This window comes from Vigna unguiculata, chromosome 5, assembly GCF_037176805.1.
Source record: "Vigna unguiculata cultivar grain cowpea cultivar isolate G323 ecotype 2 chromosome 5, ASM3717680v1, whole genome shotgun sequence".
Taxonomy (NCBI): Eukaryota; Viridiplantae; Streptophyta; class Magnoliopsida; order Fabales; family Fabaceae; genus Vigna; species Vigna unguiculata.
This window is the reverse complement of record NC_140796.1, coordinates 12,283,466-12,355,554: the sequence shown is the minus strand read 5'-3', so window position 1 is coordinate 12,355,554 and position 72,089 is coordinate 12,283,466. Positions and strand designations below refer to the sequence as shown.

Below are 72,089 nucleotides of genomic sequence, written 5' to 3'. Positions count from 1 at the left end.
TGAAAATAGGTGAAGAAGTAAATTTATATTGTTTTGAGGTATCTTTCCTTTTATCACTTAAAACAAATGAATATTATTTTTTTTTATCAATAATAACTATTTAAAAAAAATTAAGACTAAAAAATAATTTATCAAAATCCAATCAAAAATTGAAAGATGTAATTACTAAAAATGATATGATAATAAAGTGACCTTTAAGAAATGGTTATGAAAAAACATATAGTACCTAACTTTTCTTTTTATATTTATAAAAAATAAATATACAAAAAACTCATAAGATGAAAAAAAAACTAAATATCAAACTAATATTTTTCTATCATGAGAAAATTACATTTTTTTTAATCTTATAAGAGAATAGATGAGAAGTGAGAGCGCGAGAGAATGAATTTATGTCTAACTTTTTATGTTTTTTAAACAAAAAACCAAAAAAGAGCTGCAAGAGTAATAAATGAATACAATACCTGAGAAACTTCAAATGAGAGAAAAAAAAAATATCTCAATAAATTTTATTATTCTTTATTATGTTTACTTTTTTATTTTTTTATTTATTAATATTAAGTATTATATTTTATAAAAAATAAAAATCAATTTAAAAAATTTTAAAAAGAAAAATATTTAAAAAAACGTAAAAAATCTTGGGGGGGCCATGGCCCCCGCGAATTAGAAGGTCTATCACTGCTTACAAGTAATTGGATCTTATGAATAATGCGAATCTCTCATGTAATTGGGTCTTTTGATTAAGACTCACTCAGGTCAAAATTTACAAAATATAATGATATAAATAACACGTCAGATGAGATCAATTAAGATGTTTACATTAATCATTATATTAATTGTTTGTTGACGCACTGAGCTAACTTGGGCGTCAGAGTATCTTCTACGTGCATACTTCCATCTAAATTTAGGACAAGTACCAAGGGCGAAAAAGATAAATACATGTAAATCCAAATTCAACTATGTTTTAAGAGTTTCTAACGTAATATATTTTAGTTTGATTTAAATCATGAATGAAATATTAAAAAGAAAAAAGTTATATTTTAATAAGGATATGTTTCAAAAGGATGAAAATATATTTAATTTTTTATTAAAATCTTGTTCTCGCGTAGGGATGGTAACGAGGCGGGACGAAGACGGGTTTCGCTATCCCATATCCATCCCCGCATAAAAAATTCATCCCCTTCCTCGTACCCAAACCCAACGGGTATCAAAATTTTGTCCCATCCACATCCCACCGGGTAACGGGTATAATCTCGTACTTATACCCGTACCCGTGTTCTAACTACTTCAATATTAATTTTTATAAAAGAAAAAAAATTACGGTAAAAAAAAAACATAATATTATCAAATATTCAATATTAGGAGGATGATTGTTTCTTCCATATCAAATACTTTGAAATAAATTATAATTGTCAACATTTTATATTAGAATACCAAATAAAATTCCATGAGAACCAAAACATTTATTAAATTTGCAAACTACAACATTGATGAACTTAGTTGATAAAATTAAAAAATATTTCAAAAAAAATATAAAAGGAAAACCAATATTAAAATTAAAATATATTTTAAATGTTTGTTTACTTCAATTTTTTAAATTTTAATGAATCTCTTTTTTATACACTAATAAAAGTTATAATACATCAAAATGTCACAAAGAACAAATAATAAACATAATAATAAAATTTTGACATAGATTTTGTATATTTTGAACTTCAATATATGTTGGATAGTGACAAAAAGATATTCATAGCAATTACATTAAATTTTTATATTGTAGTAAATAAAAGTTATTTATACAATTAAAGTGAAAAAATTACAGTATGATTAATAATGAGTTATAAAATAACAAATAATTAGATAGAATATATCGAAATATTATTCTATATGATGAAAATAAACAATAAATAAAAATATTAAAAAACTAACAAATGTGTGTTTTAGAAATAATTTGAGAGACTATTGAAAGAAATCGTACAAAGAAAATTAAATGTATAATTAAGGTATGATAAGATGAAAAATACCTTAGAGAACTAATTATTAAATTATGTTTGAAGTGGTTAAAATTAAATAGAAATATCATTAGTGACCAAAAAATTTGTCATTAAATTACAAATAAATTAGTAATTAAATTGGTCACAAATCAAGTACCGATTCGATCATTATATCGGTCACTAATTTAATCATTGATTCAGATAATAAATCAACTACTACCACCAATGACAAAAAATAGTGACTAATATGGGTTACCGACTAAATCAGTCACTATTTTATGTTTTTCTTATAGTGAATTATCATATATTATTCCTAAATATCATTATATATATATATATATATATATAATTTTAACGACTTCAAACATAATTTAAAGTGAAAAAATTATAGTATGATTAATAATGAGTTATAAAATAAAAAATAATTAGATAGAATATATCAAAATATTATTCTACATGATGAAAATAAAAAAAAAATATTAAAAAACTAACAAATGTGTGTTTTAGAAATAATTTGAGACACTATCAAAAGAAATCGCACAAAAGAAATCAAATTTATAATTAAGGTATGATAAGATGAAAAATATCTTAGAGAACTAAGAAAACTTTTCAAATATCAACATATATACTCAATGATTGAAAAATAACGAAAATTATTTTAATGAAACAAAAGAGTTCTTCAAATTAAACAAAAATTATTAATAATAATAATAAGTAAATTTTTTTTTTATATTACCTTAAATTGAGATATAAACATTCTCATGTGAAAGGAAAATATATAATAAATAAAAATATTAAAAAATAATAGAAATATTCAAATGGGAGGCATAATTTTTTTTTAATTAACATACATCATTTTAACATAATTATATAAAGGTTATGATAAAATAAAAAATATATTGGAGATGCGAATGAGTTTCATGACAAACCAAATAATTAAAAGAAATAAAAAATAGAATATATATATATATATATATATATATATATATATATATATATATATATATATATAGGGTTACTTAATTAATTGTGAATAATTAATTGTGAATATTTTAATAATTTAAACGAGAATGGAGATATGGCGGGGACGGGTATTATGGCGGGGATATGTACATTCCCATACCCATCCCCATACCCAACTGAAAAAGTCGGGAATTCCTCATACCCATACCCATACCCAGTCAATGCAGGGATTCCCCGTCAAAATGGGGACGAATTCAGACAATACCCACGGACGAATTTATTTGCCATCTCTATTTCCCGCGTATACACAAATATACTTGGCTATAATTAACATAAAAAAATGTTCTAACTTTTTAAAGAATCTAATTGTTTTCAAAGCCATGTATCTGCTTCCACAGAATAACCAATCTCAACCCTATAAATTAGAATGACATGCCAAAAAATATAAACAAAAATTTAAATAAAAAGTGACAAACCAGTGTATTAACGTTATCATGATCACTCTGCTACTTATGAAAAAAAAAAAACACAATGTTCTGATTGGCCTGTTCCAGTAAATGATGATAATTTAAGAAATCCAAATGACAACTGGTGATGGTCATAATTTTTCAATATAATTTGAGCAATGGCTAAATAATGAATGTTCACTCTTGGAACACAAAATAATCACTCAACGGTGACACATCTGTTTCCCATAAAATTTATACTTAGAAAAGATAGTGCTTAAAATTACTATTTATATTTCGGATTGGATGTTGGATATGATCAATGAAACATTTGAATAAAAGATTAATTGATCCTGTCTAAAGTCAATTAAACACTTAATTAGTCTAAATAAGTTTAGAGGGAATTAAATTATAATTTGGTCATCTCTAATAAAAAAGTTAATAGAAAAAATTGTAAATACAAATCAAATGTATAGTTGTTGAAATATTTATTACAACATTAACTATTTTGTCTGATTAATTTGACATCAGAATATTTTTAACATGTATTCACTGATCGATTGACGACTTGATTATTCGAATGAAGAAGACACAATTTCAGAGTGAACACATACAAAAATTATTTTAGTGACATTAAACCCTACACCCGAAACACATTTAATGTTGATAAAAATATCTTCGATTAGGTTAAAATATTTTATGTAAACCTATAAATGCTTTCGCAAATTTTCTAAAAGGCTATAATGATACCATGTTGCTCTTTTACATTAGTAATTTTGATTTTTTTTACATAAATGGTGTAACTTTTACATGTAAATTATTATTGGAAATAGTTTAAGTCTGAGTCAAAGTCCCACATTGAATAAAATAGACAAAGTTAAAAACTATATAAGAATAAAGACTCATAACATCTTTAAAGTTTTGGGATAAAAGTGATGTCAAATGTCTTATATGTGTAAAATTAATGTCCTATAATTATATGGAACCACAATCTCTAAATAATCATGACTGATATATGAAAAAATATAATCCATCAATTACAATAATTAATAACAGATTCTAAAATAGAAAGTACAATTCTTAAGTAAGTCGTGTTTCTTAAAGTTGTGAGATGAAGACACAAATTTCAATTCAACATCTTTTCATATGTGCCCCACTCTAGTTCCCAAAGATTTCCACTTAAATACTGAAGTTATGATTAAGGAGCATGACTTTCATTTTTTTTTTTTAATATGAAAGAACAGAAGTCATCCTTATACCTAACAAATTTCAATTCATATTTGTCCAAAACACTGAAGTCGCTATGTTTTACAACGAATTTCTATTAGGAGATTTTTCTCTCATCATTACTGCAAAATTCAATTGGTTGAAGGTGAACAAGATGTTCTCAACCACGCTATAATCTGGCTACCTCTTTCTGCAACTGCTTGACCAATACCTTATCAGACATCACTACATTAACCTGTGCTTTAGTGGTAATCACTTGTTTTGCACAACGAGCAAAAAGATGCATTCATTAGTTTGCTCAACATGACAATGCACAAAACTCAAAATGCAAAGTGCAGAACTCAGAAAAAGAAAAATCCCAAATGCAAGGTGTTAACCAACCTCACTTTTAAAATTTAACAGCTGGTTTCATTGGTTTATTAATTAGTGGTTTCATTCCTATTTTACAAACTATCAATTGTGATTGTGATGGACAATCTTACAGAATTAGATTTCTTAATTGTAGTTTTTAGCAGCTTTTAGTTTGGTACTTTTTTGTTCTATATTAATTCCTTAAGTTTTGTTTTCACTTTGGGAGTTTTTTCCTTTGGTTCCTTTATATACTTTTTTTCTTTTACTCGGACTTTCTAAAGCACCCATTTTCATTTACTTTGAATGAACTAGTACAATTTCATAGTTGGGGTACATGATACACTGATTGCTCTATTCTTTTTCACAATCTCGTGTCTTTTTTTCTTTTGTCACCTGAGCACTCAAAATTTTATGTCTATATCTCATTGTGTTCCTATTTTGTTTTCCTCCTACAAACTTAATGTAAAAGGTTGAATAATTTTAAATTGTATAATCATAATATAAAATTCATATTTTTTTATTTAATTAAATCCGTGTGAGCTTGATAATGACAAAAGCATTAATAAAAAAAGATAATATATTAATAGTGGTGTTCCATAATCACGATTTTAGTGGAACGGTTTTGAAAAAAATATTAAATTGAAAGTCGTGTGTTTCTTTTTTCATGGTCAGCTTGAAATCGTGTGTATAGAACACAACTTCTGCAGAAGAAGTGACCACAAGGCAGCAAGACCTAAAAGTTGTAAATTCTTTTAGAATCTCTCCATTATCATAATTTATGCATAAAAAAGTACACCACTAACCAAATAAAAGATTTTCAATATATTTATATTTTGAGTCATAATAGTTAAAGAATAGCAAAATCCAATGAAAAAGGTTTTCTTTCTTGCTTTTAATAACATTATTCTCGCCGTTTAATTCAAACTACAAGAGTTCAAAAATTTACAGGGTGGGAAAACGCATGACTCTAAATTCATGCTTATAGTCTTTTGTTGCTATTCTAAATTCTTTAAGTTCTACTATAATGTATGCATGTTTAATTACCCCAAAGAAACGTGCAACAAAAAGAAATATTTCAAAAGAAACCTTGAAAAAAGACTTCTTAATAACAATTTTCCAAACAATTGATATTTTTTATTTAAATTTTTTAAAATTTAAATAATGTTTTGTAAGTTTGAAAAAATATCGTTTATATGGGTGACACCATTTTTTTTATTCATTATAAATTTATAAAATTCTTAGGAATATACAGCGAAAATAAAATTAACCAGTAGAAGTTTAATTCAACTGAGTTGTAGAAGTCAAACTATTTAAAAAAAAGAAGAAGAAGCTGAATTGTTTTATAAAAATAGTGGATTATCATTTTATAAAAAATATTTAGTCGATTCTTTGGTTGAATTAATCTTGTATAAGTATGGAACGGATAACTAAATTGAACTAATCAGATTAATAAAATAACCAAATCATTTTGGAAAACAAAAATCAACCGAGTCCACTTTTACGAAAACAATGAGTAAATGAACCATTTTATAAAGTGATGTAAATTTAAAAAGAAAAAAGTCAAACCTTGCTCGGGGAATATTGAATGAACATGAAACATATGGATGTTGGGCTGAGAGAGAGTAGCCAGAAATAGGGCCCAAAAGTTTGTGAAAATTATAATGATGCTTTCCTCACCTCCCTATTTTCTCTGCACACCTTTATCTAGTTTAGATCGTTTCGAAAATGTTATTTCATAACGAAAAAAATTATTACAGAATGTTCCAAAATGGTAAATCCACGTTGCAAACTGTTCTTTAATTTTTGTGTCATGTGAAACACTAATTTATTAAACTTAACAAGATTTAATTAAAAAAAAATGAATATTCTTCTTATGAACGTCTAGAAACCAAACCTCGATTGCATGGAATAAATAAATTCTTATGAACGCCAAATTACCAACTATTAACAAATAAACATATCATTATTTCAAATTTCAATTCGCATCAAATAATTGACACCACAATACAATAATTTCAAAGCGTCAGATACAATTTTCATACTCAAACACAATCGTAACTGTAACATCTAGAACGTATACTAGATTCTGATTCCTTGCCTCCGAAAAATCATACGGCTCATGATTCTCATTGTTGTTGTTCAGTTCATGCTCGGAAGAACGTTTAGCAGGAAAGAAAGCTAAGTGGAGCCACGATTTTGGTTCCAGGAGCAGTGTAGATATGAGTAGAAGAATGAAAGAAGAAGACTTGGTATTATCATATTAACGTGACGAAGGAGTTATGGTACAAATTATGCTACGAAAAAATATTGTTACTTAATAAGAAATAACTAAATTTAAAATAATACATAAAATATTGTGACGATTAAAAAAATTAACAGAAATGAAACATAACGTCACAAAATAATTGCTAATAAACATACCTTTTTTTTTAGTTAATTTTTTTCAATAAGCTTGTTAGAGTAATTTTTTTGGACAAATAGTAGTTTCATTATTTATTTATTTCATTTCTAGAATATTAAAAAAATATAATTTTATTATAAAATTTTAGTTTGATTAATTTTGAAGAACTGTTTGATATTTATTAATTGATATGTCGTATTTATTTATTAAAAAAATTAATGTTAATATATATTAATTTAGAATAAAATTTCCTCTTACATTTTATTTACAAATTTAAAATTGGCCTAAATACGATTCTAATTTTTGTTTTGTTTTTTCAATTTAGTCGTTAGTTCAATTTAGTTCTAATATTTGTCAATTTTGTTTAATTTGGTTCTTTTTGCTAACTCCGTTTAAATAATTGACAGACAGTGACTGTCACGTGTCATTTTGTGATTTTGTGATTTTTTTATTTTTTTTTTATTTTAAAAATTTCATGTGTCAAGTCAGTATCATGCCACGTGTCAAGTCAGTATCATGCCACGTGTCAATGTCAATTTTTTTACATTCAGATCTTGATAATTGTTATTTTTGTTTAATTCAGTTCCACATTTTTTTTAAATTGGGTAATTTTATCCATCTTCAAATTGGAACCAAATCTATTTTTTATATAAATGTTACACATATACTTTTATTAAAATTCACATTTTTATTAAATATTTTTTGTTTAGGGTTACAATTGATTTTAAATTAGATCGAAAATTTTAGGAGAATGAACTAATATCATTGGTTTAAAATTTTAAGAGGTTAAAAATCACATAAAAATGTCATACAACATTATATTACTTTATTTGATTTTTAACCTCTTATTATTTTAACATATATATATAAGTTGTAAATAAGCTTAATTACTAATTTGGTCTAAAATAAAAGAGGACCAAATTGGACCAGTGAAAAAGAGCATGTCAAAATATCATTATCCTTTTAAGAATAGAAGGACCAAATTGAATCAAAAATCTAATTAGAGAAAGTAAATTGAAAACAACCACCGTCATTGCAACGTCACACAACCATAATTTGACATGTTGCAGTTTTATTTTTACAAAAATTAAACAAAAATGAAAATTTCACGAATTGACACATGGCATGTATGGGCACAGTGCTAAATTAAGCTTAACGCAGAGGACCAAATGGAACTTTTTAAAAGAATTGAAGGACTAAATTGAACAAAAAAATAATAAGGGGACCAAAATGAACTAAACCAACAAAGGACTAAATAAGTAATTATACCTTTTTTTAAATAAAAATAATTGTAAAGAAAAAAAGAAGGAATTATGTGTTATATTTTATTGAAAGGAAGAACATAAATATATACAAGAAAGAATATTTATAATTAATATATACAATCCTTACGGCTACGCTATTATTCTTATAATAATGCAAAAACGTGCGTGCAAAATTGTTCTTGTAATTCAGCTATTTTAATAATTAAAATATTTTATTCATGATTTAATTTCTAACACTCCCCCTCAAGTCTCACGTTGGAGAGTGAATATCAAGAACTCACAACTTGCGCTTCATGGTAGAGAAAGCTTCTTTCTCTAGTGGTTTAGTGAACACATCAACAAGTTGTTCAGCGAAAGATACATATTTTGTTGCTATTGAACTATCTTGAATCTTATCACGAATGAAGTGACAATCCATCTCTATGTGTCTAGTTCTTTCATGAAATATTAGGTTAGCCGCAATGTGTAAGGAGGCTTTATTGTCACAATACGACAATGTCGGTTTAGGATGCAATATCCATAAATCTTTCAACAATGATCGTAAAGTCAACTCACTACAAGTATCTGTCAATGCTCTATGTTCAGCTTCTGCTAAGGATAGAGAAATTGTCTTTTCTTCTTTGTTTGTCAAGAGATGAGGGAGGATTCCAAAAAACACAATAACCTGTAGTTGATTTTTGGGATGCATGACAACCTCCACAATCTGAATCACAGAAAGCGCACAAAGACGAATCATGTTGTGAAGGGAAAAACAGGCCTTGAGCTGAATTATTCTTTAAATATAGTAGCACATGCATTGCAGCTTTCATATGAGGCTTGCATGGAGCGTGCATGAATCTGCTTAGGTGATATCAGGATGATTAATTGTCAAATAAATTAAGCGACCAACAACTTGCCTATATATTGACAAGTCCTTTAATAATTCTCTTTCATCAGAAAGATTTGTATTTTTTCCATGGAAAAATCCACGGGCTTAGCTCCAAGATACCCACCATCTTTGATAATTTTTAAAGTGTATTTTCTTTGTGATATGACAATACCCTTTTTAGAACAAGAGACCTAAATACCTAGGAAAAACTTAAGATCACCTAAATCTTTGAAAATAATTGTGTAGGAATTGTGTAGGACTAGATATTGCAATAGGGTCATTACCAGTTATGAGAATATCATCGACATAAATTAACAAAATTGTAAATAACTTGCCTTCTGTACATGTAAAAAACGAGTAATATGCTTTTGATTTAATAAAACCAGTAGCCTAAATAACTGTGGAGAATTTGGCAAACCATTAACGAGAAGTTTGTTTTAATCCATATAAGGATTTGTTGAGGTGACATACAAGATTTTCTCCCTGTCGCTGAACTGAAAATCTGGAGGAAGGGACATATAGATTTCTTTTGAAATCACCATGAAGAAAAACGTTATGGACATCAAGCTGATGAAGAGACTGATGTTAAACAACAACCAAAGCTAATAATCATTGGACTATGACCACTTTAGCACTAGGTGAAAAAGTGTCATGATAATCGATACCTTCTAGTTCTGTATATCCCTTTGCAACAAGACTTGCCTTCGTTTAAGAGAACCATCATTTGTGCTTGATTGCATTGCCTCTTGCCAATGAATGTGGTTACTCACTCGTAGTCTGCGGCGTGGTGCTCTTGGTGGACTGCACAGATGCTAGTCCACGTTGGTGCCCATTCGCTGGTTTGTGGTGCAGCTGGTCCACGTCGTCGGTGTTGATCGGTAGTCTTTGACGAGGTTCTCGTTCAATGGGCCACGACAAGGCTGCTCCTCCTCTGCAAACCTTCTTTATTCTTTTTATGATCATTATGCATATGTTTTTATTCTTCGCCTTACTAAAGAAATATATAAAGTAATGCTTTTCCATTTTCCTAGCCTGCTGTCTGGACTGTTATATTCAAATTCGACTTAGCATTGAAATAGAGAAGTACAAATCAAGATATGAAGCCCGAACAATTGGAAAAACTAGCAAAAGTAGAAGATCGGCGAAGTGAGTTAAAGAAATCGATGAGAAGACCGTGTCATTAACAAAATTTTTTGAGTTAGCTTGACAAAATGTACGGTTTTCATTTATGTTTTGTTAAATAGCATAACAAAAATTGTCTAGTATCAAAATATTAAATATTTTAATTAGTTTTTAATACTTGAAAGATTAAGTAAAACAAAAAGTAGTAATATTTTGATAATCAAATTGATAATTCATTTCATGGAGGTTTTGGAAAATTTTGCATGATTCTTCTCACACTATTTTCAACGTCAAATGGTTCAACTGATAAACCTCCTTTTTTAGCAGCCGGTAACTATAGTTGAAAAAAAAAGTTCTTATTTACAAGAATGGTTCTAAGGGCCACCACACGTACCAAAACTATCAGGTCAGCGTCGCATTCAACCAAGTCAACAAAGTCAAGTTAATAATTTTATTTTGAAACAACTTCATCATACATATTAATAATTTTTGTTAACCAAAAATTATTTTTCAATTTAATTCTTGACAACATGATCAAATCGCCGCCAGCAAACCATGAACCTGTGGCAGCCCTCACAACTACCATTAAGAACAAAAACTCGTGGTTATATTGCTTTAAATCTTTACTAAACAATTTCATTGATACAATATAAAAAAAAATAGTTTTACATAGTTAGTCTATTTTATAGACATTTTTTCAAAAATACACCTCAAATTAAAAGAGACGTCCTTTCATTGTTTCACATTTATAAAAACCAATTTTCTTTAAGAATACAATATTATAATATGGTTCAAAAAAAGAGCATTCGTATTATTTTCGTTTTCTTTCGCACATATTTCTTTTCAACTATGTGCTACTTTTGTTACTATTTTTGACTCTCTTTTTTTTCTTTTCTATTCACTTCCCCTGTTTCTTTCATCTCTATATATTAGAGTTCTCTTGTTGAAAAGGTTTACGAAAATAGAAATGTTTGTCGATACAATGCAGTTGCACTAAAACTTTATGGGACACTGTCAAATTACTTAACATTTTTAATTTAATGTATGTCCAATAAAAACACGTCATTTAATTTTGCGCAGGTTTGTTACTCAAAACTCAAATACGAGAAGAGAAATATTTTTTCGACATTTAAAAAATTGAAATTTAGTATTAATTTTTTTTTTCAGCAAAAAATGAATTAAAATTAAAAAAAAAGTACTTGAGGAGTACTCTAACTCATATACAAAAAACAATGTTATGCACATTGATGCTCTAGCTTACCATCATAATTCCATCATAACAAAAAATCAACTAAATCAAACCTACGTGATCCAACATTATAATGCACCAATGAAGTGTGATAGCGGTATGTGTGCCTCCCTTAGGTATACATCTGACATATATGAAACTCCAATACAATCATTTTGTCATCTCTGTCGTGATAAAGCTTCATGGTGCAGAGTATTTTAAGGCTCCAATACAATCAATTTTCCATCTCTATCGTGATAAAGCTTCGTGGTGCAGAGTGTGCAGAGTATGCATGGTATTTCTGCAGTATTTGGTGGGATTAACCCAAGTTAATAACTCCAAAAAGCCAAGCCGCTCACAGAGAAAATTGTGTTAACTTTGTACTCGTACACTGCCTCTTCAAGTTCCCCTTTTGCATTTATAGTTTCCTTTGAGCCCTCTTCTTCAAAATTAGTGTTTGCTTTCCTATCACACTTGAACACACAAATTACTATATCATAGAAATTTCAAACATGTATATGGGGAAATGTACCAATCACTATATGAGGACTTCACAGTTGGGATCTTATGTTTCATCCATACCCAAGCTGTCACTTGTGCTTGATCAAAAATTTCTATTGGATCAACTTTCTTATGATTAAAAATTACACCATTCCTATGTTTCCAAATTTCCCTTATAATAGCTAGCCACATTCTTTTTCACACTAAGTTTTGCCTACTATTCAAGTTAAAGAGATGAAAGTGTTGAAAATTGGCCCTGTGCACTGTGCTCAACCCCATTCACCTATCACACATGTTCCACACCTTTTGGGACACCGAACATGAGAAGAACAAATGTTCTTCATTCTCTTCGTATGCATACTGAAAAGATCGCAAAGGCTTTGTTGTAGATGGACCCCCTTTGCTTATAGATTGGCCTTGGTTGGTAATCTATCCAAGAATACCATCCAACCTAGCATTTGAGCCTTTGGAATTACTCTTGTGTTTCATAGCAGTTTAAAGTCTTTATTGTCTTCTATTTCAACGGTTCCTTGCAACGTATTATAAGTTGCTTTTACTGAAAAGATCTCATCTACTTCTCTTTTTCATGTCATTGCATAATCGTTGACCATTTATAACACAAAGTAATTGTTCCTCCATTGTAGTCAAAGTAATGGAGCCCAATACCAAAATAGTCCCAACAATAAAACTAAATTACCTCATGAATGATTTTGTTTTATTCTTCATTTCTAAAAAAATAAACATTCTCTTAATATTTAATAAGAAAAAGAAAAGGATTATTATTTATATATATATATATATATATATATATATATATATATATATATATATATATATATATATATATATATATATATGACTATAAAATGTCTTATAAAAACAATACCATCAATCCTTTATAAAATATGGCTTACAATAAACTTATAATAAAAACAACAGGAGTATTACTTTTTTTCAACCAGCATTTTATCGATAGCTATTAGCATGTAGCTTAAAAAACTATTGCCCTTTATATCTCTATGTTTAAAGTGAAATGGCAAAATTATGAGTTACTAGACAAGAATAACATAAGGAAATGAGCATGAATTTGAAAAGGTATATGAGGTAGCAAATGAAATAAAAATCAAATGTGAGAGACAGAATTTTAAGCTTAAAGAACACACGAGTTAATTGAAAGTCTAAAAGCCAAAAGAAATGCATTTTATTTTATACTAAAATTTATTGATAGTATTGCGAAATTTTTTTAATTTCTCCTGAGTATATAAGAGTCACACGCAATTGGGCTTGTGAGATTTTATTCAGCAATATAAGTGTCATATATCATATATATAGTTTATATGTCTTATAAGAGTCACCCTTCCACACCATAGCATTGTCCCTTCAACCAGCTCAAGGGCTTCACATAAGGTAGCCATTAGTGCATTGATGAAGACATTGAAGCAAGTCAGCCCTTGATAATGATCTAGAATTTGATGATTCCACATATGATTTATAGACAAATACAATTTCAATTTCTACATGCAATGACAAATTTTTGTAGGCATGAATCTTCAGACTTGTTAGTGTATACAACTAGAAATGAAAAAAATAAATAAAGAATAAGATGAAATTTGAAATATGAAAAACACAAAAGGCATCATGATTTTCTGCACCAATACATATAACTCAACCCGACCAACACCTTCACAATGGCCTCCTCCACCTTCTCCAAATCCGAATAGTGCAAAGTCTGCAACAACAACACCGTTGGCCGCGTCTCAAACTTTTGCTTCTCCATGTTCCTCTCCGTCTGCCACCTCACCATGTCATGAGCCACCGGAACCAACCACTCCATAACCTCCGCCACCTCGTCGTGCCACCGTCTAACCGCCGCCGACAGCCCATCTCCGTCACCCTTCAGTTTCCTCCATTCCAACCACTCCTCTCTCAATTTCTGCCTCAACTTCAGCTCCAACCTCCCAGGCAACATCTCATACAACGCAGCGCGCGCATCGTCCCCAATCGTAGCATCAGGCGCGTTCATGCACCGTTCCGCCAACATAATCACGTTCGCGTACCGCAGCGAGAGCCCCGCCCCGCCCACCGTCGTCGGCGGCGCCAGCCGCATCACGCGATTGTTCCGCGCCGCCTCTGCGCCTCCCTGGGTAGGCGTTTGGTGGTACCGGAAAACCCCGGTGGGAGTGGTCTTCTGCACGTGACAACAACCCCACACGCGCTTCCGAATGAACAACTGCTCCTCGGTTTGCTCGAATAAAAAGAGGTTCAACCTATACAACTCGCGATGTTCAACGCGGCAACAACAATTCTCCGGCGACCTAGCAACCCTGGGGCGGTTATTATTCCTCCTCTTCTGGTTGATATTTCTGGCGACATTACCCGTGATGAAGATTCTGAAAACGGTGCATATTCTATTGTAGACAATGCAAACAATCCTCGCCATGAGTCCGACAACCTTGTCGAATGTCTGGCCCCAAAGGGAGACTTGTTTGAAATACATAATCTGTCTCCGATAAAACATGATTCTGTCATTGAAGCATTCCACCTTGACCTTGAGGCCGTTGTTCGCCCTAATGTTTCGCCACCGTTGCATTTTTTTCTCCGACGCTTCCATTTCCGTGAGGCTCTCCATGGCCTTGTGGAGGCTCCTGGTTGCGAACACGAGCTTCTCCATGCTCTCGATCTTCTTCTCGACTTCGCGGGTTCCGAACTCCAGCTTGCGGGCGTCTAGGGCTTCGAAGCAGGCAAGGTTTTGGTCGGAGCATCGGGCGGCGAGGCGGGAGACGGTGGCGGCGGCGAGGTTGAGGTCCTCGAGGCGCTCGGCGCAGGCGAGGGTGAGGAGGAAGCATTCGTCGCGGGAGTTGAGATAGGAAACGGATTTGGACCGTATGATGTTGCGGCGGAGGTGGACGATTTCGTGGGGGGTGAGGGAGTGGTAGAGGGAGAGGAGGCGGCACATGGTTTTGGCGGCGTCGAATGCGAGGACGCCCAGGGTCTCAGGCGGGGAGGGTTCGTCTTGGATGAAGAGGCAGCAGAGGTTGGCGGCGCCGGGACAAGGAGCCATGGTTGAGAGCGTCACCAACCCCTTTCCCTTCGACGACGTTGTAATATTGATTTGTGGTTTCTAAACTTTCACGACAATGTTCGTTATTTAAATTTTGACTGAATTTTGGTGGTGGCTTGTGTGTTGGCTGGTGGGGTGCTTTTGTCAAATTCTTATATATTTTTTTGCTTTTAAAATAACCATTTTCTTTTGTTAAATGATTCCAGGTCTCAAATAACCACCTTATGAATAACTAAATCAATTATTGGGTTGTACAATATTGGTTTGAGGCATATTTCGTTGTTCTGGTCCAATCAGAACAGGTAAATAATGTCAATCATTTTTAGTTCCTCCGTTGAATCGCCGCATGGTTAAACTGAAAAAAAGAAATCAACCCAAAACTTTATATTATATCTACGAAATTCTGATGTGCGTGCTTATATTCAAGTTGGATCATGGAAAACATGTCAAAATATTAATTTGCTATTCATGCTTACTTGTTGGTCTTATGTTGAGCATGTTAAAATATTAAATTCAATATATTTTTTGCATTCAACATGGAAGTTACTCAAAGTTATTTTCATTGAAAATCAATTTTAAATTTATATATATAATTAATTCTTTAACATTAGACCCAACATAATGAGTTTAATAGGTTTTTAACGTGGGATTAGATTCCACCAGCGAAGTCTAATGGACCCAACCTAAGAACCTCAAATGTCAAAGGGTTTCTTTCTGCACCTCCAAACATTTTTTCTTCACCCACAATTTTATTTTTTAAATTCTCACTAGGTCTCTCAGTCAAAACTAAATATATTTTACTCCCAAGTTTCTTAACCTAGCCGCTATTAAATATTTATGCGGTTGTTTTATGGACGGACTTTTATATATATATATATATATATATATATATATATATATATATATATATATATATATATATATATATATATATATATATATATATATATATATATATATAAATACTTTTATTATTGATAAATTTAAATTTCATCACATGGTTATATAGTCACACATTTATATATGCAAGACTAAAAAATTTCTAAACTAAATATCCGGAATAATGCAATTGCTTGGACACTAAAGCTAGGTATCCGTGGAAATTTCCATAAAATCTTCCAATTTTTAAAATATGATAACTTAAAACAGATCCATAATTTACCAATCCATAATCTTCTCCACGAGATTAACTCACTGTAACTTAATAGAGAAGGAATCCATGATTCCTAAACCAGCTATATTAGTCTCTTGCACTCTTCACTAACCAAAACCTCAATCTTTATGAGTCTCCTGCACTCTTTACTACCCAAAACCTCAATCTCTATGAGTCTGAGAGTTTGGTAGAGTTTAAGGATAACTTCAAGAAGTGTCCCTACCAATTGCATCTCTATGAGTTTGGGAGTCTGGTAGAGTTTAGGGACACAAGAAAATTTATACATATACCATGATAAAATCTTTTCAGAAGATTCACATTTTATTTTTCAATTTTCTCTAACATAATAATCATCCCTTACTTCTATCACCATTTTCATGTAACTTAACACATTGTCCATACGATAGAATTGCATTATTCCTTAATCATAATTCATAAATAAACAATCCTTTCCACCTCATATCATATACATATTCAAAGAATACTAGGCAATATCCACACACATATCATCACTCATAGAATTAATCACAAATTCATCATAATATGGAATACTACTAACTCATACAAGCATAAACTCTAAAACATATTCTATCTAGATCCCTTAAAAAATTCTTAGAAAGTGAAAAGGATCATAACATCTCAACAAATCACACATAAGAGAAAATATTTAGCGAGTCATCGCTTATTACCAAAAGTGGTGCTCAACGCTAGAGCATCAAGGGCTATCTGACTTCATCAGTGCCTAACAAGAAAAAGGTGCCACTTAGAGTCAGCCTTCTAGGAACTTTCTGTTGAGTTTGCATTTAGCGGTACCACTCAACGTCGTCAGCAATAATGTGTTTATGAGAATAAAGGAACTATGACAATGTGTTTATGTTATTTTTTTTAACATTTTAAGGTCTTCACACAAAATAACAAACTTGAAAAAGGAAGAAGCATATTTTGCAATAGTAATTATGTATTGAATGAAACTTTATTTTTTTCTCTTTTAAATCACATGAACAATTTTCCATTTCACAATGTCATTAAGTTTTTTTTCTCATATATATATATATATATATATATATATATATATATATATAATTTTCTTAATACAAAGGGAAGTGAAAAGGAGATAGATTAATTCTCCTCATGTCCGAACATACTTAAAGGCAACCTAGCACAAATAACACGAGACATTCACCACCTTCATATATAATCGAGTAATCATCTTAAAGGCAACCTAGCTTAATATTAATGTATTATTCATTTTTTCGTAGTACACTTTGTAACATTCCTAATTTTTTTTTCACACTTTTAAAGTCATTTATTTATAAACAACTAACGATTTTTAATAAAACTTTTTGAAAACATGATTTTTGAAAGGAACATTTTTTTTTCTAAAACAAATTTGAGTTGTCTAATGCTTAAGTATACAATGATCACTTCCAAAATCTTATTACAAAAAATACTTAAACTATATAACATTAAGATATTTAAAAGGAGAAACCAAAAATCAATTGTATTTAAGTAACATGAATAAAAAATATTATAAAATGTAAATTAGTTATAATAGTTTAATATAAAATTATGAATTTATTAAAATAATTACCTTCTGCAATATTTATTTATATTTTAATTAAATTTTAATGATCTAAAATTAATATTTTATTAATATTAATCTAATTTTTTTAAAACATTAATTAAATTTTATAGATAATTGTATATAAATAATAAAACATGTATTGATACAAATTTTTTTCTTGTTTAACAAGTATGATAATCTTTAGAAAAAAAATTTACGAATAAAATAGCATGAAAATATTATATCCATTAACTACTAAAAATATTAATAAAATAAAATTACAGAAGTTAATAACTTTAGTAAACTCATAACATTATATTAAATTTCTATATTTAATTATTTTGACTACTATTAATTATAATTTTAATGTTATAAATATTTAATTATATCCAAATATATTTTATTATAATATTAGTATAACTAAATATTGAATTAATTACAATTTAACAACAATATTAATATTGTTCCACTAAAAAGCTGAGTGTCCTAGATGGAAGAATAAATGTAGAGGTCGAATAATTTAACTTAAAGTTAACCGTACTTCAGGTTGTAAAATCTAAGTGCCATAATCTTGGGTGTGTCTTTCTATTTATAGTCAAAGTGGTTACAAATAATTTATCTTTCAAATTTAAAGATATCGTTATACAAATATAGAAATATAGTTCAAGGATAATAATCAATAATCTCATACGATCAGTGTCGTCTCAAGAATAAAGAGTGAAGCATTTACTTTAGGTTAAAAAAAAAAGGTCTTTAATTTTTTTTCTTATTAATATCTTTTTATTAAATTAATTATAATATTATATTTAAGAAAAAAGTCTCAATTTTTATTTTTTATTAATATATCTCTATTAAATTAATTATAAAATTTTGCTTAAGACAAAAAAAGCCTCAAAAATAATATTTTATTACTAATAAAATTTTATTAAATTAATTATAAGTTTATGTATGAAAATAAAATTTAATTAAATTATTATTAGCGTCTGCTAATTTTTATTGGTATTAAAAATTATATTTAATGAGTTAAAATATTTTTTTAATAAATTATGATTTTGTTTATGAAAAAGACAATAATTAATTATTTTTATTTTCTTATAATCAATATTGATTCTATTTTCTTTCTTTATCTATGTGTGCTTTCTGTTGTCTCTAATTTCTTTCTTATACTCTAGAGTCCTTGTTTAAGATTAGACTTTTGGTAGATAATATTTCTTGAATCTCATGTTGTACCAATATTTTCATCTTCAATTATGATTAATATGTTTTTTCTTTCTACTTGTGTTGATGTTGTTTTATTCTGTTTGTTGGAATTGTATTAGAATTAGAAATGTGTATCTTTTGTCCAATTTCATTTTTCTGTACTTTTAGATTTACATGTTTCTCGAGAGTTTTTTTTTGCATGTATGTTGACGAGAAATTGAAATTTTGCTACAAAACTATTAATTAGATTAAAGTTTAGTCTTTTTTTTTTTGTGGATAATAGATTAAGGAACATTATACTTTGACTCTCATCCTTTACTCCCTGATGCGGCTTAGTGTGGACCATTGATTCTTTCAAAGAAAAGATATTGGTACATTAATCAATGACTCACACTAAGTCACATCAAGGAGTAAAGGATGAGAGTCAAAAAATGAGAGTCATAGTATCATCATCCATAGATTAATTAGAGTCTGATTCCAAGTTGAGTTTCCTGTAAAAAGATAATTTAAGTTTAGGAATAATAAGATTTATTATCAAGTTGAGAAGAGCAATAATTTTTATTATTATTTTTATTAATGATTAATCTTAAAATAAACTTTGCAGGTTCGTGAAAAAGTAGATACTTGAGAAAGAGAAAGACACTTACTTGAGTTGAGTGTCTACTACCAAGTTTACTTTCTTCACAACTTGAACCAGGTTTTATTGTTTAAATCCATTAGTTTCGTATACTTATCTTTAGTAGTATTTTATATATTATATTTCTTTATTTTATATAAAAATATGTAGATATGTCAACAAAAAAATTTAAATCGATTATTTAAAAATCCATAAGAAGAGAATAATTGAGCTTTAATCACATGACAAAAATGAGCTACACACACACACACGCACACACACACACGCACACACACGCACACAAGCACACACACGCACACACGCACACACACGCACACACGCACACACACACACACACACGCACACACGCACACACGCACACACGCACGCACGCACGCACGCACGCACACACGCGCGCACACGCGCACACGCGCACACGCACACACGCACACACGCACACACCCACACACACACACACACACACACACACACACACACACACACACACACACACACACACACACACACACACACACACACACACACACACACACACACACACACATATATGATTCAAGCTAATGGAAGAATATTGATACATATTTGAGAGATTTATTTGTAAAAAAAAAATGTTCTATTAAAATCAATGATAGACATACATTATAGGCATTTTTCTTCATCAAATTATATTCAAAGGCCTATTTTTTTTTTGCATAAAATAAATTTTAAATAAAAGATCTCATTTTTTAAGTTTGCTTTAGATCTCTCAAATTCTTGAATCGCCCCTACATAGGATAAACATAAAAAATATAAATTTATTTATCTTTTACTAAGATAGTTGACCTTCGTATTAATAAGGATTTGAATGATGGATCAAATGTCAAGTTGACGTATTCTTAGATTTAATTCTACCAAACCTCGGTAATATATATATATATATATATATATATATATATTATAAAAATTTAAGATCTTCCATCTATTTTTTGAAAAGAATCGCATTACAATAATTATTAAATACTTAATAAAGTGAAAAAATAGGAAAAGAGATATAAAAATAACATCAAAGTAGATCTTAAAGTTAATTTAAAATATTTTTAGAAATATTTAATAAAAATTTTAGTTTTAGTAAGAATATCATGATAAGATTTGTACAAAGAGTAGATTGAATTTCAATTTAAAGAAGAACAATATTATCTCATTTTTACAAAAAATAGAACTAAATTAAAATTAAAAATAAATATAGAGACAAAAAAATTGAATCATTTTAACACATAATACAACTTGACATGTGTAAACAGAAATTCAAAAAACAAAATTTAAAAAAAAAATTCAAAAAAAAAAATCAAGAATTTAAAAAAATTCACAAATACACGTGACATTAATTTTAATATCGTTTGGTCAAATTAAATGTTTCTAATTGAATGTATCACTAATATTGTTATCTTTTAAGTATTCAATTTCTCCATCAAAATTAATAATTAAAATTTAATTTATAATTATACATGATTTAATTATTTTATTGTTTCAAATTTGTTTCTTTAACAGCAATATACAAAATGGTAGTAACTTTTATTTTAATAAATCACTTTTAATATTTTACTCAAACAAAATTTTATTTTTTTCTTTATCCAAAAAAAAAATATAATAAAAGTAGAGCATCAGAGTACTGAAATCCTTTAAAAAAAAGTACAAGCTACAACCCTTAACTACTAGTTTTATATGTACCAACCTATAATCGAATCGCGAACCGATGAATGGAAGATAATGTTATTCTACTATACCAAATTACACGTGTTACCACCATTGTTATTTAGTATATATGTTACAACCATTATTATTTAGTGTATATGTAAAACAAATATATATATATATATATATATATATATATATATATTCCTTTCTTTAGTTGGAAAAAGAAAAAAAAAATCCTGATAATGGGTGGTTTAGGTGGGCAACCTAGTAAACCATTCCATCTTTGAATATAGTCGTTAACTCATATCTTCATAGTATTGGTTCACCTAAAAGAACCACCATATTTAACTTCTTATATCTTTAGTGTTTGGAAACCTATTATCTGAATGCAATTTAAATACAAAAGAAAAAGCTATGAATTACTATGTACGAGTAATGTTTTAAGACAAGTTTGACTTCTCATAAATGTGTCTTCTCAATCTCTCAAAATCATATATACATACATACATATAAATGGAGTAGTAGAATACAACAAACGTGCGTCGTTTTAGTCTTTCGATCACCACTTGCATATATTCCTCTTGCTCTGACCATGGTTCAATCATCATCACTGTTGCCCTTCCACAAATTCAATCAAATTTTCTTCCTTATCTCTTCCAATTTTCTACAGAGGAGTCACACTCTCGAATCGATGGCACCCTCTCATCTTCACGCCAACCACGCTATTATTGTTCACTCCATCTGAGCCCTTCATTACCTCGCAGCATTGCCTACGTGGCGCCTGCTCATTCACCCACATCTTTTAGTTAAAGCATAAATTTAATGAATTAAACAATGTTATACTTTTCCAAATTTAATTGCTAATAAAATATGTGCTAAAGAACGTCTTCGTAAAACACGCGCTGGAAAAACATCACACACCTTTTTCCACACATCCGGCGTAAAGCGTGAAGCAAAAACGTCGACGTATTGCACGTCTAAAGCCTGCGCGTAGTCATCACGCGTGCAAACGTTCCCCGGTGAGTTTTCGAGCCTTCTATAGATAGACCGGGTCATGTCCCCGTCCAAGCTGAGAACCCGATCCAGCATATACACGACTGGTTTCTCACACGGGTCGGAACTAAGGGTTCGGGTATTGAAAGTAAACGGCCCATCACTCCAGCTCCGCCACGTGCGGAATGTCCGAAACGCCGTTTCTAGTTCCTTGGCCGTGCGTAGAGACGGGTATATCTCAACGCTGTAGCCCCATGACACCGAAACGGACCAGTTTCGTCTGAGGTCGTAACAGAAGCTTTTCTGTAGGGCCCGACCCGTATCTGTTTTGTAGGCGGTTACCAGTTTTTTAACGGCGTCGACACGGGTCATACCGGGAAATATCGGATCCACGTAATCCAAGTGGTGCAAGGAAACCAACGGGGCCACCGGATGTGACGCTAACAATCCATATGGATTCCCACGTATATCTACCTGTAATAGCAAAATCAGTGATTTGATAGAACCAGTAAAAATTGATTTTCAAAAGAATATATTGAAAATTGCTTGAAACAATTTTTGCACTTACCATTAAATAAATTGATTTCAGAATAAATACTATAATATGTGCCAAAGTATACTCGTTTTATTTCATTTTATCTTCTAAATAAATATTAGTTATTTCAAACATGATTAAAAGAGCTGTAGAAAAAGTATAAGATGTTATAATTGAATGTAAAAATGTTTTCAATCAACATTTCATTCCTTGTAACTCAAAATTTGTAGAATTAAGTTTTTGATTACTGGATACCTTGATTATCTCACTGAATCTCCCATTAGCAAGTTTTATTATAATAGTAATATTGGAAACCGTCTAAAATCATAAAATCTATTAAACCATAACGGAAAACTCAAACTTAATTTCTGATAATGTGACTTTCAAACACAAACAAATATAGAGAGAAAAAGATGAAAACCTGATGAAAACCTGGTTCTTTGGTGACCTGAACGCCAATCTCACTGATACAACTCTGAATTTTCTGATCAGACCCATAAAACTCTGCGTAACGATCAATGCAACCGTCCAAAATTCTCACCAACTCCTTCGCCAAAGGGTAACTTATAGCAAACCCACCACCACCAAACGCCATAGTGTAAAAGTGTATAACATCCTGTTCCACACTCTCAGAATTCCCACCCACGTAGTACATTTCATTATGATCATACTTCGACAACACCATAACCAGGTTGTCGGTGAAGAAAACGGTGTCGTCATCACCCATGACAAACCACCTCACGTTTTCCAACCCCAGCTCGAAGCTCTCTTTCACAATCCGCGCCACGCGAATGGCGGATCGAGACCCGTACGAGCACGTGTACCGGAACGCCGACGTGTCACCGGACACCTTATACGGCGGTGAAGTCTCGGGCCACGTCGCGTTCAAAGAGGGATGGCTGTCCAGCCACACGAAGCCTCTGGTGACACCGCGGCGCCACCACATGTCGGAGTATCGGCGGCGCGTGTCCCACGTGGCGACGGAGCCGCCAATACCGAAGAAGAGGTGGGAGATGTTGGTGGGTGATTGTTGGTGAGTGGTTTTCTGCTGTTGGAGCATGAATTTGAAGGATGTGTGGTTGTTGTTATGGTAATGGGATTGGTTGTAGGATAGTGTAAGATGAAAAACTAGGGTTATGAGGAAGAAGGTTGAAGCTGCAAGACCAGCTTTGAAGAAGAAAAAGAGAAGTTCGGTGGGTTTGATGTTGGGAAAACGAAGGGTTTTCCATGACTTTTTGAAAGGGTCTCGAACTGAGTCCACAGCAGCAGACATTGGAGATTAAAGAGATTCAAGTTGTGGAGCAACAATGAAAGTGGAAAGGATATGATATATATTATATGATGTTATATATAATATATGCACACAAAAACGTACAATGTATTTGTTGTTGTTGAGAGTATATGTAGTTAGTGGCTTGAACGTTTTCCATTTTAATATAGGTGGCAAGCAAGGAAGGAAATGTGATATGGGTGCCTACTACTCCTATATCAGATCAACCCTTAAAGTCAAATCAATATTAGTACAAATATTTGTGCCTAATTAATTCAATTTTACTCATTTGATGAGTTTCAACCTCACTCTTTAATGGAAAATTATTTCTTTCCTTCTTTGGAAATTAAAATTAAAGTTATAAATTACAACGTGCGACTTTATAATTATGTATTTACTTTTTTCTCTCGAAAATTCTTTTATTATTGGCTGCTTTCAAATTTTCCTCCCATGTGCATAAATCTCTTTAATTGGTAAACAATTCTTGCATATTATTATTGCTTTTATCTCCAATTATCTTATGTTTTCAAGTTCTTTTTATTTTAAAATAAGTTACTACATTAAACTAATTTTATTTGATTTTAATGTTCATTGACACTAGACGTGCATTTTCTGTTTTTAGACACACCAACAGTTTTATCTCCCAAACTCAGTATTTGTGTCTTTATTTACCGCTAGTTTTGAAGTGTTAATTTTGTCTGCGAAGTTGGATTGTGCTTGTAGTGGTTGTGACAACAATTTTACGCAGATATTTCGTAACTTCGAACGTTAAAGTGATTGTTTTTCGTAAGTGGTCACTCAGAATTTCAGCCTGAGAAAACATGATTTTGGCGAAGAGATGGAGCCCAACTTAATCTAATTTGATCTCAGACAAACATGTCTCAATCGAATTCGAACATAAATATGTACCCGGATATATATAATTAGCATGTTCTATTCTTAGTCTTTATCATTGATGACAAAGTTTTGTCTCCATACATGGCCATTCAAAGCAAGAGTTTTGCCCATTTTCTTAACTGAAAACGTACCACCATGAGACAAAAGGAGTCAAATGTTGAACATGCTGTTACCAACTTTTCCATATACAAATTTAGCGTAAGCAATAAGTTGAAGCCTTCTACTAAAAGGGAAATGGAAAATAGCTCTTAAATGCTAACAAGAATTGTTTGTACGTACCAGCCCATCAATAATAATAATATACTGAACTAACCTACTTTTATTAAAAATAATATTGAAATTGATTGATTTCATATATATATATATATATATATATATATATATATATATATATATATTGCGTAATTTAGTTTTCTAATGGTCACTTTAACAATCTCTTTATTTAAAGTTTCTTTTATTTTATTTAAAAATATTATAACATAGAAGTTAATTAATATATTTTATGTAATAAATTAAATATTCTATTTAAAAACTATTAATAGAAAACTTTTGATAAATAGGATATAATAATTCAACGGAATTTAGTATATTTAAGTTGACATAACTAAACATATGTTGGAAATATCTTCCTCAATTATCGGTCTCCTTGATCATGGAAAGCAATTTTCTATGCATATATAGAAAATAATTTATTTTAAAATTTTGAAATTATTTCTTTGACAATTGGAAATATACATTTATTTTTTGGAAAGGTGAATAACATTTAATATATATTTAGTTGCAATCTTGACTATAAACAGAGTTTGAGAGAGTAAAAAAGATACATAAAAGAGAAAACTAATTACTTATAAGTTAAACAATAGTAAGATGAAAAACGATTGAGGAAAAAAAGAGATTCAAGATTGCTATGAGTCATCCAATAAAAAATGAATTAGTATACCATCTCTCGAGAAGAGAGATCCTTTCGTAATGCTACTCTCGTAATTATTTATGTTGATTCTGATTTTCCTTTTTTTTTTTCACATCGAGTGAGTTCTATACATTAAAAAAAGAGGGTGTGTTATTATTATATTTTATTATTTTTCTCATAAGGTATAAGGTTGTTTTAAGCTACATATATGAAGGGTTTTTCCTTTTTGCATGACCTACTTAGTTTCCCAATGATGATATCAAAGTTTTATCATTTCAAGGGAGCAAACTGTGTGATTTATGATGATGAAAGGAGTCACTCACATGATAACTACTTGTTTTGGAAATCAATAATGGAAGATCTTTCATATTGGAAGGAGTTACACGTGCCTATGTACGTGAACGTGAAGCTAGTAGAGAAGACCAACAAAGAACAAGTTGTGGTGATTCAAAAGTATGTTCAAATACACATACAAAACATTTTACTGGTGACCAATTTTAGTTATAGTTAGAAAGAATAATTAGTCACTACAATGACTAATTTATATATTAATTTATAAAATTAAAAATTATTAAATAGTTTTTAAATTAGTTATTGTAGTTAATTGATCTTTAAATTGATCATTGCCATTAGTTATAAAAAAATTGGTCTCTAAATTTGTATCTAAATTAATCACTGAGGCAAATTTAGAAACTAATTTTTTTGGTAGCTAAAACCTTGGTAACTAAAATGTTAGTGACCAATTTAAGAATCAATTCATTATAGCGACCAATTTAAAAACTATTTTAGTTACCAATAATTTTTAGTTTATAAATTGGTATCTAAATTGGTTATTATAGTGACTAATTATTTTTTTAATCCCTAACATTGGTCACTAATAAGAGATTTTCTTGTAGTGATACATTAAATCTTATGATTTATGGTCCAATATTGAATCTAGGTTTAATTACTCTTTTGGTCTCTCTTTTCGTCTAAAAAATGTTAAGTTAGTCTTCTAGTTTTTCTTTAGTCTCAATTTGGTCTCGATTTTGAAAAATTAATACAATTTGGTCATATTTTTGTTAAATTTCTTGAAGTTGATCAATAATTTTTCATAAAAATTGGCATTAGGATTATGTTAATTACACCAACAAAACAAACCATCTTAATTAACAACTTCAATTTTGATGAAACACCATTGATTTGTTTCAAGAAATTTAATAAAAAGTACCAAATTACATCAATTTTTTAAAGATCGGGACCAAATTGAGACTTAAAAAATTGGAAGACCAATTTGATTTTTTAGACGAAAACAGGAACAAAAAATGTAATTAAACCTTGAATCTATGATTTAAAAGAAAACTACTAGAAATTAAGCTCGCACATTGTCAAACAATTCACTAGTATAGGAAAGAGAATTGTTACTAGTTATTTTTGGGGTTGTACTTCAGTTCTCCAATCGAAACATATCAAAGAGAGTAAAAAGTGAGGTTTTAGACTTCGGTTACGGAAGCAATTGAAGCCTATTTGTGAATTAAAGAAAATTGAAATAATTTAAATGTAGAAATGTGAGTGTGCTTCAAATAATGGAATGCAAAAATGAGAGGCTACACGTATATGAGGTGGGCAACACAATGAGCAATGCCTAAAACATGGAAGGAGAAGGCGTAGGCAATGGACTAAGGCATCAACAAGCAATGCGTGACCTTGACGAACTAGTGACGAAGACCAAAATGCGTAACATCATGAGTCCTCGTTGCAAACAAACATTAAACAGACTAAAACAAATGTGAGAAAGAGGAAAACAAATTTCCAAGCAACAAGAGATGATTCATGACGACCAAGAATGGAAAGGGAGAGGTAAGTGAACAAGATGCTTCGCGACAACTGTAAATGATAATGGAGAAGGGTTTCGTGTAAGGAGGAGACCAACAATGGCTTATTTGTTGACATGAGAAGCCAAAGTGGTTTGCTTCTTGAAGATTTGATGAAGATTGAATGAAGCGCTTTTGAACTATCTTGAAGCCATAACCATTGGAATGAAGCCTACATTGATGAAGGAAAGGAGATTTGATGATATCCATGGTGATCAAGGCTGGAATGTGTGCTCTCCATGTAGTTACATCATTAAGAAAGTGTACTTGTAGTTTGTAATTCATGTTGTAGACCTTAAAGCATTAATTAGATGTAGTTTGGTCTTTGTTGTGTTTTTAATCTGTTGAATGGTTTTTCAACAGGTTAAAATGTCTCTTTTAACATGTTAAAAGGTTGGCTGCAGTAGTCTTAAACTGCAACAAATTCAATCAGTTGATTTAGTTTTTAATCGACTGATTTCACTTAAGTCAAGTGAAATCAACCGATTGATTTGAAAATTAACCTGTTGAATTTCGTAACAGTTTGACTATAAAAGTTGTGATTTTCGAAAGAGAGGTAAGTTGATCATTTTAGAGCACGATTTGGTTCTGGAAACTTGTGGAAACTCTCTCCTTCGTGATCATAGGTGTTACAACTGTTGAAGATTGATCTTGGATCAATTCTTGAAGCTTTTGGCTTGGTTTGAAGTTTGAAGAAAGTGGTTTGTGGTAGGCAAGGTTTGATCTTTCTCAAGCTTTGTGTGTGTGCCTGGTGGTTTTCCAGGTCTGCAAGAGGGTTCTTGCTGTGCTGGTGTGGTTCTTGTGTGATTTAAGAGTCCTTTGTGGTGTTTTTGCATATTTTGGAAGTGTAAGGGTGGATACTTTATAAAACTTTTGAAATAGTGCAAAGTCAAGCTAAGGTTGCCTTGACAAACTGGATGTAGCTCAGGTTTGAGTGAACCAGTATAAAAATTTGTGGTGTCCTCTCTTCTCTAACCTTTCTCTTTTGCATTTTCATTTTAAAGTTTCAAGAACTTGTGCTTTAATCATCTTTTTCATGTTCTTGCATGTTTTCATAGCATCTGAAGCATTGAGCATGTTTGTATAATCATTTGGAACTGGTCTTGATCATTCTTGAACATTGTTTCTGGTTTAAAATTCAAATTCGCATTTCTGCATTTTTCCTAGTATTTCAGTCGACTATTTTTCAGTTTCAATCGATTGATTATACCAGAACAAAATCTGTTTAGTAAAATCAATATGTTAACTCTATTTTTGATCGATTGAAAGTGTATAGTTCAGTACTATTTGCATCATAACTTGGTGATCTATTTGATTCAATTAAAGGTGATTTTTAGCTTGCAAAGATAGCCTAAATTTTTAACTAGCCAATTCAACCCCCCTTTCTTGGCTTTTCAACCATTTTAAAACTAACATTATTTAGTTGCAATGGAAAAGAAAGAGTGTGGATTTTTGCAAGTGCATAGGAGATACAAAAGTTCTACAACGATGCAATGTTGTAGAAAGGAAGTAACTTTTTTAAAAGTTTAACCCTAGGTAAAAGAATAGGCTTCGGTTTTTTTGCAGAATTGAAGTATATTCTTTGATTAGCTAATAATAAGCTTTGGTTCTTTGTAGAATTGAATTCTATAGTTGTGCAAATATTTTAAAAAATGGCATTGCATCATTATATGCTTCGATTCTTTAATGAACCGAAGTCTATACCAATATAAGCTTAAGTTATTTTAGAACCAAAGCCTACATATAGTTGTGCAAATAATTTCAAAAGTGCCACCACGTTTGAAAGTCTATATTTTTCTTGAAACCAAAACCTATTAGGGAAAGTTAAATAATCTTTTTGCACTTATGATCGGTGAAACTAAATGGAAGGATGATCAAAGTGTGATAAGCTAACATTGAAATGATTATTGACAATGAATTATAATTGGTTCTACTCCTTAATTCTTGTTTGTGCCACAAGACCATCAGTATGAGATTGACACACACCATTACAAGATTGTTACTACATGACCATTAGTGCAAGACTTCCACTATGGTCCCCACTCACTAGTCCACAAATATTGTTTAAAGAGACAATAATAATAAGGAAACTATTGTAAAAACTATCTAATGGTAAAATATTGCTCACAAATTTGAGTAGTCTATGCCTTTTTGTATCATTCCAATGAGGTTTAGATCAATCCAATTATACCCTCTTATAATTTATCTTCTATTTTATTTAATTTCAGTCCTATGTTTTGTTAAAATTACCACCATGATACCGTCCTAAATGTGCTAGTAGAGCCTTATTCCATCCTATGTTAGCCAAACAATATACCTACCCTTAACTTCAAGTTGTTAGCTTTAAGTTGTCCTATTATTTCTAGCTTTGTCTAATAATTCTCCTCTTTATTATCATTCCATTTTGCATCTCACAGTAATGTTCTAATGCTTTGTATAAAACATAAATACTAACCAAAGTATGAAAAAGTAACTTTTCAATTTAGCTCCTTATTCATGCCTAAATAGTATTTTCTTTGCATCAAACCTCACTTTCCTAAATACAACATCATTTCTTGGGTTCCATATATTATATAATAGTTATCCATACCTTCCAGATTATATTAGCTTTTTGGTTTAGTTCCATCACGTATAAAATTTTGACAGTTAAAAACAACGCAAAATGCAAAAATAATCGTTGTTACTTACATGTTTTTTGTAGTGTTATGGTCTGATTACAATTAAAATACTCACTCCTACCCAATAGTCACTAACACAGAAAAACCCTTTTATGTCTGACGCTTTTGGATTTTCATGTATGGTTTAGATTAGACGTAGAATTGAAAGGCATAAATTTACGTCTGTATAAAAAAATAGACGTGAATTTACTTTTGGTGCAAATAACCATACATGAATTTACGCAACAAACAGAAAAAAAGGTGCTTTGGGAGGTCACTCATCGCACACCACTGTGGATGGTGGTTCACGCAGCCGTTACAGTTAGATGGAGACCCACCGTCACGTCGCCACTGTAGTTGGAGATCACACCGTCCTCCATCGTCGCACACCGTTGTAGCACAATGCTGCCCCAAATGGGAGGGTTTCAAGCTTTCAGAAAATGAAAATGGAGGCAAACAAACATGGAAGCATACGAGAAACGTACACCACTGTTGTAAACAGTTGTCGCATACCGCTGCTGCAAATGGGTGGATTTCAAGCTTTCAGGAAATGAAAATGGAGGCAAATGAAAATGGAAGCAAACTCAAAATTGAAGCAAACGAGAAATATACCTTTAATGGGTTTGATGCCATCGTCCCTTTCACGCACAGAGAAAACAAGAGAAAATCGTTTCGTACACAAAGATGGAAGCATTGGAGAAGAGAATCTGAAATAAAAAAATTTAACGTTTTGTCTAGGACCCCAAGGTTAGACATTGATATCGCAATTTACGTCTGGTTTGACTGCAACTGGCGTAAATTTACGTGTGACCTTAGGGCGCCAAACATAAGTATTGATTACTTATTTACAAGTATGTCATCAATCATTTTTAATATTTGATCCCTCTATGTTAGACGTGAATGCGTAGACGTTAAATGTTTGTTCTGTGTTTGTTAATCACACAAATTTCATACGCTAATAGATATCTTATACTTGAAAATCAAGTGGCTATTTGTTTCCACCTTCTCCCCACACATAATGCATAAGTCGTTGTCCAAATTACTTCCCATAAGTCTTAGAGTTTCTTTAGTACTCTATTGAGCATGAATTTCTATATGAAGTATTGTCCAAATGGTAGTACCTTCACTCTCCTTAATGTTGTGAACATGATTGTATGTTTTCCATTACAGTTGTCCTAAAACTTCATATAAGCATCTTTAATTGTGTATAGATCATCCTCTTCACCTTTCCGTACCCAAGTGTCCACCCTTTCTTTATTTAGAGAAATTCAAATTCATAAGATTTGTGACAATAATGCAAGTACTTGTGATATTTTTGATTCAAAAATTTGTTATCTCCGACTCATATTAACCCTACTTGTATTTTCTCTGGCCACTGTTTTTTATTCTATACTGTATAAACTATAATTCTATCCCCTTCGATTTTATTCCTCATAACACCATTAAAATTTTTATAGGCAAAAAGAAGTTGTTAATTGAAGGTTAGATAATTCAGTAAGTTAATTAGTGAGAGGAGAAAAATTAGAAACCGCGGTCTTCAATTGCCACAAGTGGAGTTAATTAAACAATGGATCTCAAACTAATCATCGTTTTAAAAGTGATGCTATCAAGGAGGTGAAAAAAAAAAAATCAAAATCAATGGCAAATTTTCAAAATATTTTATTTGAAAAAAGTGAAAAGTATTAGAATTAAGCTAATAGATTGTAAAACCTAGCAAGTTTTTATGAGATCGTGAATGGGGTATTTTGGAGCTTAGGTCAGAAGTCGATGAACCTTCGTAGATTTCTGAAGAGAACTGGTCAAATTGCATGCAAAATGAAGTTATAATGAGATTATGGACTGTTATCTTGTTTCACTTATGAAGGAGAAGGGACAAGGTGAATCTGTTTTCACAAATTGCTTGGATATATTGAGTTCTGTTGTTTTTCTTGTTCCTTCAAATAATTTCGTGTTGATCCGATATCGTTTTGGTATATCAAATGTTACTTATATAACAGAAATTTAAGCTGGAACATGCAATATAAAATCAAACCAGCTATGTAATCATATTTTGGGAACAACAAAGAACTCTCTTATATATAATACCCGAAGCAACAACTTAAAATAATAGTTGCATCATTACAGAAACAGTGTACACTGTGGATATAACATAACAACACCAAAAGAAGAAAAAAGAAAGACAAAACGAAAATCACAAACCCATCTGCTACATAACAGCAGAAGAATAATACAAGCAATATTAACATAAACTTCACATCATAGCGTCCCATTATTGAACTAGCAAAACATATATATAGAGAGAGAGAATTTAATTTTGATGCAGTACTGTGAGTGAAAACAATATCCATACTGTATCAAAATTAAATTCTTAAACGTAATTAAATACCTTATAAGTTGGAAGAAGAGCTAGGTATGAGATAAAAGCAACTTTTCACTGATCTTCCACACATGGAACGCTACTTCAAAAGAACGATCTTGTGTTCAACGTTGCAGACTCCTGGGGATGAAGCCCTAACCTAAGTTCAAGGTCTAAATCAGCTTTGTTCTCTTCAATTCGCTGCCCCAAAACAAAAGAAGGAATTTCTGCTGAACCAATCAACATGCCCCTTTCTGGTGCATAATCATGATCACTTTTGAGAGGGAAATTGAATGGCATTTTTCGATTTCTAGCATGCTTCTGATCTTCTCCAGAACCCAACCGAAACAAGATTTTCTCTTCCAAATCAGAAGGGTCGTTACTGTGATCACTTGTGGTCTTGATTGAGATGTCCAACGAAAGCAAGCTTTCTTCAGAAGATTGCTTGAGCTTTGCCCTATCTCTTCTGTGGATATTCATGTGGCCACCTAGGGCTTGTGCATTAGAGAACCCTCTCTTGCAGAAGGAACAAGAATACGATTTCACTTGTCCAGGACCACCTTCTTCTTCTGAGCTCCACCTTATCTCAGATTTCTTATAGATTGGGGTGCTGAACTCCATTTTTCTTTGGCAAGTGAAAGGGAAGTAGCAAGAAGACATAAACTCCACAAAGGAAAAAAAAAAGTGGTATGAAACTATGGTCAACAATGGCTGAGACAAAATTTATAATCAGATTGGAAAACTGCAGAAACTAATATAGTTAACTTAGTATGGTAAGAAAACCTTGAAGCTAATTGAATAAAATATTAATTTGCAGAATCTTTATTACTCGTTCATTTATTCTACCAGACATTTCCTTTTACACTACCTTGAGAGGATCAAAAAGAGTTTATATGATTTTCACTTTGTGCTCTCTTAGGCTCGGTGAAAAGCTAAAAAAATGTTTTGCCTGAAGGTAAAAGTTAATTCAAGTATTATGCTTATTATTGTGTTTGATTGTGTGTGGCAGAAAATACAATATCAATTTGTCTTCGAAGAATTAGTTGCAGCTGTCATTTGCAATATTTCTTTTGGTTATTTAACGATTTATTAGAGAAATGAGAAATTAAATAAACATTTTGGTCCACTTGCAATGGTGTTAAACTCTTCATTAGCAAAAAGGGGATAAACATCTATTATATAAGTTCTGAAGTAGATAAAAAGGTGTTTTGTTTAGAAATTAGCATGAATAATTTTTCCAACGATTTAATGAAATTTATCCATTTTATGGTAATATATAAATTATGTGGTTTGTTCGCGTGATGTTAGAGACTCTTTAATCAAATAGTTTAAATAATTATGTGATCTTCTTATCTTTCGTTTTGCATGTTACTAAAATGACAACCTGGTACAGATGAGTCTATCCTTGCTTTATGTAAAATCTAAACACAATGGTATGATGATAGCTATGGCATTTTAGATTATTTATATAATATTCAGAAGTTATTCTTTTTTGTTTAAGTAATTTATTTTGAAATCCCCTTTAATAAAATTGTCAATATTTATTTTTGAATCAGACTTTTTTCTCGCGTTGATTTAATATTTCATTTCTTCTATTTCGTTTTTATTTTAACCTTAACTCAAAAGATATTATCTTCCAAAACTCACAAACATCCAATTCTTTGTTGCGTCTCACTTAACATTTTTCTTTCAATAACAAAAATATAGACCAACTTATTATATGACAAAAATGATCACTGATAAAAGTATCAACCGATATAATAATTAACCTGTCTTTGTTATTAGTTCCGTAGTTATTAATATTAATGCATGGCATTGATAAAATTTAGTGTTAGCTAAATTCAATGGTTTACAAACTGAGTTTAATAATTGAAATCAGTTACTATTATTGACTAAAATAGATAATCGTTTTTCTGTCATCAATTTAGTGATTACTAAATTGATCACCAAATTTTAATTACTTTTCCATAAAAAATAATAAATTTAATAAATATTATATATATATATATATATATATATATATAATTCATCAATATAACCTTAATTAATATATAAATATGTACGTGAAAAGTACAAAACATATATAAATAGAAGTTAAAATTTTGTAGTGCACTCCGATGGAAATTCCAAAAAAAAAACATAAAAATCTCGAATATATCTTTCTTTCGCACCTAAATAAGCAATATTATATCAATACTTACTACTCTTAACTTATTAGTCCTATCAAATGTTTTCCTACATGTTTTTTTTATGAACAATTAATATATTCACATATAAAAAATACGTGTTCCAATCCATATAAAAATATAAGTATGTATAAATTTATGCAACAAAGATATTATATTTTATATTATTAATAATATAAATAAATAACATTAAAGAAACAATCTCAACCAAAATCCTACTACATTTATAGCGGAGCATCACACAAACGTTTCACTATACTAATCAGTCACCTTATTACACAACTACTTTAGAAATTTTTTTATCAGCAAAATTACTTTGAAAAATATTTCAACCCCAAAAGAAAATCTAATAGCTAAGGGTCTCAATCCACCAAACCACATGAAAAAATGTTTAGCTAGCTAGTGGGTCTGATGCAAAGTTCTTGCTATGTGAAGACCATTGAAAAAAAATCATTGACTTCAAATTTTTTGATGATTGTATGTTAAGTCTAGGGATGTCAACGGGACAGATAGGATGCAAGTAGTAGCTCCTCCGTACCCTATTCACTGGATAAATATTTGTCCCGTACCCATACCCATTTCTGTATAGGTCAAAAAATTTTCATCAAAATTGACACTATGATTATGTTAATTACACCAACAAAGCAAACCATTTTTCTTTGCAACTTCAATTTTGATGAAAAAATCTTGATCCATTTCAAGAAATTTAACAAAAAGAACAAAATTGTATCAAATTTTCAAAAAATTGGAACAGAATTAAAAAAAAAAGCTAGAGGACCAACTTAATTTTTTGTGAACAGGAATAGAGACAAAAAAAATAGTAATTAAACCTAAAATAATTTTTATATAAACAACTAAAAATATTATATTTTTTATGATGATAAAAAATAATAAAATTATTATTATTGTCATTCTTATAATTATAAAATTAAATATAAATACTTTTTATAATTTTAATGTAATTGATTTTTATTTATTATGATTATGTGTAAAAAACCAGTCAAATTGAAAAAAAAAATTAAATTATTAACAAATGGTTACTTAAAAGATTAATAAAATAATTATTTTAATTTTAAAAAATTATTTAAAAGGTAAAATAAAAAAATAAATGTGAACATAAATAGAGAATATTTTCTTTATGTATAAATATAGATATTTAAAATATCAAAATATATAAAATATATTAAAAATACATAATTATTTTAAAAGAAATATTTAAAATTGTATATTAAATTTTAAAAATATAAAAATATTTGGAACCCCGGTCACTCATGTGTCTATATAAAAATCGTCCCTATCGATATATATTATCAGATTTAGAAGTGTATACTAGATTATCCAATTCGGTATTTACAATTACATGCCAGACGAGATAATCCAATATATACTTTGAATCCGGTAATGCATATTAGATTCACTAATCCAAAATTTTAGTCTTGAATTGGACAATCTGAAATTCACCATGTTGATAGTTTTGTGAAGATGATAAAAATGAAAATGGTGATGGGCTAAGATGATGGAGATGGCAGCTGAAGGCCAAGACAGGTCCATGAGGAAATAAATTTAGGGTTTTTAATATATTTTGTTGAGAGGTAAGATGAGAATAAAATATTTTATTGGGGTGCAGGAAGAAGAAAGAGGTGCTGGAAGAAATGCTCAAAATCGTGTAAATTTATTTTTCTTATAATTTTAATTACTTACAATTAGTTTATATAAATTCTTTGATTTGAGTCTCATCAAAATGTCAATTCAATTAAGTGGAAATGTGTCAGAGGTTTTACATATAATTTATTTGTATAATTTAAAAAAGTAAATATATTAAATATTTAAATATAAGTGGAAAACTAAATGTATAAAATATATCAAAAGTCTCACTTTAATATTTCTTTGTAAATATTTTATATGTTTACTTCACGAATCTACGTAATCAGATGTACTTCAGAACTTTATTTTACTTTGTTAATTGTAAGATATAAATTTTTTGGATGAGGCTCACCCACCATAAATAAAGTATGTGCAAGTGAGTTCGTGAGAGAAGAAACTGCTTCATAGCAATTATATTCTAAATGAATTACTCAAAAAGAAGTGAGTGGTGACTCAAAAACTAAATTAATTAAGTACGAATAGCAAATCCCAGACAAAATACCACCTAATACTCTGAAGTTTCTATTTCAAAATTCGGATTTCCCAAAGCAATAATTTCTAATTAACGAGTGAAATGCTTGTTAAACATAGAATTCCCAGACAATTTCATAAACAACTAATATTTTCTTGTCATTCTATAGTTCTATTCTTCATCGCCAATTAAGTAAGTTGAAAAGCGACACTTAGCACATGTGCACTCTGCAATATGCTACCCTAATTTTCATTGCCATCTCTCTCTTCTCTATTTTTATAAGGAAAACTAAATTATTGAATTAATTAAGTTGAAAAAAAAAATGTCACCAAGTAAGTCAAGAAGTCTCTCCTTAAAAAATACGTCAAAAAGTCTTATTTTAATACACACTTATTACTGACATTAAAAAAAAATACTAAATATAAGACCTTAAAAAAAGAATACAAAATATTAGTCTTCGTTTACAAGACCCAAAATATATTCCTTTTAAACTAGATCTACTTGTACAACATATAATAATTTCTAAAACTAAAAATAAGGATGAATTATCTTTGTCCAAAAAATGATTAATTGAAATTCATGCAAATTACTTAGTTATGTTTCATATGGAAATCATTTGAATTACATATCAGTCACAGAGTTGTCGTTAATTGATAGTTATATATTGGTGTTATAAATGAATTTTATCTGGTTAAGAATCTAGATGTTATTATTTATGGTGTCCTATTCATAACATGCTTTTTTACAAGAATGTCATTCTCATTAATAGTTTACAGGTTTCCAACAATAACTACATTCCCTATATAATAGTTTTGAGACAAATCCTAATTTTGTAATGTCTAAAGAAGTTCGTTTTGCATATAAATTAAAATTAATTAGTTTCTAAATAAATTAATATGTCTGATGAAATGGAAGATTCTAATACTAAATATAATGATAAGTCAGTTCAAACTACAAAGAAACATGATAGAGATATTTCAAAAGAAAGTTAATACTAAATCTTTAAAATAAGAACTTCTAAAATATATGAGTTTTAAAAGTATATGGAATTCAAATTATAGAAGGATTTTCGTGAAGGAAATTATGTTTTTACTTTAGTTTATTCATAATAGTTTTTTTTCCTATTTGTGTGATGTAATTTTATTATGTGTTTGATGTGATTTCTATGTTTTTTTTTTCTTTTTTTTTCCTATTTAATAAAATCTTCACATATGGTGTTTAGCATAAGCTTATTTAAAATATGCATTTTAAAAAAGAGAAAAAAAGAAAAGTATAGCTACACATATGTATGTAGTGACGAAGCTTCTATGGAGCTGGGAGGGGCCTTGGCATCCCCAAATATTTTTTATTTTTTTAAATTATATATATATTTTTGAAATTTTTAAGAATTTTAATTTTTTTTTAAATTATAGATAGTGTATTTTAGAAATTGAAGAAAATTATATTATATATTTTTTATTTCTTTTATAAAATAAAATATTTAATACTAATAAATCATAAATCATAAAATCAAATATAACAAAGAATACAAATATTTATGTTTAATTATTTTTTTTATCTATGTTTTCATCTAAAAATATCAAATTGTAACTAAACAATTGAAATCAAATTGAGACTAAAGAAAATGTGAAGACCTTAATATTTTTGGAGATAGTAACCAAAAGAGTAATTAAACAAAATATTTAATAAGATATTTTTTATTTTCTTTCTCATTACCTTTTTAATTTTTCACTCTCGTATTTTTTTTTTGTTTTTGAAGGAAAAATAAAGTTATATATATATATATTTATTATTTTTGCTCTTATTTCTTATTTGTTTCTTTTCTTTCTCGAATAACAAGATGTAACTCTCTCATCTTACTTGATAATAAAATATTATTTTAATAATTATTAAAATTATTTTTTTTTCTCATGAGTATCTTGTATATTCATTTTTTATTATTATAGAAGTAAAGAATAATGTATTATGTGTTTTTTCATAACCGATTTTTAATAATGACTTGACTACCATATATTTCTCTTTTAATAATTATGTCTCTCAATGTTTTACTAGATTATAACAAATTATTTTTTAATATATTTAAAAAAAATTATATTGATGAAGAATAAAATAATAAATGTTTTTTTAAAAGTGATAAAAGAAAAACTACGATGAAAAACAACATAGATTCTACTTCTTCACGTATTTTAAAAAATTATACTAATGATTCGATTTGATGATTCAATTGTTCAGTTACATAAGTTATTTTTTGAAAACATTATACTAATGATTCAATCAAAATCAAATAATTATATTATTTTGGCTCCTCCAACATTCTTAATCAAGATCCGCCACTATATGTATGTGCATATATACGTAGCTAGTGAAGGATACAGATTAGAAGAATAGAAGAATAGGATGCTAGCATTGAAGGCTATTTTAAAATGTCTTTTATACAAAGTAAGTAAGCTTCTGCAATTTTATCATTTTTATTAAGAAGATATTATAGTGTGAGAGATTACAAATCTGATTTTTTAATCAGAAAAACAAAGATGATTTAAATAAGACAAATGATTTTTCCTCATTCATAAAAAATGTAAAACAATAGAAATGATATTTTAATAAAGAGAATTTTATCAAACTTCGACAATCCTTTATCATTTTCCGATTAAAGTGAAAAAATTTAAAAAGTATATAAAAAATAAAAATTAGATTTAATTAGTTGAAACATACTCAGTTTCGTTCCAAAGTTTCAAAATGTTACCCATTTTTACCTTTGTGTTAATTTAGTACCTAAAAATTTAGTACTCAACTTTGGATTATAAATTGACACAAACATAAAAGATTGCACTAATGCAAATTAACAAATTTAGATACTAAATTAATACAAACGTAAAAGTGTGTATCATTTTGAAATTTTGGAACAAAACCGGGTATAATCCGACTAATTAAATCTAAAAATTAAAATTATAATACCTTAGTGTAGAAAACAAATTTTGTCAAAAAAAAGTTTGTTATCAAATATAAAATTTTGATATTTAAATAAAAGTAAATTGTCACGCTATGTATACTTTATGTCTTCTCTTAGAAAACCAACTAATACGAAACCTATAAATTTTTAAAAATAACTCTTTTAATTGACCATTTTAGGTAAAAATAAAAGACGCGATTCTAGTTCCATCAAATTCCCATTGAAGGTATCCATCAGAGAAAAAATGGTACTATATCACCTCCCAACCAAGGTGCATCGATTATGCAGCAGACTTGAGTGGCCATGGTTAATTTGTAGGGAAGTTGGAGTTGACACATTATAATTGAGAAGCTTGTCATTGTGTGTACCTAATTCATGCATACAGAAGAAGAAACAAAAATTGCGTTGCAAGGTCCAATGAGTTTTGTTGGGATAATATTCTCCTTGTGAATATAAAAAAGCAAAGCATAATATCACAGCCTATTCTTTAAAGAGATTGATTCTGGAGTAGGTGGCAGATTTTGGAGGGATTTAGGAAAGAGTGAGGAAAAGAAAAAAGGTGAGACAGAATGTAAGCAAATGGATTTATGCGCGAGGGAATAAGGATACCAACCATTGCAACAAATCTGATGAAGATGAGAATAATACAAAGTAAAAGGGAATCAATGTTGGGATGTATCTGACTTTATATGCCTTTGAAACGCTCAAACATGTTTTATATATTCCTAACTTTACTCATATGTCAGTCAGGTACTGAATAGGAAAACGAGCTCACAATATTCCATGCAGTTCTTAGTAGGATCCTTCACCCTCAAACCCCACATGCATGCACTCATCTCAATGCTCCAACCATCAAATTTACACACACAATCAATAATTCTTTTATGCTCTGTTCAAACCTATGTACCAACTTAGGCCCCACATAATCAGTACAAGAAGCATGCATCAATGGTAAATATATATATGTTCATTGCATGCTCATATGGAAAGCTTCTTCCAGCAACATACAAGAAAATTTGTGGTATAAAACCTGGAAGTTGAGACTATAATTTTAAGTAGTGTTTCCACAAACAAATAATAATGAGTTATCTCACTGGGAAAAACCTGCTTGCGTGAGTTCTGCCAATTAAAAATGTAAATAGAACTAATGTTTGTGACCTGATTTGTGGCACAAGACAGATTTTCTATGTGCCATAAAAGCAAAGAAATGAAATTAAACTACAGGGTGCAACCTAACCTAAGTTGATTATCTAGTTACAAAAAATGTTTCATATTACTTAATATACACTGCTAAAATAGGTTCTACAATCACATGAATCTTGTATATATGTTATGTTCCTACTAAAAAATGATATAGAACCGCAATGTTTCTCAGATGCTTTTAATTGATCCTAGTAAAAATCGATGCAAACATCAGTTATATATATAATTGCACTCTTTGATGAGCTAGCTTGGTTTAGATTGCCATATTGTTATTATCACACATCCAATCAAACATCAAAATATTCCTTACATGGTATCAAAAGAAATAAACAAGAAACAAGAGGGAAATCAGAAAAGAGTAAAATTATATTTATTAACAACTTCAAATGTTTTACTATACCTCGGACCTATAACCAAGCCTTAGCTCCAGATCTAGCTCTTCTATAGAGCTAGGGCTAAAATCAAACATCTCTGACTGCACATGATCCTTATCAACTGAACATGGTTTGGGAAAGAATGGAATGGATGAAGTGTCTGATTTTCTCTTCTTGAAACTTGCATCTGTCTCTTTATTCTCAAACTCCACAACTGGGTGAGCTTGACTCATAAACAAGTTCATGCTCACAGCCACCTCAGTTTTACCCTTATCACCCTCACTCCTACACCCAGAATCCAATCCCTGCAACTTTTTCTCAACACTAGCTTCAAGATCGAGCCTACTCGAACAAAATCTGAAGTCATCGGTTAAATTTGGCCAGGATTTGGAAGAAAGAGAAGGGGAAGACTCATGACATCCTTTGAAAATTGAAGAGTTATTGTATAGCGGAATCTGGGGTTTCTCTCTGCATCTCTTGTTAACTGATGTGCCTAAAACTTTGGAAGGTGGAGCAACAACATGAGAATAAGGATCAGAATTAGGGTTAGTGTTATGAGCCAATCCACTGATAGAAGGTGGGTATAAGTAACCCAATGAAGTGAAAGAAATTTGAACCGAATTCGGGGCTTGTGTTTTCTCAAGATCATCATTGAGGATTTCATTCTGAGGGCTATATGGTTGCTTTAGTCTTGCTCTATCTCTTCTATGAACATTCATGTGGCCTCCTAAAGCCTGTGCTGACCTAAATTCCCTTGTGCAAAAGGTACAAGAATATGATCGTGGTGGCCACACGCAACCAGACCAAGCTGCATCTTTAGCAAAGGCTTGTTCTTCCCATGAGTGGTCATCATAGGAAGGGTAATCAGTAGAAGAACCATGAAGATTAGAGCTCATGGAGTACTTTCTCTTACTCCGGATCAAACATTGACCCTCCTCCATTGTTCACCTCGATTCAGGAAAAGGAAAAGTGAAGGGAATTTTGAGATTGTAGATATGGGAATTGAAAGCTACATGAGTCTACACTGTGGGAGGAGTTGAGATAGATGAGGAGAGAGAGTTTTTTGGAAGGTGAAGTAGTTGGTACTCTACCTTGAATGTCTCGGAGTTTAGCTAATATTTTTTTTGTTTTATGGTATATTTTATGGTTGGCTTCCAACACAGTTAATCACACATTTGTATGAATACTCCAAGTTCCCGTTTTCCTGCATTTTCTGTGTGAGAGAATGCGATGCAGCAATGACTAGAAAATTATTCTTGTGGGTCCTTAAATTAGTTGTGTGAGATGGCCACAGATTATTACAGACTCAAATCAAGAAATCTGACTGAAATATCCTCTTTTGATGCAGCAATGACTAGAAAATTATTCTTCTGCCGTTTGGTCTTTTGTGATACTTCTAGTCAAATATTGTTATTATTATTTGAGCGGAAAACAAACTTTATAATTGAGCAATGTACTCTTTCCAACTAAAAATATATATCTAATGTAAATAAATTCTAATTAATTTTATCATATACTTAATAAGAGTATTTCTAAAATTTCCCTCGTTTATGTTTTATTTTCAAATTTTTTTAATATCAAATTCTAAGAAAGAATATTTTAGATAAATGATTGTTTTCCAAATAAAGTAGTACTTCTGCTCGTTTTATATTTGAAAATATAGTGCGAATATGAAAATTAAAATTAAGTCAAAACTATATCAGAATAAGATTCAAATATAAAATCAGTGTATCACTTAAATTTCTAGTGTGAAACACGAGATCCAAAGCCTTAAGCATAAAGTAAAGGGTGATTAATTAAAAGATTTGTAGCCAATTTGATCAAGTATAAGAGAAACTAGTTATTGTGTATATGATCACTAATAGTAACAAGGAAGTGGGGACCAGGAAAAAAAAAAGGTTATGGAAGGTCTCAATGATGCATGAATCCCAAAAGGTTAATACCAAAAGGTAAATTTTAATGGTGGACAGATCTAAGGAATAATTTTGGATTTATAAAAGAAACTAGTTCGATAAGAATCTAAAATGGAATATCGGATTAAGAATTACGATAAACTTTTGAAAAGATAGATGGCATGATGAAATCACTCATGCCATATCCTAAAGTATATGACAATTCAAATATGAAACAAACAACTTTAGACGAGTTAGGACAATTGAATGAAATCAAGTGGAAATGGAACATGAGTTGGAAATGGTTTGAATATGGGAAAAACCATAAGTACATACACTAATGTGAGAACTTTCTACAATCTTTCTAAGTAAGGAAATGGAGACACTTGGATATGGGATGGTAAAGATGATATGTCTTACATTGTTAAAGATGCTAATTTGAAGTTGCATAACAATTATAATTGGGAAGATACAACACTATTTATGACATTACTAATTGTGAAGGTACTACCATCTCTCCAATATTTTGTTTGAAAAGTTACACTAAATAGAATTGCTAATAAGAAATACCTAAGATAGAGGGGATGCAATTTGTACAATGATTTATGTGTTATGTGTGTGGAGAGAGCAAGGAAACTATTTTTTTGGTATAACATAGTGTCTAGAGTATGTAATATGTGTGATATATGGGTAGAAGTGAGTAATGTATACCATAATTAGGTAAAAACACATTTCAACACTTTTACCTCGCGAAGTTAAATCAAAATGAAAATATGATTTGGAGGAGGATATCGATACCAATTAAAAAGAGCATATGGAACCAAAGAAATGATATTTTGTGTCAAGGCTGATGTAGAAAAAATCTTATGTACGATCCAAATGAGAATTCGGGCATGGGTATGGAGCAAAAATCAAAAGGCAATTTTTTTCATATTTTAATTGGTATTAGAACATTGTTGTAAGATGCTTAGAAAAAAATATAAAAATAGATAACTTGTCCAAATTAGGTTGTAAGAAGATGTGAATGCACATTTAGAACAAAGACAATGAACAAAGAAGAAAACTTGGCATAATAGGGTACTGAATTGACCGAAAGGGAGGATAAAACATAACAAGCCAAAACTATTTAGATTCACATGAGCCAGGTCGAGCTTCAAATTTTTTAAGCTCACTAATAAAATGGGCTAGGTTGAGTTGACTCATTAAGTTATCAACCCATGGTGGACTAGACTAGGTCGGTGACCCATTTTGATAGCTCTAATGACATATCACAATAGACACAATAACCTCCTAGAGTGCATATCAATGTTCACACCATATACACCTTGTGTTCTATAACCAACATCATCAGAGGGTGAAAGACCAATTTGCAAGGCAATCAAACCAAACTTAAAGGTAAGCTTGAAAGATATCATGGTTTTATGGCAACTCGGTTTGAATCTAGTTCAATATAATGCTTTTTTAGGTAAAGCGGACCATAACTTGTTAGAAAATGATTACTCAGATAATATTAATAATAATAAAAATATAAAATGATATAATAATAATTATTAGATCAATAATAATACTGAGACAATATATATAAAATAATGAATATTAATCAGATATCAACAAATATAATAACAATAATAAATAAAAAATAAACAATGAAAAGAATAGAAATATCCTGGGTTGAGGCACGCATAGCGCTATCCTTAGAGAAAAAACGCCCCTACTGCATACAACAACCCGTCAGATCAATCGAGTGCAGCGAAGGATCTCTGAACCTTATGAACACCACTGTCTTAAAGATAATATAGAGAATAAAGAATAGTGTTTGTTGTCTCTGTTTGTTGTGTCTTTCCCCATGCACCTAGGTGGTATTTATAGGTAGAAAATGGAGACAAAGAAGTAAATAGTAATAAAAATATAATCGTTAGCCATTAAAAGCATTAAACCATAAATTAAAGGTCTATAAAAACATGAGTAACAGTAGAATTTCTATTTTAATTATTTATTTTTTAAATTATATTAAAATATTTCCAACATAACTTACCAAAGGTTGAAGGACCTTTCTCATCAATGATTGATTTACTTGAAATATTCTATCATGTAGAAGGTCATGTTTGAAGGACATATGCTAGGGATATTTTGAATTGAATTGTAAAAGTATTATAGTATACTATGGAGACCTAATGTTGAAAAAAAACTATATACAATTTGCATAGAAGTTGAAACACCCAAAATACTTATATATATATATATATAGAGAGAGAAGGATAATTAGATAGATATAGATATATACACACTCTTTTTTTTCTATTTTCTAATTGTTTGGCTTATCATGAGTACACTCACATCTTTCTTATGTGTGCAGTAATGTTCAAATGATGTATTTCAATTAAATATTTTTTATATTGCACATTTAAATATTTCTACTACTTCTTAATATTTTTATTTATTGTATTTTTTTCACACAAGAATATTTAACTCTCAATTTAAGTGTTCAATGAAATAAACATTTCATTTACTGAGTAATATAAAAAAACTTATATTCTTTATTCTTATTATTAATTTTTATTTTATTTGAATGACTCTTTTGTTTTTGTTAAAACAATTTTATTATCTTTCAACAGTTCGACCAGTTTGATATTTTAAAAATTTTCTTAAATTGTATTTTTCTATTTCATTTAATGCTTTATCAAATTATTTCTAAGACACACATTTGATTGTTTTTATTTATGTTTTTAATCAACTTTATTTTTATCATGACTTTTGTATTTTTTATATAATTATTTTAATTTTCTAATTCATTATCACAAGTATAATTTTATCACTGCAATTATATAAATATTTCTTTTACTATAATATAATATTAATGTGATTTTCATTAATTTTTTTTATCATTATCCAACACATACTAAAGTTCAAAAATGGTAGATATATGTTAAATTGAAATTATTATTATTTTAATCTTTGTTCTTTGTGTAATTTTATTCAAGTGATGTATTTTAATTTTTATTATGTATAAAAAAAAGATTTGATTAGAATTTAAAGAATGAAAGTAAAGAAACATTTAAATTATTTTTAATTTGAATATCTATTTTTCTTTTATAATTTTTGAAAAATATTTTTAAAATTTATTAACTAAGTTTCATTACCGTTTGTAAATTTAAGTTTGTAAATTTAATTATGTTTTTGTTCTCATAAATTTTTAATTGATATTCTAATTTAAAATGTTTACAATTTATAATTTTTTTCCTAAATATTTAATAATGTATATCTTCTCTTAATATTGATATTTAATAATATTATATTGTATCATAAGTTTGTATTATTTATAAAAAATAATTAATTGATATTGAAATAAAAAAAAAAAGAATACATACATGGATACAATAATATAACAATTTTACGGTGGGATGAGGATGTAAAAGAAAAAACTTGATACCTGCTATGTTTAAGTACGAGGATGATGATGCATTTATTCTTTGATAATAATAATGGGATAACTCATTTTGTTATGTCTTGTCATTCCTATCTTGGTTGTGTGAAAAAGTAAAGAAATTATTGGATTCCAAGTGGCACAAGATGCAGTATGTCAATTTTCTTTCGTAGGAACTTCTACAAGAAAAGCAAAATAAAAATATATACGCTAAATAAGTTTTTTAACAAATTAAGATTAGTTAATGTATAAAGTAAAAAGTATTTTGAAAGCTAAATGAGAAATGCAAAGAAAATATTTTGTATACACACTAGTTGCACACACCCTTAACTTCCTGGTACATATTGGTTTATTAAGAAAAACATGTTTAAATCCTAATAAGTATTAATGACGACATATACCAACAAACAAGAATTTATTATAAATAATATATATATATATATATATATATATATATATATATATATATATATATATATATATATATATATGTGTGTGTGTGTGTGTGTGTGATCGCGTGGTCCAAGGATTGAGAAGGATGAGACATCTCTACTTTCTAGGAAATGATATTTGGATTATAAGAAGAGAACATCTTGATGTTATAAAGATCACTTTTATGTAAATTTTTTCAAATTGGATACAAGGTTTTGAGTGCGAAAACACACCAAGTTTTTTCATTAAAAAATAATTGAATAATTACCCAATCACGACAATTTATAATATAATTAACTCTGTGTTTAAAAAGAGGACGAATAGTATAATTTTCGATCTGTATTCTTTCTGCTCAGTTAAGACGAATATTTGCGTTACATTATATTCTCCAAGTAACCAATTACAAAAGACGCAAACCTGCTACTGCACTGCATAAATTATATTTTTCTTTTGTATGTTTTCTCTCGTTATTCTATTTTTTTACCACAGATCTTGTCTGCATGATTAAAATATTCCCTCTAAATATTTCTGTAGTTTGTAGTTTATAAATTATAATATCTTCGTTACCTTTTTCTTAATCCCCACCCCATTAGAATTGAGGGAAGAAAATGTATTATTAACTGTAATTAAGAATATTTATGGCTCGAATTCATTTGATTAGGTGCCACATAATGACAACGGTTGTAGGATTTGAATCTGGATGATTTAGGAATAGTAAGATTTGATTTGAATAGCCAAACACCTGATGGTCCAAATTTGTTTTTCATTCTTATTCTCGATTTATGTATGCACTCGTACATATTTCAAATATTAACTAATTCTTTTCAAAAAAAATAAAAGTTATAGTAAATATATATATATATATATATATATATATATATATGAAATAATGATTATATAATTGACATTTTATAGCAATTATAATATTTATTATTTTTTGTAAATATGAAGAGGAAAAATATTTTGACAATTTCAGTGAACATAGTGGGTATATGTGACATTCTATTTAATAAATAAAATTTTAATAAATAAACATCACATAGTTATGATATAATAGAGCACGAGACATATAATATAAAGAATTTTTACAGTCCTAGATAGAATTCGAAAAATGTAACAATTGTCCAAAAGTTGCTCAGAACAAAGGAAATTACAAAATAACAATACTTCAAAAGAGGCTTCATAGTAGAAACCAACAAGCTTAATTAAACTGCAACATCTCTACTATCACTACTATCAGTGGTGGAATTTGAATAAAAATTTTAGGGGGGCCAAATTATATTTGTTATATATAAATTATTTTTTTAATTAAAAAAAATATTTCTTTACATCATTTTTTCTATTCAAAACAAGCACTCATGATATATATGAAAGAGTAACATTAAGTTTATCATCAACAATAATATATTAAAAAAAAGTTATCTTTAGTCAGAGTGCTCCTCTACCCTCTTTCAATGACTTAAAATCTTCAATAATTAAAATTAAAGCTAGTTGCAATATCCCTTTCAATATAGATTATCATAGTGCTTGCTAAAAATTCAACCTCCATCTTATTTCTCAACTTGTTCTTGATTATTTTCATTGCAGAAAAAGATCTTTCGGTTGATTTGGTGGGTATTGCATTTTCAAAAACATTTTCAAATTCATTATATGTAAATTTAGGAACCTTAAAAAGTAGTTTTTTGTTTTCTTCAATGTTTGAATTTTCATGAAGTTTCTCAATTTTAGATGATGTAAACATATTTTTTTCATCTTTATCACATGTCTTCCTCTTGAGAAAAAATCAATTCTTTTACTCGGGAGGTGTTAATTATTCTCGTCTCTTATGTAGCATTAAAGTGTGCATTTAGTACATGAGGAAGGGTGGTTAGTCTTTTTTTGTAAATAGTGGAATTACTTATTTGCACGTAAGATTCACTTCAAAAATAGTATACTTCAGTTCAAAAATAGTATACTTCAGTTAAAAAGTAACGGTTAAAAAATAGTGCAATTCAATTCAAAATTAGTGCAATTTAGAGGAAAAAAAATTAGTGCAGTTCAAAGAAAAGTTCAGTTCAGAGCAGTTCAGTTCAATTCATATTATAGTTCAATTTAGTTTAGTGTAGTTCAATTCAATTCAATTTTTAAATTACTATTTCCTAGACACTTTTAAATTATAAATGTTAGATTACTGTTGCACAATACAACCATATATAATAAAATTAGTGCAGTTTAATTCAAAAATAGTACAATTTGGTTCAAGATTTGTACGATTCGGTTTCAAAATAGTATACTTCATTTCAAAAATAGTGCATTTCAGTTCAAAATTAGTGTAGTTTAGTCAAAAAACGATTCAAAAATAGTGTAGTTCAATTCAACAGTAGTGTGGTTAAGTCGAAAAGTAGTGCAATTTAGTTTAAAAATAGTGCAATTTAGTTCAAAAAATAGTGTAGTTCAAAAACAATTCATTTTATAGTAGTTTAGTTCAATTCATATTATAATGCGGTGTAAATTAGTGCAGTTCAGTTTAGTTTAGTTTTTTAGAAGAAAAAAGTTCAGTTCAGTTCGTCTGAACTATTTTTTAGTTCAGTTTAGTTCATGTAAACTATTTTTTAGTTCAATGCAGTTTTATACAGTGCAGTGCAGTTCAGTTCGTTCTGTCCAGTCCTAGTTAAGACCTTATTAAAACTAAGAGGTCCAAATTATACAAAAGAGACAAAAATAGAAACCAAAGTTGTATTTGAACCAATTTGATAAATATCGAATAAGTCAAAAAAAAATTTAGAAACAATGAAAAATTATGCGAAAAAAGCTATTCTTCAAATGAAATTATACTAAAGAACCAAAGATATTACTGAAAACAAATATTGTAAGTTAGATAATAAATAAAATGTATAAAAGTGGATATGAGTATGTTGAAATCTCTATTTTCATACCTATTTAAAACAACGCAGTTTACATGACACAAAATAAAAATATGTGAAAGATACCAACTCTCAATTTTAAGGAAAAATAATTTAAATTTATAATATATAAGTAATAGACTTATTTAAAGTAAAATAAAAAATAAAAAATAAATAATTAAATAATAACTAAACAATATGTTATTAGAAAAAAGTTACGTGTGCATGTAATCACAGTAGATAGGAGTAGTGAATATCAGGACTAATCTAGCTAGCATGAACTCACTTCTCTTTTATTTTATTTTATTTCTTTTGCATTGCGAAACTCATCATTCGTCACTTCGTTCAGAATATCATTATGTTTGTTTTAAGGCTAACATAAATATATTTGATTGTAACCGGCCAGTGGGCTCCAAACTTATCAAGTTTTTCAATGGCTATCTGATAATCACATACAAACAACAACTAAAAACAAGAAGTTGTTTTTTAATTAGACAGAAAGATATATAATTCTATAGTTAAAGAAGAAAGCGAAGGAAGGTGAAAAAATTTACACCCAAGCATATTTATATGTAAAAGGTAAAAAGAATGAGAAATTATGTAAGAAAGTATAAGAGGATAAATATGTTTTTAATCGGTTTCTAAATTTTAATGGTAAAATTAAAGTTTGTCCTTGTTCAAAGTTTAATGCAGTTTGATAAAAAAAATTAAATAAGATATAACTTTTTCAACCCATTTATGTTGATTTTTTTTAACATTTTAACACATTTCAACTCAAATATCAACATGTAACACTTTAACTTTAATTTGTAAAAACAATTTGATGTCATTGAGTTAAGAGAGTTATATTTATTTATTTTTAAAGTTTGGAAACAAAAAATATATTAAAGTTTAATACAAAAATAAATTATAATTTCATGTCCAAATTTGATTTAGGTATTACAAATATATTTAACTTGCAAAAATAATATTTGTTAAGACACAAAATGAGAATTTTAAAATCAATGTTATTTAAAGGGTTAAATATATTTTTGGTCCCTTAACTGTCATTGAAAATTGACATTAGTCTTTCTTGAAAACTTTGGTCTAATTTAGTTCCTTAACTTTTATTATAGTATTTTAGTTTGTTTACACAGTTTGATACATTTTTTCTTCAATGTTAGCGTAAAAACGCGTTTGAAACGTCAAATAAACTTTAAAAAAAATTGGTTTAAAGGACTAAAGTCACGCATTTATAAAGATGGGGGACTAAATTGGTTCAAAGTTTTCAAGAGATTCTAATTCCAATTTTCACTAAAAAGTTGAAGAACCAAAAACATATTTAACCCTTATCTCATATAACCAAAAACATAATTATTTAAAGGTTAAAATACCTTTTTGGTCCAAATTTTCGTAAGTTTTTTCAAATAAGTCCTAATTTTGGTTGTGTTTAAATAGGTCCCAATTTTCGTCAATTTTGTTCAATTAGGTCCTTTTTTGTTGCTAACACCGTTTAAATCATTAACGACCATGAACAATGACTGTCACGTGTCACTTCGTGGTTTTTTTGAATTTTTTGAATTTTTTTAAATTTTAAATTTTTTTTTAAATGTACACGTGTCAACTCAGGAGAGTGCCACGTGTCACTTCGTGTTTTTTTTGAATTTTTTTTAAAATTTTTTGAAAATTCTTTTGAATTTTTCTTAAATGTCCACGTGTCAATCCAGTAGCGTGTCATGTGTCAAAGTCAATGTTCTAAATTCAATTTGGTCCCTATATTTGTTATTTTTGTTCAATTAGGTCCCAATTTTTGTTAACATTAACCAATTTGGTCCCTTTCTAAATTAAAACCAAATTTAATTTTTATATTAAAATTCACATTTTTTATTAAATATTTTTATATAATATATTAAAATTCACATCATTATAACTTTGATATAAAAATTTAATTTGGTCACATCTTTGATAGGGACCAAATTGGTTAATGTTAACAAAAATTGGGACCTAATTGAACAAAAATAACAAATATAGGGACCAAATTGAATATAGAATATTGACTTTGACACGTGGCACACTACTAGGTTGACACGTGGATATTTAAAAAAAATTCAAAAAAATTCAAAAAAAATAAAATAAAAAATTCAGAAAAACCACGAAGTGACACGTGGCACGCTCTTGGGTTGACATGTGTACATTTAAAAAAGATATTAAAAAAATTTTAAAATTTTTTTAAAAAAAATTAAAAAAAATAAAAATAAAAATAAAAAAATTCAAAAAAACCACGAAGTCACACGTGGCGGTCACTGTTCATGGCCGTTAATGATTTAAACGGTTTTAGCAAAAAAGGACCCAATTGAACAAAATTGACGAAAATTAGGACCTATTTGAACACAAAACCAAAATTAGGACTTATTTGAAAAAACTTGACGAAAATTGGGACTAAAAAGGTATTTTAACCTTATTTAAAAAAGCATTATCTCATATAAGATTTACTTGAATACGTTAAAAACTTCTTCATATCTCTAGACAGAATCCTCTTATCTTGTTTTAGTGAAAGTTTATCTTTAATTTGATTGTAAGTTCAAAACACCTGAGTATACATACTTTTAAAGATTATTCTACATGCATTATAAACAGTGGCGAATCTTGACCAATACTTTTGAGAGAGCCAAAATAATACATTCAAAATTTATATATTTAATTATTGTCACTAATACAATAAAAATGAATAAATAATTTAATATAACGATAACTATAAAAGAAATCACACATGATTAAAAGATTGTTCTTCGTTCTTTGAACTCATCAATAATTGAATTAGAATAAAATTTTAAATTATTTCCTTTTCAATGTAAATAATAATATTGTAAACAAAAAAATCATCTTCCATTTTATTCTACAATCTTGTAAACAGAGAATGATTTTTCTGTCGTAGTTATAGAAATAGGAAAAGTTAAAAAATGAAGAATCAAGCAAACAATAATATTTTTTCTTTTATATTCAAAAAATAAAAAATGAATATACAAATGCTCACAAGATAAATTATTAAACTAATATTTTACTATCAAGTGAGACAAGAAAGAATTACCTTCTTTTCTTCAAATAGAGAAAACATATGAGAAAACGAGAACATATATAATAAATCTTTTTCTTCATAAACAAAAGAAAAGAGATGAGAGTGAGAGATAAGAACAATTTATAAGAAACCGAAAAGAAATAAGACAAAAAATAAAAAAAATATTTTAATAAATCTTTTTACTCTTTATTATATTTGATTTTGTATTTTATTATTTATTATCATTAAATATTATGTTTTATAAAATAAGTAAAAAAATATTTAATTTAATTATAATTAATTTATAAATATTACCTATAAAATAAAATAAAATTCAAAATATTTGGGGGGCCATGGCCCCGCCAGTCCCTTGCAAGCTCCAGCATGCTATAAGAAGACTCTAAGATAATAATCAATTTTAGTGACAAAAAATTGTTAGTCACCATTGTTATCAATTTGGATATCAATTTAAAAAATAAAAAAAATAAAATAGTCATTGTTATGAATAAAAAATTATATTTAATCGCTAAATCGGTTAAATATGTTTTTGGTCCTTCAAATTTAAGTGAATTTTGGAATTAGTCCCTTTTTGAAACTTTGTAACAATTTAATGTTTAATCTTTATAAATGCCTAGATTTAATCCTTCTTACCAAATTTTGTTAAATTTATTTAAAATTTTAAATGCACTTTATGATAATATTTGAGTTAACATTGAAATGAAGATGTGTCAAACGGTGTAAACAATTCAAATATTATAATGAAATGCGCTTAAAACATTATATAAACTTAACAAAATTTGGTTAAAAGGACTGAATTCATGCATTTTTAAAGAGGAAAGACTAAATTGGTCAAAAGTTTTGAAGAGGGAATATTTCCAAATTTCACTAAATCTTGAGGGACCAAAAACATATTTAATCATTAATCGCTAAATCGGTCACTAATTAATTAGAGACTAATTTCCAAACTAATTTTTATACCCAAACCTTGGGCAGTTAATACTTAGTAACCAATTTATAAACTCATTTCTTTGGTAGCCAAAACCTTGATAGCTAAATTTTAGAGACGAATTGTAATTTTTTATTCATAATCACTACAAAGAAAAAACTTCATTAATAACCAATTTTAGTGACTAAAAGCCAATTTAGATACTAATTTACAAAATAAAAAGTTATTGGTTACTAAAATAGTTACTACTGTGAATAAAAAATTATAATTGGTCTCTAAATTGGCTTCTAAAATTTAGCTACTAAAAGAAATTGGTCACTAAACATTAACCATCAAGATTTTTGCTACCAAAAGGAGTTAGTTTTTAAATTAGTCTCTAATTAATTAGTAATCAATTATAATTTTTTATTCATAATAGTGACTATTTTAGTAACCAATAATTTTTTTTATTTTGTAAATTGATATCTAAATTGATTATTACAGTGACTAACAACTTTTGATTACTAAAATTGGTTGTTAATGAAACATTTTCTCGTAGTGAGTAGTGATTTTTTTAGTAACCAATAATTTTTTATTTTATAAATTGGTATCTAAATTGATTATTATAATGACTAACAATTTTTTGTCACTAAAATTAATTGTTAGTGAGAAATTTTTTTATAGTGATGCCTTACATGTGAATACAATATCATTAGCCAATTTTAATATATTTACCTTAATTTCTTTTTCTTTTTTTTACTTTCACCCTTTTAATATGATTTCGTTTATCCCTTTAATAGTTTTGGATAGACCTAATGGGGTCACTGAATTCCCTTATCTAAGACTTTTTTTGTGAGTTTAAAGTCTTGAATTTGGATTTTCATTAACTAAAATAAATATTGTGAATGATTATAGTAGTCTATAGATGAAATAGATTAATTCAATATTTTCCGCTTTTAACATCTAGATGATTTGTCTCACTCATCCTTTTTTTGGAAAATCTCTTTGAATTCGCCATGGGATCCTCGTACCATTCCCTCCTTCCACTCCTTCAATCTCGTTTTCTGTTCTCCAATTAACTAGTGAATGAAAGTATCTAGAGTTTGTATTCCATTGTTCATCCATTTGGTTCTTTTTCAGCCTTCTCATTTCATTTCTTTGATTAACCATCTCATATTTCAAAGTTCTTTTTACTAACTCATCAAGATTCTAAAACCTTTTGACACCAATATATTGAATATAAAGTAAAACTTGTAAAATTTTGTACTTTCCAATATATTTTCGTCAATATTATATAGTGTATTTAAAAGAGCACGTTAGAGATTTTGTTGCAATTATTTATCTAAGCAGCTAATAAGTTTGCTCTAATTAATTAATTAATTATGAAAATGAGGCTACCGACACTTTTTCTTCAAACTACAGGCCTCCTTTCTACATGCTCTAATTATTTTGTATGGGACGTTCATCAACATTTTAAGCCAAAAAAACAAAACAAAACAAAATAATAAGATTAAAATACCTTTTTTGTCCCAATTTTTGTCAACTTTTTTCAAATAAGTCCTAATTTTGGTTTTGTGTTCAAATAGGTCCTAATTTTCATTAATTTTGTTCAATTGGGTCCTTTTTTGCTAACATCAGTGACTGCCACATGTCACTTCGTGATTTTTTTGAATTTTTTTATTTTTATTTTTATTTTTTTAAATTTTTTTTAAATTTTTTTAAATTTTTTTAAATTTTTTTAAATTTTTTAATTTTTTTTTAAATGTACACGTGTCAACCCAGGAGTGTGCCATGTGTCATTTCGTGGTTTTTCTGAATTTTTTTGAATTTTTTTTAAATTTTTTTTTAAATTTTTTTTAAATTTTTTTTAAATGTCCACGTGTCAACCCAGTAGCGTGCCACGTGTCAAAGTCAATGTTCTAAATTCAATTTGGTCCCTATATTTGTTATTTTTGTTCAATTAGGTCCCAATTTCTGTTAACATTAACCAATTTGGTCCCTCTCTAAATTAAAACCAAATTTAATTTTTATATTAAAATTCACATTTTTTATTAAATATTTTTATATAATATATTAAAATTCACATCATTATAACTTTGATATAAAAATTTAATTTGGTCACATCTTTAATAGGGACCAAATTGGTTAATGTTAACAAAAATTGGGACCTAATTGAACAAAAATAACAAATATAGGGACCAAATTGAATATAGAATATTGACTTTGACACGTGGCACACTACTAGGTTGACACGTGGACATTTAAAAAAAATTCAAAAGAATTCAAAAAAAATAAAATAATAAATTCAGAAAAATCACGAAGTGACACGTGGCACGCTCTTGGGTTGACATGTGTACATTTAAAAAAGATATTAAAAAAATTTTAATTTTTTTTTTAAAAAAATTAAAAAAATAAAAATAAAAATAAAAAAATTCAAAAAAACCATGAAGTGACACGTGGCGGTCACTGTTCATGGCCGTTAATGATTTAAACGGTTTTAGCAAAAAATGACCTAATTGAACAAAATTAACGAAAATTATGACCTATTTGAACACAAAACCAAAATTAGGACTTATTTAAAAAAACTTGACAAAAATTGGGACTAAAAAGGTATTTTAACCAAATAATAACTAAGTTCCTATAATTATTAGGAAAACAGATAAATATTAATTGGTACCAATACAATAAAAATAATAGTGCATTTGACGATAAAGATGACGATAACTTTCAGATGATAAATTATAACTTTCAAACGTTATAAATGTGTTATTATAAACCAAATTGATTTATTAAAATTAAAGATAATGTACTTTACGACGAGCTAAAAGTATCCAAATTAATAGTTTAGATACATAAGACAATTTGCATGCCCAAGCTGTAAAGATGAAAGAGAAAATTGCGACGTTTGATTTTTATTTTATTTTTAATGAGAAATGAGAAATGAGAATTTTGGAAGATATTTATGACAAATGTAACTAGGCTCTGGTCTAGTCTGCTTAGTGTGTTTATCTTTTTTTATGGAAAATAATTAGATGATATTATTTTTACCACTTTTCTTACTCTTTAACGTAACATTATTTTTTTATTTTACTTTTATTTTTAATTTATCTTTAAGTGGTACATACTTGCGAGGAAATATAAGTGTTAGACGCGTGTAGTAAAATTCTCATTCTCTTATTCCCATTATGTAAAAACAGAACCTTAGTTCTCTTGTGCTGTGAAAAATTTTCATCGTCAAATTCCTGAAGCTTCTATTTGTGAACTGAAAATTCTTCGATCTCTACTCCGTTCGTGGAAGTTTCAATTTTCGAACTCAATCTTGTGCAGCCACCAAGCTTCTCGGCATAAACCAATCTTATTACAACCACTTGTTCGTCTAAGAAGTTGCCATTTTTGAACCCTAATCTCATTCCATTACACCAACGAAGATTCTCATTAAATGTGTGCGTTTGGAGAGGTTTTATTTTGCTTTCCCCTACCTTTTAAGTTCGAAAGAGAACTTTGTAACCCATAACCTCAATGTTTCAAAGACAACCCCTTCATGTTAGGAAGTTAGTTGTATTCACTAATGTAGTATCCAAACATGGTTAATATATATATATATATATATATATATATATATATATATATATATATATATATATATATATATTATATAATGAAACATTAGGGGTGTTCTCTTGTAAAAAGATATATACATAGTTCTTAATGATCAACCTCCATAGTATAACATTGTGTCTATATAATCGAATTCTAAATATCACTATATTATACTCTTTTACTCAGTTTTTTACAAGACAAAGTAGTATATGGAAGACTGCCAAAGATTTTCAAATTTATGAGTTATTAATATTCCAACCCCATGTCCAATTACAACCTTTGTTCAATGTTTATATGCATTCTAATTTTTTTGATCTGAAAGCATTTCCTATTCCTGAACCATCAACCTCTGGCTCACAACATCGACACGGGTCCATATTAGTTGAGTTGCCATGACAACACTAAAGCCAATAACTGCATTGGTAATTCAATTTGTCCCGTCTATTTCACTTCTATATTTCATTGGACATAATGTTTTCTTTTACTAGTTGGTCTAAGTGTTTGATTTTGGCTTCTGATAATTACTTACCATGTTCTGTTTATTCACTCTTGTCCTACTATAGTGGAAAAAAATAGAAAAGAAAAAGGAAAAGCAATATATGCACTCCATCCATTGTACTTTATCCTTAACCTATTAACTGGTATTCTTCTATATTATGCATAGTTAATTCCTGTTCCTAATTGATTAAGTCCCATAAACATGACTATTTTAGTCTTCCTATACATTCTAATGGACATTGGTACCAATCTAAATAGGAGAATGTAACACAAGGAAATTTGTGTCTTGACCAATCCTAAACTTTTAATCGAGTTATACAAAATACTTCTTCGACTTCTATTTCTCCTTGTTTAAAGATCATCCTATTTCTTTGTCTCCATATGTTCCAAATAATTGATATCCATACTGTCCTTCAAGGCATATTATCTTTCCCATTCAATTCCAATAGGAAGTGTTGAAAGTGGTGTTTCGGTTGATTGTGATGTACTATGATCACACCAACCATCTATCACTATTGTTCTAAAGTTTGTGAGCTATTTTAGGACAAATAAATAGATGGTTACATGTTCCTTCTTTCTCATTGCATGATGGAGTAGTGTTAATTAATGCTATTGTTCTACTACCTAGCTTTGTCCTTATTAGTACCTTATCTAATGATACCTCCACATGAAATGGTGTGGTAAAGCCTTTATTCTTTAAAAGGCAGTAAACATATAAGTGTCTTCCCCATTATAAATTTTCTACATTTTCTTATATGCTTATTTAACTATGTACAATTATACATCCACACGTGCTATCTCTTACAATAATATTTGTTCTTGGATTCTTTCTCACTTAAATGTTTCTCTTCTCCATGTCAAACACCATTCTCACGTGTCACTATTCCACCATCCTCAACTGTTTTTCCTTTGTCTTTTGAAATCTCATATAAGAGAACTAATTGCTTAGTGATATTTCACTAAACCATTTATACTTCCAGAATTTTATCTTAATATCGAATCCAACTTTCCACACAATATTACTGTCAAACCAATTCTTACATCGTGTTTTTGTTGACATTTAAGCTTCTCCATGAATAATATTTAGACCCTAAAAAGTTCTACCATAACCATTGTTCCTCCATTCCTAATCTTCATTTTCATTTAGCTATTAAGGCTATATGAAAGTGTTCAATGTCTTTGATCTCTATTCCTACAATTTCTTCCACTTAATCCATGCGATATTTCTACTTTTGAACCCAACCCCATAGAAATTTTGTTTGTACTTTCCTTATTTTGTTTGGACAATTATGTGGGGGAGAATGATTATTGAGGTTTAGACTACTTGAAGCTACAAATGGGGCTATTAAAAAGAAGCTACATAAGGTTGGTATATATAAAAGTTATTAAAAATTTGAAAAAAGTTGTGAGTTGAATATTTTTATTAACAAAATTAATAATTAATGTAACTTTGTCATGCTTTCCGGTAGATAATCATTTAATAAATTTGACTGATGTACACACAGTCATGTTAAGAATTATATAATACTCATTTCTATACACGTGTGAATCTTGAATATTTGTCAAGAATGTATAGAAACTTGTTTCTACAAGGAACCACCCACACGCATGTGATAGTTACTGAAACTAAACAAGTATTATAATTTGCTTATTTTGCACACAAATTCCTTTACTTAATCCTACTTAGTGTGACATCAATTTATTCACGACTAATATACTTAAATACCCAATTGTATTATGAAAAGGGCTGGTAAGAAAAGACGTCATCATTAGAATAATATATGGTATGTTGAGACAAGATTTAGTATATCTAAAATAATAACAGAGAAAGGACCTTCCCCTTTTGGATCTATGTGGTGATTGAGATTGGTGAATAATTTAGAGGAAGTGGTCCCTTCTACAACTCACCAATTTATAACAAACACGCCAATCACAACAAACCCAATGGCTTATTGCATTTTAGTTGTCAAATCCTTCTGCTTATATAACAAAATGGGAAAGTGGTGAGAGAAAACTGAGGAGATTCTCTTAATTAGCATAATGAATATTACATGTGAAGCAGTTGTTATAGGTTTATTAAACCATGAAAAGTATAATAGGTGATGAATTAATTTTGTATTCATTAAGATTAGAGAATATTAATTAAGATAACTTTTTCAATCGATATATATATATATATATATATATATATATATATATATATATATATATATATATATATATATATATATATATATATATATATATATATATATATATATATATATTTGGTACACTCAATAAATCTTACATCGTTTAGGAGTCGATGTCAAGAACAGTTTAAATATTTCTTCTTTCCTTCATCGTCCAAAATATCTTAATACCTTTTAAAAACAAAATTGTGACAGAACTTTACACTTTCAAAGTAAACAATATGTCTTTTAAGGACAAAATTGTTATGGAACTTCACACTTTCAAAATGAACAATATCTTGAGAATGCGATCATTATTCCTAATATATATATAGTTGTGAAATTATTTCTTTTATAATTCTATTAAAATTATTATTTAATCATGACTTATATTCTCTTAATCTCATGATTAAGAGTGATCCACTAACTTTCATGTTTGGTATATCTTCTTGATTTTCTTATTGAAAAAATATATATAAATATTTTGGGCACTTATAAGTATTTCAACTCATATATTCAAGACCCAAGTTATTGCAAAAATGATTGATGAGAATATCATTTTAATGCATCTCTAATTCTTAAATCATATTATTTGTTTAAATGGTAACATGAGAGCAATTATTATCTAATATTATGTTCGTATTACATTTAAGTCATATTGCTAATACATTATTGAAACTAAAAGAAAGCCCAGTTTTTTTTTTTATCTATGTCATATTAAATATCTCTTATTTGTCAACTCTGTTATTGTTAAATACCATTCTATTTCTTTGATTCTAAATATTTTAAATGATTTATATCCACATACAACTCTAATTTCAATTATATACGAGGATATGTAAAACATTTACGTAAAAGACTCATTGTAAAACTGGAGTTTGAAGGAGGCTACTTGAGGCCCATTGTTCTCAGTCACATACGAGAGTTGTAGGAAAGGTCAAACAAGTCATACAAATACGGTTGTCGGGGAGATAAGAGATGATATGAAAAAGAGACACCAATATATTATTTGAATCCCCAATCATTCTTGAATCTATTAATTGCATGAAAATAGTGTGCATGGTTTCACCATAGATAAAATAACATCTAAGATCACACTGCTATATATTCTTTAACACATTAACATGGATATAACAGAACATGTTCTGAGAAAAAAAGTATCATTAGCCCAAATCATAGTTCAATCTCCCAGTTGTCATAAGCATATAGTTTGTTTAGTAGAGAAGGGTTAATTCTCATGTAAATATTCACAAAAATCTCATAGAATAATATAATAAATAAATGAGTCACTTAAAAATATTATAAAAATAAAATGGTATTTGAGAGTTGTCACTTCAATTCAATAATTGTTTTCACTATGTCAGTATTATGTTTGAAAAATAGAGGAAGAAGTAAGTTTGTATTATTTTTATCTTCAAAGTATATTCCCTTTTATTACTTTACAAAAGAAATGAATCTATTATTTTATTTTTCATCAATAGACCTATTTAAAAAAAATTAAGACTAAAAAATAATTTATTAAAATCTAATTAAAAATTGAGAGACGTAATTACTCACACAAATATGATAATCAAGTCACATTTAAGAAATGGTTATGAAAAAACCTATAGTATATAACTTTTCCTTTTATAGTCATAAAAAAATAAATATACAAAAAATTCATAAGATGAACATAAAATTAAATATAAAACTAATATTTTCCTATCAAGAGGAGGGATATAATTATCTTTTTTATCTTAAAAGATAACAAATGAGAACTAAGAAAGAATGAATTTATATCTAGCTTTCTATTTTTTTTTTAAATAAAAAATAAAAAAAGAGATACAAAAATAATAAATAAATACAAAACGTGAGAAACTTAATATGGGAAAGATCAACAAAAATATCTCAATAAATTTTATTATTCTTTATTATATTTATATTTTATTTTATTATTTAATAATATTAAAATTATATTTTATAAAAAAATAAAAATCAATTTTATAAAATTTTAAAAATAATACTTTTTAAAAAAAAATTAAAAAATCTTTGAGTGCCACGGTCTTGAACCTTCTGAGGTCCACCACTGATGGAAGATTTGAGTCAAAAGATATGGCTTTTTTTTTTTAAATTTGTAATACCAAAATATTTACCGTTTTTAGCAGAAAAACTATGTTACAACTTTATTTGTGGCTTCCGTTTAAATTTATTATTATTATTATTATTATTATTATTATATTATTCTCAATAAAAATAAAAATAAAGGGATAATTAATTTTTTCATTTAGTGTTAAAAGAAGAGAAAAATAATTTGTAACATCCCGTTTTAATAGTTTTTATGCTATTAAACAAAACATTAAAATTCTGATAATTCAAAGGCAGATGATAGTAATAGGCTGGTATAAGGTATCAATACAGTCATTCTCAAAATAACTATAAATGTACTGCCTATAGATACAGCCTACACTAAGAGAGGATTTCAAAACACCCAACACCAGAGCAAAACTAAGGGTGGAAGTTACTTTCTGGAAGCGCTCAAACACTACACACTCCTATCCAGGAGGAGTGTATCTTCACCTGCACTCTTAGCTGCTCACACCAAGCGATAAGGGCGATCATTGCAAAGAGAAAGACACACAGAACAAACATATGCAAGAAGGGTAAGCTAACTTAAATAAGAAGAAATCATGCAATTTGATAGTTAAGCATCAATCAGGGTCGATCACACAATTATCAGAATTATTCAATTCACCACAACCATGACACACCATCACCGTTCTAGACTCGATATCCGGATTATGTAAGTGACATTGGAGCTTTTGGTGGCTTGCACTTGTGACGGTTTCCAAACTCTGCAGAGTTATAGGCACAAAGGATATTCACCCAACCACTCCCAAGGTAAGTTCCCTTCACGTCTATGACGGATCGGGTCCATAGACTAGGACCTCCTGTTACTCCTTTCGACATAATCCATTATACTCTATATGAGTCTTAATGGTTATTAGGAGCGTCAGGATACCACCAATATGAGTCCTCATGTCCTTACATTCACTAAAACCATCTTCCTTAGAATTTCCCTTGAAATCCTAACTCCAACACATTCTCATACAGACCAATTTCACACAATTCCATCACACTGACTATCATACATAAAAATCACATACAAGATAAGCCATTATCACACCAATCCACTTAACACAACTTCATTTAGTCAAAAACAGGGAAGGAACTCAAACTCTGTAGTAAATCTCGCTCAAGCTAGAGGATCTCGCCTGAGCTAGAGAGTTGTCTCGTTTAGGCGAGTCACTTTCGCCTGGGCGAGACTCCAAACAGGGAGTAACCCCAAAATCTGAGCGAATTCTTGCTCAGGCTAAGCTGTCTCGCCTAGACGAGATTTACTCTCGCTCAGGCGAAACCAGCTCGCCTAGGCGAGACCTCACACAGTATCAGGGGTGAGTTTCTGGTATTTTCGCTCAACCGAGAGCTGCTCGCCTGGGCGAAACCATCAGAATTTCAATATGTTTTCACATGCAAACCACATAGTTCATGCCACACTCGAAATTTATCACACACAATCGTTCATACTCATCAAACAACACACAATTCATGCAATTCTACCCCTAATCAATGATTCTTTTGCGAATTTGGAGTGAGAGGTTAGCTTCCCTTACCTATTTTTGGTGAATGCTTTGGGTGGAAGCAACTTTAGAGAGGAGAAGCGAAATTCCTTAGTTTACCCTAGAGAATTCATCATTCAAACACAGGAAAATGGGGAACACTTGATTAAACTCATAATAGAAACATAAATTTCGAGTTGCAATCTGAAATTGAACCCCAAAACGAAAATGAAGACTTACCTAGAGGGAAGGAGGCTAAGAGATGAGGCAGCAGGAGACTCTGTTGTAGTTACTCTCCCAGAATCTGTTTCAGGAACAAGGAGAGATTTAATTATAGAGGAGTTAAGGTGACTGTGTAGGGAGTAATGGTGAAGCAAGGAGAGAAAAGCAGGAGTGATGTGTGGCATTCAGTGTGGTGGAATGAGGGGAGAAGGAGTAATTAAAAGGGTTATCACATAATTAATTTTAAAAGTTTGTATAACCAACTCTATTATTTTCACCTATTATGTCCATCTCTCATTCTCATTCTCTTTATTATCTTATCCATCTTATCATATTATATTATTTAAAAAAAAATCTTTTTGTATTTCTACTTTTAGTCTATCACATGCTAAACACTCAACATCCTTATTTGTCTATTTTCCTTTAAAAAAAATATTTTTGATTTTCATATGTATATTTCTATTCTACAAACAAAGTTATAAAATAGCAATTCACTGGTAGGAGCAAGTTTCCAACTGTTTAACATTTAGGATTAGGATATAGGATATAGAGTTTATTATTATATTATTTTCCAAAAGTCGCTCAATTCCATAATTCAGTTTTATCGCAGAATATAAGAAATTCTCTGACTCTTAATAATAACAGTAAAATTATAAATATATTGTACATTAATTGACATGGGTAAATGGTATAAACTAAATTACTCTCAACATCTTAGCACACTCTTTCTTATTCGGTGGAGTGATAAATGGACACAAACTCCACATAACCCGGGTAAATAATTAAATCAAGTTGTAGTCATTTCGTTGTTAATAAGGATCACTTTCTTTGAAGATATGAATTTAAGAGAGAGTATAAATTTTGATTTGAAGAAATGATAGGATGGATTTGTGTATTTTTTTGAAATAATTTGAAAGTTAAAATAAGTAAATATGGAGATAAATTTTGTGGGATTTGTAATGATTTAACTTATATGATTTCATTATAATATAATCATATTACCTAGACCCTTGATCTCAAAATTTAAATTCTAAACTCTAAACATTATTTTTTTTTAAGTTACCTTCTAACAAATTTAAAATTTTGATAAAAAAAAAGCTTTTTGTTTCGATAATACTTAATGTACTGTATGTCCCATCGGACCATCGATAACGCACAGTCCGCTAGTCCACCGAACAAGACTGGGAGGGCTTACATATGGAACAGGACCATCGGTCGATCGGCCCACAGAAACCATGTGAATCCATGGACCATCGGTCGATCGGTCACTTAAATAAACTACATATGAACCTCATAAAGAACCATCAGTCGATCGGCCCCACGGGTAACTCACGTTACTCACAGTAAATCACGCGTTACCTTATAGAGGTTCATCGGTCCGTCGGCCACATAGGTAAACCGCGTAGTACCTTACATATGACCGTCGATCGATCGGCCATATAGATTAAATATACCACTTAAGGTTGTTAAACTCATAGAAGATAACCCACCTAGCCAAGTGACCATCGGTCGATCGGCCAAACAGACAACCTGAACCAGTTAGCGAGATTAATTAAAATTAAACAAGTCAGTAATCACGATTAAGGGATCATTGGGCCGTGATTAAGGAACCCTAATTACAGGCTCACACCGAAACTATAAATAGGGCCCAGAGATAGGTTGGTGGAAATCTTTAATTCGCATTTATTACAGCAGTTACACTTATTGATCGATCGGTCCCTCGTCTGACTTAAGCATCGAAGCCTTTTAGACAGGTACCTCGATTGTTTGTTCAACCAATCGAACAACAAAAAAGATTGTATGGAGAAAAAATCTTAACAGATTACTTGAAAAGAAAGAGACATAAAAAAAAAATAAAATTAAAATGGTTCTTAATAAATATTTTGTCCTTACACCGGAAACTATTAATAAAATTATACTCTGTAAATTTTGGTGGGAGGTAAGAAATGTCTAGTTTACTATAATATAATTTATAGGTCTTAAAATAAAATGAATAGTATATATTGAATTATTGTTGGTGTTATCTTTTCCTGTGCAATAAAGTTGTACTGGTTTTAATGTTGTGAAGAGATTGGATAGGAGAAAATGACGCATAGCAGAGCAATGTGACCCATCTTGAGGGCATGCAGCGAAGAAAGACGTGTAGCGGAGAAATCTGACACCTCGAAGAGCGTAATGATAAGAATAGTTTCTGACTTTCACAGTAAACAGTAAAATTATTATGGTTATGAATAATATTTTCTTTTTTATGATTCTCATTTTAAATTTTTATTTTTAACGTAATTTAACGTGAATGATCGATTAATGTATTTTTTTTAATTCACACAAAATTACATAAAAACTAAAAATTAAAAATTAAAAAATGAAAGTCAAAATAATTAGGCCAGGGTATGTTTCGCGAGAGGCGTCGATGTACGGTTGGTAAGAAAATTGTAAAACTAAAAATAATTAATACGGTAAATAGATATAAATTTTGCATCTAAACTTTTGTGGAGATTTGCAGGCAAATGAATTTAATTAATAAAATAAATAAATTTATGTATTATTTTAAAATATAATTTTTTATACATTAAAATTTTATAATAATTTTTAGTTTATTAAATTTATCATCAATTCATTTATTAATTTTAATAAATTTTTACCTATAATTCATTTAAATCAAACCATATGTTTCGTGATACTATTAGTGTTTTCTTTTTCAAGGTAGGAAGGAACTAAAAGGATGAAAAAAACTTTGAAAATAGATTATTTAAATCGAGAAAAATAATAAAGAAAAGAAGGAAAATAAATAGAAGTTGTAATTAATTGAACTGTAATCAAAAGTTAAAATAATAAAAGAATGCAATAAATTAATAAAATATTTTTAATTAATTTAATGAAAATAGTATAAATATAAATTGAATGATGATTACAAAGTTAGAATAATATAAAAATTAATTCAAAGATTAAAAATTAAAGTTTTTTAAATAATTAATGACAAATTAATAATTTATTCAGAAACCAATATAAAAAATTAAAATATAATAAAATTAATTTACAAATTTGTTGATTGAAGTTAAAATTATCATAAATTAATTACTAAATATTAAAATAATTTACTTTATAAAATGTTAAAATGTAAATAATTTTATTTTTTATTTTGAGCTATTTATTAATATAAATTTAATTATACAAGAACCAAAGTATTCAACAACACGAAAACACAAGTATCATAATCGTGATGTAATCACTAATATCACGATTATGTGGTTAAATGTATTGAGTTATATAATGTGTTATAAAGGTTTTTGTATTTGCACTTGCAACCTTTAAAAATTAAACATTCCACGTAATTTACATCAATAATATAATAACTTTACAATTAAATACATTCTTGAGGAAATAACTCAAGCAAACTCATTAAACATACTAATAGAAAAGAATAATATAGAAAAATTCCTAAGAACATATAGGAGTGACAATATGGACTTGGTCCGACGGACCGGTCCGCATACCCGTTAAAGAAATGCGAGATATGCTAGCCGTTAACCCGTAAAAACCCACAGCTTGCGCAGACTGGCCCCTGATTTGCGTAGGCCGGCTCGCTGGCCCACATGAAAAAAAGATTGCACTTGTGTATATCGGTTACTTTTCTCCTGGACTTTTGTATGAACGTTTTAAATTCTTTTTTGACTCGAAAAGACAAGTATTATGTATTTTTGAATATGCTAAAATTTGAAGAATATATCGTGTATGTTAAAGTACGAATATAAATATCATGAAAATGAATTATCAATTTATTATCCAACTTCCCAAAGACTTAGCTTAATTTTGTGAACTTGTTAAAGTTTTCCAATTTGTTAATCATTGAAAACTTTATGATAAAAATTTTTTTTTTTTTAAAAGCTGAGTTGGCCCCATGGGCCTGGGATACTTATACGAGGCAGACCAAACTTCTCAGCCTGCATTGAAAATGCAGGACAAGCCAGCCCGACTTGCATTTTGCACACCAAGTATAGGCCAAGCCTAAATGGGCCAAACCGGCTTGCGTTACCACCCCTAAAAACATCTAGATGGTTAACAAAGAAGTGTAAGAAAGAAAATATATCAAAAATTAATATAGTTCAATTAAAGTGATAATAACCTCAATTTACATTCATGATAAAAAATCTACTATTACCAAACATTAATATTCTCTCGATGAACTATCAACTCCTATCTGGTTAAAATAGTTAACTCAATGTCTTATTTATATAGAAATAATTTTCAAAATTAATTCACATAAATCAAACCAAAATTGAAGGAGAAGTCATGTGAACAATGTGAACAATGTTCTCACAGCTTAGCTTAAAACATCAAGAAGACAAACTCTTTAGTGACAGATAAAGAAAATTATAATCTTATGTATAGTAGGCACTTTGATAACATCATGCTTTGAAGAAGAAACACAATTTGATCAAGATAAACGGTCATGTACAACTATATGCTCTTAAACTATTGAACACTCTACTACATCAATATCCACAAATATTTCTAATTGCTCCAAAATCCTTTATATCAAATTCATTGTTTAGCTTAATCCTTAATCTTCTTAACATTATACATTATTGTTTGCTATCAAAACGTCATAAACATATTCTAATAATACTTAGTGATCTTTGTTAGGAATCTAAGTGTGAGTCTAAGTCCCACATTGACCAGAATTGAGAAAGTAGAGCACTATATAAGAATAAAGACCCATAAACTCATTGCCTTAAGGTTTTGGGTTGAGAGTGGTGTCAATGCCTTATGTGGTCCCTAGTGAAATCCCTCCTTTGTAAACTTAACAAGTGGTATCAGAGCCGATGGTTAATACCGGCTCAGACGAGTGCAGTACCAGTATGGTCCTAGTATCGAAAGTCTTCCTAACAGTGTGGGTCAGGTAAGCGTGTCTCGTTAAGAAAAGAACGACAATACAGAAAAGGGCAGAAAAGGAGTACTCGTGGTTGGGCAACTTCCACTGGAGGGGGAGTGTATCAATGTGGTTGAAGGGACTCACCCTTGAGGGGGAGATTGTTAGGAATACAAGTGTGAGTCTAAGTCCCACATTGACCAGAAATGAAAAAGTAGAGCACTATATAAAGATAAAGACCCATAAACCCATTACCTTAAGGTTTTGGGTTGAGAGTGGTGTTAGTGTCTTATGTGGTTAGGCTCAGATCTCATTGGTGTTGTTCTCCCCAGTGAAACCCCCTTTGTAAAACCTGACAAGTGGTATCAGAGCCGATGGTTAATACCGGCTCAGACGAGTGCAGCATGGTCCTAGTATCGAAAGTCTTCCTGACAGTGTTGGTCAGGTAAAACGTGTCCCGTTAAGAAGAACGGCGGTACAGAAAAGGGCAAAAAATGAGTACTCGTGGTTGGGCAGCTTCCGCTAGAGGGGGAGTGTACCAATGTGGTTGAAGGGACTCACCTTTGAGGGGGAGATTGTTAGGAATCCAAGTGTGAGTCTAAGTCCCACATTGACCAGAATTAAGAAAGTAGAGCACTATATAAGAATAAAGACCCATAAACCCATTGCCTTAAGGTTTTGGGTTGAGAGTGGTGTCAATGCCTTATGTGGTTGGGCTCAGGTCTCATTGGTGTTGTATCTCCCTAGTGAAATCCCTCCTTTGTAAACCTAACAATCTTCTAGTAGAACTTAAAGTAGGCACAAGTGGTGTATGAATACGTTCAAAACCAATACTTACAATGAACTCGTCAAAATGCATTTTCAATTCCTTTGGGATTTTAACATTATAAAAGGGTTTGTTTAGCTTGCAAACATAATCCTACTTATCTCTTAATTCAAATCCTTCTTATTGCTTAGATGGTCTTCCTTAAGTCGCCATCTAAGAATGCAATCCTAATCTCAACCTATTTATGCTCAATCAATAACCATGGCTAATAACATCTGAATGGATTTTTGTTTTACCATCAAATATAAAACAACATTATAATAAACCTTTTCTCTCTAAGTAAACCCTAACAGCAAGTCTCACCTTGAACCTTTATTTATCAATTCCTACTGTGTCATTTGTTGAAAGTCCATTTACAACCGGACAACCAAGAACCCTCATGTTTATGAATGTGAGTCCAAGTATTGCTCAAGTGAAATAACTTCATCTTCTTATTCGTGGTGTCTAGCCATTGAGTTTTCCTTTTACTTGTTAATGCAAAGGATAAACTAGAAGGTTAATGTTCTAACATCTTACTAGCAACTATTAAGGAATATGCAATAAGCTTTGCATAGCCATACCTCTTCAAAGTTATTATTGTTTTCCTTGTTCTCTTTTTGACAAGTCTATAATCAATAACATATTAGACTTCGTCATATTTAGCAAGACATTTATCTTCATCAGACACAACACTAGAGCATATATCATCATCATACGTATCTTATCTATTACTTTGATGCTTACATTTGTAAACTAATTGGCTTATAAGCCATATTGAATTTCATTAAAGACAATGTCCCAACTAATGATACATTTCTTGAGTCCTGGCTCAAGACATTACAAATATTAATCATTAATGTAAAGCCCATTTATTTCCTACCCTAATTCTAAAGGAACTCTCAAATCGAGTTGGACCTAGGGTTGGCCCATAAGGTAACAAAGACCCTAATCCCAGCTAACCCTCTCATTTTCTGTCTTTACAGAAATCACAACCGCCTTGCTCTCCCAATCTTCTTCGTCAGTGCTCTGCTAGGGTTTTGAGACCCATTTGATCCCAAGAGAGTTTTCCCTCATCCACGTAAGTATTTTCGGTCCGTACTCTCCCCCTTCTATTGGATTTTCGTATTTTCAGTTAGGGTTTACCGTGATAACCCTTTTGGCATCTGTTTCCACCGTTCCTTTCAGCTCCCCAAATCTACTCTCTAAACTGTGGTGCTCGTAGCCTAAGAGTCGAGGTTTTTCGCTAGCTCTTTCCAGGTAAGGGAAGCTAGAGTCCATTTGTCTAGTTCATTTTCTGCTTGTCCTACTATTATTGCATGAATTCTGTGGTCTGGATGCTACTATGAGTTGATGAGAATGTCATTTTAACTTTTGGGATTATGTTGTGTGACTGCTGCGTGGAAGAACAGTGGCAGGCACTGGTTTTCTCGCCCAAGCGAGCATGCCTCGCCCAGGCGAGACTAATAGAGGCTCGCCCAAGCTTTTCTATGCGAACTGTCGCCCAGGCGACTCGTCTTCTTTTTGAGCGAGGAGTGATCTCGCTTAGGCGAGAATGAGCTCGACTGAGCAAGAATCCACAGGAACCATTGTTCCATTACTCGCGCTCTCGCCTAGGCGAGAAGGGGCTCGCCTGAGCGAGAGGATCTCTCGCCTGAGCGAGGCTGGGACAGGTTTTGTGCTATAATGTGAATGGCCAATGGCGTGGTTGTTTGTTTGCTCGACTTGGATGCTTTCCTAGAAAAGTTTGAGGGATGATGCCTTGATTATATGTGGGTTGAGATGTAAA

General features: G+C 29.5%; 4 protein-coding genes across 4 annotated transcripts; all 4 read right to left on the bottom strand.

The window, feature by feature from the left end:
• Window positions 1–13,695: 13,695 nt before the first annotated feature.
• LOC114186291 (protein PSK SIMULATOR 1-like) lies at window positions 13,696–15,640 on the bottom strand. Its single transcript, XM_028074348.2, has one exon. It carries the CDS (start codon window positions 15,422–15,424, stop codon window positions 14,000–14,002), a length of 1,425 nt encoding a protein of 474 aa, XP_027930149.2. The 5' UTR covers window positions 15,425–15,640; the 3' UTR covers window positions 13,696–13,999.
• A 6,404-nt stretch (window positions 15,641–22,044) lies between these two features.
• Window positions 22,045–24,517, bottom strand: LOC114185803 (glycosyltransferase (DUF604)). Its single transcript, XM_028073723.2, has 3 exons — window positions 23,602–24,517; window positions 22,574–23,119; window positions 22,045–22,433 (listed from the first exon to the last, which is right to left on the bottom strand). Exons 1-3 carry the CDS (start codon window positions 24,451–24,453, stop codon window positions 22,317–22,319), a joined length of 1,515 nt encoding a protein of 504 aa, XP_027929524.2. The 5' UTR covers window positions 24,454–24,517; the 3' UTR covers window positions 22,045–22,316.
• Window positions 24,518–33,228: 8,711 nt separating this feature from the next.
• Window positions 33,229–33,783, bottom strand: LOC114183625 (uncharacterized). Its single transcript, XM_028070707.2, has one exon. It carries the CDS (start codon window positions 33,781–33,783, stop codon window positions 33,229–33,231), a length of 555 nt encoding a protein of 184 aa, XP_027926508.1.
• An 8,084-nt stretch (window positions 33,784–41,867) lies between these two features.
• LOC114185697 (zinc finger protein 10-like) lies at window positions 41,868–43,105 on the bottom strand. The gene has a single exon (XM_028073568.2). It carries the CDS (start codon window positions 42,891–42,893, stop codon window positions 41,973–41,975), a length of 921 nt encoding a protein of 306 aa, XP_027929369.2. The 5' UTR covers window positions 42,894–43,105; the 3' UTR covers window positions 41,868–41,972.
• Window positions 43,106–72,089: the final 28,984 nt, after the last annotated feature.

Coding starts and splice junctions, on each gene's coding strand:
- LOC114186291 (XM_028074348.2), bottom strand. CDS start 15,424: ATGGCTCCTTGTCCCGGCGCCGCCAACCTCTGCTGCCTCTTCATCCAA.
- LOC114185803 (XM_028073723.2), bottom strand. CDS start 24,453: ATGTCTGCTGCTGTGGACTCAGTTCGAGACCCTTTCAAAAAGTCATGG. Junction 23,120..23,601: donor AAGAACCAGGTTTTCATCAG/GTTTTCATCTTT, acceptor TTGCTATTACAG/GTAGATATACGTGGGAATCC. Junction 22,434..22,573: donor CGCCGGATGTGTGGAAAAAG/GTGTGTGATGTT, acceptor GTGAATGAGCAG/GCGCCACGTAGGCAATGCTG.
- LOC114183625 (XM_028070707.2), bottom strand. CDS start 33,783: ATGTCTTCTTGCTACTTCCCTTTCACTTGCCAAAGAAAAATGGAGTTC.
- LOC114185697 (XM_028073568.2), bottom strand. CDS start 42,893: ATGGAGGAGGGTCAATGTTTGATCCGGAGTAAGAGAAAGTACTCCATG.